Here is a 72089-nt window from a genome sequence, read left to right on the forward strand (position 1 = left end):
GATGGAGGAAATGAAAGAGAAGAGAATGAATAAAGGTTGGGTCGGGAGTTTTAGGGAAGGGTTTCACGCACAGATTCTGTGCGTGAAAGGGCCAAAATGTAAATGTACACTTTGGCCTTTTCCCGCACAGAATCTGTGCGTGAAGCCTAGTTTGGTTCTTTTTTTTAATGGGTTAGTTTGGTTCCAAATTTTTTTTCTTGGGTGACAAAAGTGCCGGACTCCCTAACCTCTGTGACCTTTGCCTTCTTTATTTTCAATTTTTTTTATTGGTTCTATCTATCTATTATTATTATTATTGTTAATTTTTTATGGTTTCCTTTTAAGATAATATGTATTAGTTTGCTTTCTTTAGGGAAAATAATGATGGTGAAAGTACAATCGAGAGGGGATTTACAATAATAAACAATTTATCGATAACGCTCCCGAAGAAATTGAAAATAATTCCTTTTTTCTATGACGATCGGGTACAAATTGAGTTAGCTAATGCACAACACGGTTATTTCATCTCACGTATACTATTTTCCGTCATTACAAACACCGGATCATTATATTCGTCAAGATTAGACATCTCAAAATGTTTAACAACACCAGACTAATGACATTACAGCAAACTCTTGCAACTTTCAAATTATTAGAACAATTCGAATTGTAAATATGAAGAATTTTTCCAAAATAAAAATAAAAATTACACAACTACCAACACATCTTAAGTTAAGTTAATTAACTGTTTAAAACTCTGTCCCAATTATCCAACGGCCACACAAAACGTGATGAAAGGAGTACTTAAGAGAGGTAATCATGTAAAAAAAATTCACAGCAAGCAAGCATATGGTAGACAGAAAATCGAAATCTACACCAAACTTTGGCGACAAAAACTTGGAACTTCGAAAAGTTCTTGACTCGACAGTGGGGAAAATGTCCTTTGAGGCTACTCTTTATATTTTGGTCCGAATTTAAATCTTTTTATACAAAATTTAATTTGGTTAAAAATAATATTTAGATCATCATCTTATACATTCATAAAATATTTGAAAAATAATTATTTATTAAAAATTTCATGGGGAAACATTATTCCTTTTTCTTCTTTCGACGAATTAATGATTGAGATTTGTCATTTATAATATTTGAAACTTACGTTTTAAATTTAAGAAGACTTGAGGTATATTTTAGGTATTGAATCAGGCCTTGCCACGTTTGATAGTTAAATTGCTTTCTTTTGTGGCAAAAATTATTCATCTAAATACCATGAAAAAATAACTGAAGCGCTGAGCTTAATGCCAAAATCTTTTAACTACAACCATTATATATCTAAAATTCAGCCTTGCCAAAGCCGTATTTCAGGCAAAAAATGTCCGAAGTTTGCTTCGAACGTGCATTATTACAAGGTCGGTCACGTATGTCTAAATTAGTAAGTTCTGCACGTACGTTTAAAGTGGTAAGGTCTGCGTATATTCTACCCTCCCCAAATCTCATTTGTGTGATTATACTGTGTATGTTGTTATTATTGTTATAGTCATATATGTCTGAAGTAGTTTCAAAATGGATATATTTAAAAAGAAGTCAAAGAGCCTGTTTGGATGGACTTAAAAAAAAACAGCTTATAAGCTGCTTTTTTTAAGCTAAGCCAAACGGGCCAACTTATTTTTTTTGGCTTATTTAAGCACAAAATGACTTATAAACTGACTAGTCAAACACTCAAAAATACTGCAAACAGCTTATAAGCCGTTTTCAACAACTTATAAGCTAAGCCAAACGGGCTCAAAATAAGCTAAAACTCAAACACAATCCCAAAATGAAGTATGCCAATACTTCACCCATAGTAGGATCATTTTTGGTTGATTATCACGATTTGTGGAGATAGTCATTAAATGGCAGTGCAACATAGGGGAAATAATGAGACTTCACGCTTCACAAAATTATCACGGGCGTCAGGCGTGTCATGATTCTAGCTAGTACGATATTCATGCTCCTATCATATTCAATTGTTATCAAATCTAATCGTATTGACAGAACTTACATGTGTTCAATTGTTCACATTCACAATTTATGACGAGCACGTCATAACTTTAATACATGCTTCATTCTCCTATTTTGTAAATTGTTCATAATTCTTGCTGAATTGACCCTTCAAGAAGTTTCGTGATATAGCACCAAGGCTATTTAGGCCTCATTTGTTTTTATTAAGATTAAGACGTATGAATCTGAATGCACATCTGAATGATTAAGATCTTATCTTTAGGTCTGAACACCGAATGATTAAGACTGTTTATTTTTCAATATATGAATGTTCATAATGTATTTATTTAAATATAATAAATATACAATTCAAATTAAAAAGTAACTAAATAGTAGAAAATAAATACAAATTTAATAAAATAAAATATTATTTGATAAAAAAAATGAAACATTTATGTTCACTAGTAAAAGTGGAGATGTTTTGTTGTCGAGGTAGGTGGTGAGTAGGGGTGGAGGGGTGAGCGGTTGGTGGGTGGTATGAAGTTAAGCATACAATTATTTGAAACTCAAATTATTAAATAATTAAGGATATGAATTTGGCACTATGTCAATCAAACTGCGGTTAACATTCAATACTGTTGATATTGATTCAACTCCTCTAAGTTTTGAAAATCAAAGAATCGTTTCCTAGAGCCCGTTTGGATGGGCTTATAAGTTGGTCAAACCAACTTATAAGCCCTTTTTAGCTTATTGTAGTGTTTGGCTAATGCTAAATTTAAGCCATAAAGTGCTTAAAGTTGCCCAAAAATGAAAAGTTAGGATTCCTAACTTTTTTTTGGAAGGGCTTAAAGTCATTTTTGTTGACCATGGAAATTACTTTTATATCCCTTATATTTTATTTTAATTCCCAAAATACCCTCCTAGCAAGCCCTAAAATTCACGATCTGTTTTCATTTCATTCTCCAACAACGCAACCTCTTCATCATCTTCTACAACATAGCAGCCTCCACGATCTGTGTTCTTCATCTTCTACAAAACCCAAAACTTTCTTCACTCCCACACTCTCAAATCTCTCTAGAAATTTCCCCAAATCGTTGGGTTCTTAAAAAATGTAAAGTTGTAAAAATCAATGTTGAAAATAGCTTGAGTTCTTCAAGTTTCTACTGATCTAGGTATTCTTCTTCCTTATTCTTTGATTTTTCTCTACAAATTGTAATTTAGCTTTATTTCATCTTGCGTGTGGATTTTTTCTGCATACTTGTGTTTTTTCTACGCTGAATCTCTCAGTAGAATCATTGATGTTAAGCTCGTTGTTAATCACTGATTTTGTGTTTTGATTTTAGTATCTAAGTTCGCTGGTTTCGAAAAAATTGCTTCTTCGCTGCTTCTTCTTTTGATGGTTTTAAAGTGTTCCTTTTGGTCACTATTATAGAGAAGTTTGGTGTTTTGTCTGTTACTATGGCCATTCACAATTATATTAGAAAGAAATGCAATGTGGATGATGCATTCCAAACAGCTGAGAATGAGAGTTATATTCCATCGGTTGATTCTAATGATATTGGCACAACTTCAAGAGCTAACAATGTAGATGTCGAAGATGTAGGAGAACAAAATGATGTCTATTGGATGGGGTTTCGTGATATGATTGCTAGTGACATTTCTACTGCTTGATGCTTGTATTATATGAATATTTTCCACTTCTTGTATTTATAGTGGAGTGCTTTCGGTTGTATTAGCACTTTTCTTTTTTATTATTCCTAGACTTGGATTGAATGGTTATTGAAGTCAAATGTATAACTCAAAGAGAAAAAGAAAAGAAAATATTCAAATAAATATAAGATTAATCCAGGTTACATGAGAAATTATTTTCTTCTTTCCCAAAAAAAAAAAGAGAAAAAAATTCAAAAGTGTCAATTTGTAAAATCATTGTCTTTCGTACCTGCGCGAAGCGCGGGCAATTTCACTAGTAATGAAATAAATCAAGAAGATATTACTCCCTTCATTCCAAAATAAGTGTCTCTTTTAGCTCATGCACCCCCCTTAAGTAACATGTATTTATAAAAAATTAACTTAAATAAACATTTTATAGTAGAAGTGATTTTAAAATATAAATTACTTTTGATTTGAATCAACTTTAGAGTTTAAAAATCTTTGAAATCAACTTATTATGGTATTAACAGCTTTAAGGGTATTTCAGTCATTTTGACAGAAAATAAGTGCTTACAACACTTATTTACCAAACACATCAACAACTTATTTTCAGCATAAACACTTTTATCCAAACACTCAACTGCTTATTTATAAAAATAACTTTCAGCACTTAAAAGTTCTAAAAGCACTTTACACATAAAAGTCACTTTTTTTAAGCTCATCCAAACGGGCTCCTACTAGGTTCACTTTGACTTTATTATTTTTAAGCGCACACTTCTCTGGAGTGCATGGATATCCGTCACTTCTCTGGAGCGCATGGATATTAGTGACGGAGCCAGAAATTTTGATAAGGTTGTTCAAATGTTGACAAGTATATAATTTTTTCCCGATGAATGAGGGCAACAATTTTATTTTTTTAAAACTTCATCACTGCACACCCGCCTAAAAATTTATGGTCCATTTGATTTCGCAAGTTATTCTTGATAAATTTCATTGCTAGAAAACTCTTACAGTGGCCACAGTATCAAATGACAGCAACAACATACTCGGTGTACGTAATCCCACAAGTGGAGAACAACAAGGGGCATGCCAAGAATGTTACAAAGCAAGAGATAACGATTAATTGATTTTCTTTAAAAAGAAAAAGAAAGAGAACAAAGTTGGATAATTAAAATGTTCACAAAAGCAATTAAAAAAGAAACGAGAACAAAATAAGTGGTTGCTAATTTGCTATTAGATCTCGTTGTCTTCTTTTTAGCAATACGTCTTCTTCTTTTCTAGGAAATAGGAGGGAAAGAAGAAAGACTAAAGGAGCTTCAACAAATGAGTTCAACGTAACTGCAACCCAACATAGGAATAAACCAAATGCAAATAATAACTCAAATACAAATAAGTTTAGTCGGAACACGGAAGAAAATAAGTTCAAATACAAATCAACCAAGTAACTTTAGACATTGTTTGTATGTTTTCTTTTAAAGAAAGAAGTTCACCAGCGTTTGACGCAAGCTTTAAACCGTAACTTTTAGGTAAAATTGAACACCCTTTACCTTTAAGCTATCTATCTCAATTATTTTAAGTGTGTTTAAATTTTAATTTATATCCAGTTAACTATAATATCTAATTCATATACTAGTAACATTTTTCAGCTAAGGGTGTGCAGGTGACCACCCTTGGCCATGAGTGGCTCCGCCACTGATGGATATAAACCCTCACATTTTGTCATTCTTTGAAGCACACACTTCTCTCCGGCGCATGGCTAATAACCCCTCACGTAGCATAAATCGACGGCTTTTAAAACACTGGATAAATGTAAGTCCTCTTTATTCATGACAATGACATTCAAGGACCAAAAAGTGGGTGAAATTAAGACACCAAAAACTCAACACCATAACTTGAAGAAGATAGCTAAAGGACAATTACAATGACTTGGTACCCCACCAGTGGGAGGAACTTCCAAAATGTTAAGTCCCATTTGAGGGATTCAATGGCCTTTTCATTTCCTCTAGAAGCCACTTTTGCTTCCAAACTGAGAAGCCAAATGTAAATTAGCCTGTTCCAAATTCTTGAAGCAAATCGTTTTATAGGATTCTCTTTGTGTAGCCAATATGAATTTGTTTCTTTTTAGCAAATACATACATCTTCAATTATAGAGTCTGGAGTCAAAATGACTTGTTTTTGGAGTTAATAGCCCAAAATAAGCTGCCTTTTGTTTTTTATACCACAATGGGTATTCGTTGAATAACCAACGAAATACCCACACAACACTGTTCCGGTGCCGAACTAATAAGTTGCATTTCGCTACACTTGTAGCAAAATGTAACAATTTTTTTTTTTTTTGCATTTCGTTGGTATATCAACGAAATAGTATATATATATATATTTTTTTTTTTTTGTATTTCGTTTATTAAAAAACGAAATATGATTTTTTTTATTCCGCTCATATAAAAACGAAATTGTTTTTTTTTTTTTTTTGCATTTCGTTGGTATATCAACGAAATAGTTTTTTTTTTTGTATTTCGTTTATTAAAAAACGAAATATGATTTTTTTTTATTTCGTTCATCTAAAAACAAAATTGGAATATATATATATATATATATATATATATATTTGTATTTCGTTGATATACCAACGAAATAGGAAATTATAATTTTTTTTTTTGCATTTCGTGTATTAAAAAACGAAATAGGATAATTTTTTTTTTTTGTATTTTTGTATTTCGTTTATATAAAAAAATAGGAAAATAATTTTTATTTTCATTTCGTTTATATAAAAACGAAATAGGAATACATATATATATATATATATATATATATATATATATATATATATATATATACTTCATTCATATACCAATGAAATAGGAGTCCGGAGCCTAAAGGGTATAAAAATACATGGTATAAACCAAAAGGGGGTAGCCAAAAATTTAGAGACCAAAAAGGGTATAACGTGGACTGATCCACGTTATACCCCAAATTTTTTTTCCATTGTCATACATATTCACGGAAAAATTAAAAAAAAAAATTAAAAGGTATAACGTGGATCAGTCCACGTTATACATTTCATTAATTTTTTCCCCCGGCGTTTTACAAATACTTTGTAAGACGTTGCCTCTATTTAAATCATATTCGGCTGTGTTTTTAATAAAAAAAAATTATTGATTTTTTTAATTTTTAAAGCATATAGTTAATTTCAGTGATTAACTCAAATAAATATTTTAACACATGCAATAATTAAATATGTGTTATATATGCGAATAGGAATAAAAAATAAAATATAAGTTAAATAAACATCACACATTAACTGAGTAGTAAATGTTAAATTACATACTAACTATTAATCAAGACATAACTTTATTTTGAATATAAATATAATTCTAAAAAATATAGGGAGAAAAACTAGTTGTAAAATGATCAAACTTTAGATGGTCATAACTTTGTGCTCGGACGTCCGTTTTACGCGTTTTTTTTTAACTTGCGTATTTTTTCGAGATCTACGCGGACAAACCGCCGTAGCTGAGCCGATTTTTAAAAAAAACACCTTTTATTCCATTCAATTTCAATTTTCCCCCAAATTGACCTGAAATTTTCAGTCTTATGTACTTATAAGATGATGATACGCAATAGATTTCAACGTAAAAATCTCGGGGTAATGTAGCTGTGAATGTCAATTTCACTTCTGTGGTTTCAATTTTTGAAAATAAGGCTGACTAATTTTCTCGACATATAAAGTTGACTAAAATAACCTTACAGTCAAACACTAAGTTTTTTCAAACACAACTTACTTTGGGTTCAGGAGCGCGGACTACAACTAGAAGGAGGAATGAAATGGATATAGCTCCTGCTCGCATGGCTAGAAAGTGTAGTACGTGCAAGCAAACAGGTCATAACAAGAATTAGTCCACGTTATACCCATTTTGGTCTCTAAATTTTTGGCGACCCCCTTTTGGTTTATACCGTGTATTTTTATACCCTTTAGGCTCCGGACTCAATGAAATAGGATGAATATATATATATATATATATATATTTTATTTCATTTATATAAAAACGAAATAGGAAAATAATTTTTTTATCGTTTATATACCAACGAAATGTTTTGTTCCATTTCGCAGGTATATAACGAACCCCCCACCCCCCCTTTCATTGGTATATGAATGAAATAAAAAAGAAATATATATATATATATATGTATTCCTATTTCGTTTTTATATAAACGAAATGAAAATAAAATTATTTTCCTATTTTTTTATATAAATGAAATACAATTTTTTTTTATCCTATTTCATTTTTTAATACACGAAATGCAAAAAAAAATTATTATAATTTCCTATTTCGTTGGTATATCAACGAAATACAAAAAAAATAAAATATTTTATCCTATTTCGTTGATCTACCAACAACAACACAACAACAACCCAGTGAAATCTGTTAGACCCCGTATTTTATACGTCAAGTTATTCGCGAAGGAATCGACGTGAGATAGAAACCTCGGATTTTAATTTCTAAACTAGAACTAATCGGTTATAAATTTTACTTAGTATAAAAATGTTATTGGGGGTTAGGAACTACTTAATTGTGGTGTTAATTAAAATTTTGTGACAACCATGAACCAAGAAGGAACACCAACGTGCAATACACAAAAGATGACTCAAAGTCATCTAAAACAAGACTATTATGGAAGACATACACATATGCATTTAATGTTGATTCATCCACTACACTTTCATTATATTGTGGACAATTAAATTGGAAGAAATATACATGTATTACTCGGCCAAGATGGCTGAAAATTGGAGGAGAAAAAGTTGAAGCATGCAATTGAATATTGAAGCATCCATTGCTTTATGAAAGCATGCATTATTTTATGAAGACATAACATGGTGGAGGAATCATTTCACATTAAATATTGATCATTCATCTTGTATGATTACAATGGACAAGGGTTAGTGTATGAATCATCCACTACACATGCAATTGTCTTGTAAACAATTGAAAAGATGGACAATTCAGAAAGTAGGAGAAAAACAAATGGAATTTTTGTGTAAAGTTAAAGGAGTGACTCATTGTCATGAGGGGAGCATGTGTCCACCTTGTAGGCATCATAGTTTAACCAAATAAGGACTAAGGATATCAGCAAATACATTCATTTCAACTACACAACACAAAGAAAGAAAACCTAAGCCTAGAGAGAGAAAGCTCTCGGCCAAGCTTGGCTGATTTTGAGCTCTTTGAGTCTTGATCCAAAAATTATTTTTCAAGGTATTTCAACCCTTTAGAAGGTCCCTAGAAACGTGAAGATAGTCATTGGAGCAACAATAACCATTTTCATTTCAATTCATAAACTCTAGCCAAGTTGAGAAGTCAAGTTGTCAAGGTAAGATCTAACTTTCTTTTTCATGTATTAAGGGTGATGTAGATGAGTAAATATAAGTTGTATGCATGAAATGATGTGTTTTGATGTGGGAACATGATAGTAACCATGAGGTTATAGGTGTTGATGTTGAAGTATGGTTGTAACTTGATGAACATGAATCGCATGCATAAAATCATGAATGTTGATGTTAGAATGACTATGTGGCTGAGGGGACTGTTTTGGTGGAATTAATGGACTAATTTTCTTTAATAAATATGGTTGGTACTATCATATATCTCATGGTAAAAAGAATGAAAAGAATTGGAAGGTTAAAGGTGAAGTTGTGTTAGTATGAAAATAATTGAATCTATGATTTTATGTGAGTGATGTTGAAGCATGTTGAAACCGTGTATGGACTGTTTTTGTAAGAAGTTAGTGAACTGATTTTACTTGATATTTTGATTTTTATTGTCATGAACTTTATGATGGAAATGAAGGTGTTTAATGGTTGGAGTTGAAACCAAAGTCGTTTGTGAGTTGTTGTAAGGATTATAGAGATGACGATGTAGCTTAGTTGCGTATGAATTGATGTTGTACTTGTCGTGTGGATAGCTGGTCATAACTTACTGAAATTATATGAAAAGAAGACATGAAATAATGTGTAAAAATCATATGTGGTTTGCTTAGTATGTTCGTAAACGTTTGCAAGAATTCCGAACATTTTATGTTATCGGTTAGGGATTGTTTTGGACATGTTGTTGGTTAGGGACTGTTTTGGACGTGTTGTTTCATTAAGTTGAAAAAAATAATTATAGTTAAGAGTATACATCATGTTGTATGTTGGATGGGCTGTTATAAAGTTGTTACATGCAAACGTTAAGGCTACAAACTATTACGAATAACTTGAGAATGTAGTAGCCGTATGTGAATCGTTATTGCATGTTGTGAATGTGGGCTGTTTGGGATATTATGTGGGCTGCCCGGATTGGTATTGAACATATAATTATTGATGTTGGATTGGTTGTATGTAGTTGGTTTGGATACAAGAGAAAATGTCGCCTAAACATCTAGAAAGGAGTTACTAACGTTAGAATACGTTTTGAATCTCCCCGTAACTTAAACGTAGTTATTGGCATCTTAATATAGGTTGAAGTATTATTGGGCAGCGTATACATATTGTGTGACGAATAAGCGCTAAAGGTATGTGAAGCTAACCCTTCTTTCTTTTGGCATGATCGTTGCGAAATGAATATACGATATATATATATATATACGATTCCAAAGGAATTCCTATTCCTAGAGCCACTAGGATAACTATTGATCTTGATTCCCACAACTTATGTTTTGCTTTATATATATTGATATGTACACATGAATTTCAAAAGTTTCATTTTGATATAATCCACAAGGACATCCGAAAGGTTTATGACATGACTATTATTTGAATTCGCGAACGATGGTTCGTGTTGACTATCCTATTGAATACTTAAAAATGTTTTGAATTGCATATAGTTTCTCACTACCCTGCTCGAACATGTCTCAAAATATCTTTCACCGATGTTATATCCCGTATTTTATACGTTCGGATATTCCAAGGTAGTCGTAACGAAGTTAAAGGAATGACCATTCTCCAAATGTATTTCAATGAACAAGTGGGTTATAAATATTATTCACAACATTAGTATTATGGAAATATTAAGAAAGGTTGAGGGCGAAAAAGGAAATTCGCAAAATAGAACCATGGTGATATTATAAAAGGCTAGGGGCAAAATGGTCATTTCAAAAGTATTGGAAATTTGAAGAAAAATCTAGAAAATAAAAAGAAGAGGAAAAGAGAAGAAAATTCTAGAAATGGAAAAAAAAGAAAGGAAAAATCTAGAGAGGGGCATGTGCCCCTCACATGCCACTATATATATATATATATATATATATATATATATATATATATATATATATATATATATATATATATATATATATATATGTATAAGTCTTGAAAAAAAAACAAGACAATTCATTATTTGTCTCTAGAGGATTCAAGAAATAAAACAAGAAAGATGAAGGAAAAAAAAAGGGGGCCATATTCGGCCCTAGCCATGGAAAATTGGCTCCATGAAATCTTGCCCCAAAAATTATTTTCTTGTGGTATTCCTACTAATTCAAGGGCCCTCTACAACGTGGTGTAATTGTTTCGGAAGATAGGCCATCCGTTTCATTGTTTTCCGCACTTTGGTTGAGTAAAGAAGTTGGAAGGAAAAGGTAAGAATTAATCCTCTTTTATATGTTATAAATGGTTTGTGTATGTTGTGGTATGTGGAAATGGAAGAGAAGCATGAAAACATGCATGTTGGAAGCTTGGCCGTGTGTGTACATGTTGTGTAGGAAAAAAATGGAATAATTTTTATATGGTAATTTGATTGTTGTTGATAAGTATCCTATGATAAAAATGAGAACTTGATGATTCAAGTTGGAGTTGAGATTAGTGTGTGTAGCCGTGTGTGTGTGTGGTGTGTGTAGAAATGATGAATTAAGTGTATTTAGCATGATTATGTGTTGTTGTGATGTGCAAAAAAAATGGACGAAAATTATGGAATGTGTGTGTTGAAGGGCTGGCCAAAAATGGACTGTTTTGCATGTCAAAGAATGAACTAATTTTATTTAGTATGTTTGGGTTGTTGTGTTGTGGATTATGTGATGTAAATGAGAGCTTAATGATCTAAGATGGTGTCGTAATTGTTGCGGGCTGTTTTTGGAAACCAATTTGAATCAAATGTAATTTCTTGTAATCATGATAATAATGTTGTTAAAGTGTGGTTTGTTGGTGTAGTTTGTGAAGTTTGAAGAAAGAAATGTGTTGTGATGGTTCCTATGGAAGTTGGAAGATTTCGGGTTCCATGGTGCATTGTTGGGTTGTTTGAAAAATTGTGTCAATTGTTTAAAGCATTCGTGAATATTGTTTGAATGGTCTTGGATTAGTAATCGAATGCATAAACGTTGATATTAGTAGGAATATTGTGAACGTTGTCGGATTATGTAAAAAGAGCGTTTAATGTTAGAATGTATTCTTGAATTGATTATTGATGCCATAGCTTGGTTGTTGGTTGGGTGTTGTTGAATTGGGCCGAGCCATATTCTCGGGGTTGGTACATTTACAGGGGAGATGCTGCCGAAATTCCGGCAGAATATAAGTGAATGTGTTTGAAAGATTAGGGCAAGTATGTGACAACGAATCTAATGAATGGATGAATCCTCTTGAATGTAGATTAACAAGTTGGAGGCACAAGCGTAACTAGTTGGTCGCGGCGCAGGTATGTAAGGCTTACCCTTTCATTCTTTGGCATGTCCTAGAGCCAAGTAAGGTATGATGTGATATGCTGCCTTGGAGTAACTCTGTTCTGTGATCCTGAGACTGGTTATGATTCTAAATCACTTCTTGATCTGAGTTTATGATTCCGGTTCATCCTTCGATATAAGTAATTTGATATAAGTATTTGATATAAGTATTCTGATATCCGTATTTTGATATAAATATTCCGATGTAAGTATTTTGATATAAATATTTTGATAAAAGTATTTTGATGTCAGTCCTTGATATAAGTATTTCGATATGAGTATTTTGATATAAGTATTCTGATGTAAGTATGCTGATATAAGTATTCCGATATGAGTATCCTGATATGAGAATTCCGAAATCAGTATCCTGATATGTTTATTCTGGTTCGAGAATTTCTGTAAGATTTAATGTCCCTAACTTCCGTATACGATCTCGGATTGCTCTGAAATGTTCGAAGAGGTTTCTGTATCAAGACGTCCATAATTTTCTTATACGTGGGTATGGTTCCAAAATCTCTATTTGATCTGATTCGTAAGGACATCCGAAGGTGCCTGGTATAACTATGACTCTGATTCTCCAAAAAAGGCTTCTGAAACGCTTATAAAGCGTTCTGTACTTCAAACGCTCGTAACTTTCTCATACTACGCCAGATTGACATGAAATCTGTTCCGAGCCTCCAGGTATCGGTAAGTACACTGGTCTGTTGAGTTTTGATTTCTATGCATGTGGTTTCTCACGGCTCTGCTCGTGCATGACTCAATGTATCTTTCACTGCGTCCCGGGCCAGGTTCTGTTATGTCCTCGTGTGTCCGCTACGATATGATTCACTACGTCTCGGGCCAGGTTCTGTTATCGTGCGCGTTCCCCTGCATTGTTCACCGCGTCCCTCATAGGCGGGCCGGGCTCTGTTATACGGTATGATGATATGATGATATGGGGTGGTGGCCAGGATGGCATATGATCTGTCTGTTCACCGCGTCCCGTACTAGAGGGCCGGGCTCTATTACCGCGCCCCTCACTGGAGGGTCGGGTTCTGATATATGCATATATGATACATGAATTTGACATATGATGATTCTGTTTACCGCGTCCCTTATCACAGGGCCGGGTTCTGTTATACGCATATGTGACATACAATTCTGAGTATTCTGTACGTTCTGTATTCCGTCCGATATATGACATCATCTGAGTAATCTGTACGTTCTGTATTCCGTCCGATATATGACATCATCGGAGTAATCTGTACGTTCTGTATTCCGTCCGATATATGACATCATCTGAGTAATCTGTACGTTCTGTATTCCGTCCGATATATGACATCATCTGAGTAATCTGTACGTTCTGTATACCGTCCGATATATGACATCATCTGAGCATTCAGTACGTTCTGTACTCCGTCTGACGTATGACATGATCTGTGCGTTCTGTACGTGCCACACTCCTTCTGATGTCTGATATCGGTATGTGCGATCGGTGTCTGGAATGTAAGTATGTTGGCAATCTGTATGCTCTGTATGATTTTGTTACGCTCTGTATGATTTGTACGGTCTGTATGATCTGTGTTGGTCGGTACGGTCTGCGTCGGTCGGTACGGTCTGCGTCGGTCTGTATGGTCGGTATTGGTCTGTATGATCTGTGTCTGAGGAGTAAGTAATTCGGCAATCTGGATAATATGCTCACCCTTGGTACTGTTTGTTTCGATTATGGTTCTGCTTTCTGTATTCTATGTCTTACATACTTAGTACATATTCCGTACTGACCCCCGGTTCTTTGGGGGCTGCGTTTCATGCCGCGCAGGTACTCCCAGACGAGATGAGGACACTATAAAAGATATTTCAGCAGTGGTGGCGAACTCCATTTGCTCCTGGAGGACTGCCAAGTCAGGGTATGGTATATGTGTTATGGTTTCTGTATGGTGTTAGAGACTTTGCAGACAGCGTCGTGGGTATAGTATGTCAGTTTGTAAGCGGCTCCGTCAGCCGATATGTCGGTCTGTGTTATGTATTGAATTTTGTATGACTATAGATTTGTTCGCTTGGAAGCTTCGGGAAAGAAAAAAAAAATTTACTATGTTTTTTATCTGATTTGATTTAAAAGTTTGACGTAACGTTATGTGCAGCAAGAGTCTGAGGGTTCGCTCGGCCCTAAGTAAGGGTCGGGTGCCCATCATACCATAGTAAGGTCGGGGTGTGACAACCAAGTCCCGGGCCGGGAATGTAATGTTATCGTGCACAGTTTCACTGCATTATTCACCGAGTCCCTCATTAAAGGGTCGGGTATGGTATATATATATATATATATATATATAGACGATATGATGGTATGACGATATGATGATATGACGATATGATGAAACGATGATATGATATGGCGGCCAGGAGGGCATATGATGACCTTATTCACCGAGTCCCTCATTAAAGGACCGGGTACGATATACATATATATATATACATGCATATGATATATGATATTGACAAATATGATTATGTTACAAAGGCAAGTGTTTTGGCATTCTGGATATTGTACACATTTACTGTACTCCATATTTCAGTTATGATCCTTTTACTGTATTTCACGCTTTACATGCTCGGTACATATTCCGTACTGACCCCCTTTCTTCGGGGGGCTGCGTTTCATGCCCGCAAGTGCAGATATTCGTTTTGGTGATCCGTCAGCTTAGGATTTCCCTTCTGCTACTGTGGAGAGTTCCGTTGTTCCGGAGCCTAGATTTGGTATAGATCCTTTCTGATCTAAATATATGCATATGTTGACTATGGGTACGACGGGGCCCTGTCCCGTCATATTTTACTGTTGGAACTCTTAAAGGTCTGTGGACATGTGTGTGGGTCGTATTCAGACGTGATCAGTTGTGTATGTGTTATCAGTATGCTTATTCTATTGTGGTAGCAGCCTTGTCGGCTTGCCTTTATATGTATGATTACGCGACAATTTTGAGACCATGGTTTGGTCGTTATAAGATTCATAATGAGTTTGTTGTGAAATGAACATATAGCTAAGAATACGTATACGGGTGTTCAAGTCGGGCACCAGTCACGGCCTACGGGGTTGGGTCGTGACAAAATCCCACCACGTGGAGTTTGGGGAGGGTAGAGTGTACGCAGACCTTACTCCTACCAAGGTAGGATGGCTGTTTCCGAAAGACCCTCGGCTCAATAAAAAAAAACATAAAAAGAGGTCAGATAAGGCTAAGAGATTCAAAGCGATATGAAAATGAAGTAACGCAAGTGTGAGGATCGACTCACTCAGGAATTGTCCACGTGTACGCGCAAATCTAATCCGACGGTCCCTGACCACTGCATGCAGCAGCTCTCACGCGCGCAGGCAATGAGAATCGAACCCGCGACGCTACACCCATTTACACTCCCGAGGGAGTCGCCTCATACCAATTGAGCTGCAGCTCAATTGGTATGAGGCGCTTCCCTCCGTGGAAGATAAAGGGGTATGGCATCGCGGGTTCAATCCCTGCAGGATGCGTCCTGGGGGCATGCTGCATGCATGTTGGGAGTTGTTCCCCTTGTTGAGCTAGATTTGCGCGCATACGTGGACAATACCTTCTATGGCGGGGAGTATCCTCACAGCAAGTGACACAGATAACATAGAATAATCAAAGCACAGGAAATAACAAATAATAACATAAATCAGAGCACAAGAAATTATACTACGATAATGCGACTACTAATAAGACTATCTACTAGCCTTCTACCCTAATGTGGGTCCTCCAAACCCTCCTATCTAAGGTCATGTCCTCAGTAAGTTGTAACTGCGCCATGTCGTGTCTAATTACCTCTCCCCAATACTTCTTTGGCCTACCCCTATCTCGTCTGAAACCATCCATGTCCAACCTCTCACACCTCCGCACTGGGGCATCCGTGTCTCTCCTCTTCACATGCCCAAACCATCTCAATCTCGCTTCTCGCATCTTGTCTTCCACCGAGGCCACTCCCACCTTGTCCCGAATATCCTCATTCCTAATCCTGTCACTCTTGGTGTGACCACACATCCATCTCAACATTCTCATCTCAGCAACTTTCATCTTTTGAACGTGAGAAATCTTAACTGACCAACACTCCGCCCCATACAACATAGTCAGTCTAACCACCACTTTGTAGAACTTGCCCTTAAGTTGTGGCGGCACCTTCTTGTCACATAGCACTCCGGAAGCAAGCCTCCATTTCATCCACCCTGCCCCAATACGATGTGTTACATCATCGTCAATCTCCCGTTGCCTTGCATAATAGACCCAAGATACTTGAAACTACTTTTCTTCTGGATGACTTGGGTACCAAGCCTCACTTCCAAGCCAGCCTCCTGAGGTGCTTCACTAAACTTACACTCTAAGTACTCTGTCTTGGTCCTACTCAGCTTAAACCCTTTAGACTCCAGAGTTTGTCTCCAATCCTCCAGCTTAGCGTTAACTCCGCTACGAGTCTCGTCGATCAAGACTATGGCATCCGCAAAAAGCATACACCATGGCACCTCACCTTGAATTTGTCGCGTCAATCCATCCATCACCAAAGCAAATAAAAACGGACTAAGAGCTGATCCTTGATGCAACCTCATCGCAACTGGAAAGTGCTCTGAGTCTCCTCCTACTGTCCTTACCCTGGTTTTGGCTCCCTCATACATGTCCTTGATCACCCTAATGTACGCCACAGGTACACCTTTAGCCTCCAAGCATCTCCATAGGATCTCTCTTGGAACTTTGTCGTAACCTTTTCTAGGTTGATCCTCTCCCTATACTGCTCCACCAGTCTCCTCACAAGATGGATGGCTTCTGTAGTTGAGCGTCCCGGCATGAATCCGAACTAATTCTTTGAAATAGACACGCTTCGTTGATCTACCAACGAAATGCAAAAAAAAATATATATATATATATATATATATATATATATTCCAATTTCGTTTTTAGATGAACGAAATTAAAAAAAAAATTCATATTTCGTTTTTTAATAAACGAAATACAAAAAAAAAAAAAAATACTATTTCGTTGATATACCAACGAAATGCAAAAAAAAAAAATCCAATTTCGTTTTTATATGAACGAAATAAAAAAAAATCATATTTCGTTTTTTAATAAACGAAATACAAAAAAATAAAAAATTATATACTATTTCGTTGATATACCAACGAAATGCATAAAAAAAAAATTTGTTACATTTCGCTACACTAGCAAAATGCAACTTATTAGTTCGGCACCGGAACAGTGTTGTGTGGGTATTTCGTTGGTTATCCAACGAAATACCCATTGTGGTATAAAAAAAAAAGGCAGCCTATTTGGAGCTATTAGCTCCAAAAACAAGCCATTTTGGCTCCGGACTCTTCAATTATACTTGAGCACAGACGTCGGTTTCAAACAAGTTGGTTGAAAAGAACAAAGAAATTCAAAGTGAAGTTGTTACACTGCTGCCCTACACTGAGCAAATACATATAAGTTATAGACACATGCTCAATAGCATTTGACAGATGGACATAAATTGCATTTGACAGATGGACATAAATTACCAACCAGAAAGGAAGTAATTTCTGAAATGAAACTTCTTATCAGACCAATACAACGTTAATCTACTAGTCTCCTACCTATTCTATGTCACATTTTCATCCAAACATTTAGGTTCCTGTAGGCATATAACAGATTGCATCATTCAAAAAAGTCGCATTGCCCAAATAAAGACTATACTGCACTTGTTTGGTCTTGAATGGTGCGAAGTTTCTGTCTTTTCATGCCAACTTGATTCAATACAAAACAGACATTTCCCCTGAACAATTTAAGTGCAATGACTACTTACTGTACCAAGTATGGGACAAACTCGACATATCCTTTTTTCAAAAATTAGAAGAAGAGATAAACCACTACTCATCTAACAATTTCTAAGACTTTTTTCTAAGTCGTTACCGCCAAGAAAAAAAGAGAAGCACCAATAAATCCATCAGATTATTTGTAAAAAGGCTCCATTAAGTCGCGTATCGGTTAGAAAGCCAACTTCAAGCTTATTAGTCCTCTGCCTATCAGAGCCACATTTTACCACGAACTACACTTCCACTGGGAGCTAACACAATGTGCAACACCAGAATCATTAGAACTATTTACATTGCCCAAGCCCTCAGAATCACACTGTACTCTGCCAAAGTTTTGATCTTTTACTCCCAAGTTAACTCAGTTACAGACAAACAACACAAAAATAATAAGTACTTGTAACTTGATTTGGCCAGTAGTTTCAAGAATGATCAGATACATTCGTAAAAGACGATCCAACCATTCATCCCAGTATAATAAAAAAACATATACTCCCTCCATCCCAAAATAAGTGTCACCTAAGCAAAAATCACGCTCACTAAGAAATCAATAAATATTACAGTAAGACTCAGAAGAAGTGGTGGAGGATTATACCACCCTGCATTTGGTGGGCTGTTTGGAAGGAGAGGAATGGTAGATGCTTTGAAGATAAAATCAATTCCATATACAAAGTAAAATGGTAGATGCTTTGAAGATAAAATCAATTCCATATCCAAAGTAAAATGGAATTGTATTGTATCTTTATTCTTTTGGTGTAAAGAAAACTGCATAGAGGAGGTAGATGATCTGGTAGATTTCTTAGGTGCCCTGTAAATCTGTTTTTTTTTTCTTTTCTTTTCTTTTCTCTCTCTGTTGAACTCTGTTTTTCTGGAGGTGGCCAGTATACCCTTAATGCTGAGGAATACAGTAGTACCAGTTTCAAAAAAAAAAATCAATAAATACAATGTGAAGTTTACTAAACTACCCCTATTTATTAGATATATTTTGAGTATTGAGCAATATTAAAGAACACTACTTCTTTAATGCTAAGGACATAGTTGGAAACACTTGCCAATTCTTGTCTTGAATTTCTAAGGGGATACTTATTTTGGGACAATTTTTTTTGGAGATGACACTTATTTTGGAACGGATGGAGTAGTAAAAGAGGAAGCATTCTCTACTAGAATTATAAACTAAGCTTCATAATCTCCAAAAACAAGGGTATCATTCAGTATTCACCATAAGACTATTGGCAAGTAAAACCTGAAAGTTTTGGCCTAATGATCATAATAAACTCATACATATTTATTTTTCCGAATCAGAAAAAGAGATATGCCACTACTCATATACGAAAAAGCAGTTTCTAAGACTAAACAACTTTCAACAACAAGCATCAAAATCTTATACACAAAACCCATTAGTCCCCAGCCATCAGAGCCACATTTTACCAAGTACTACAATTCCATGGCATGCAGCACAATGTGCAAAACCAGAACTTATTGACATTGCTTAAATCCTGAAAATCACTGCCAAAGTTTTGATCTTATAATCCCAAGTTAACTCAGTTATACACTAACAATTATACAGTATGACAATACAAGAATAATACGCAATCCCTCTGTCCAAATTTGTGTAACACTCTTTCCTTTTTAGTCAGTCCAAAAAGAATGACACCTGCCTATATTTAAGAACAATTTAACTTGAAACTTTCCAATTTATACTTAATGAGATGATTTATGCTCATGCAAATATTTATGACTTATATTAGATCACAGGTTTAAGAAGTATTCCTTTTTTCTCTTAAACTCCGTGCCCAGTCAAGCACGTTCACATAAATTTAAATTGGGACGAAGGGAGTAACAAACTAGTATTCCTGAACCTCAATTTGGTTAGCATTGTCAGGAATGACAACATACATTCATAAAAGATAGTTCAAGCATTCATCAATCATCCCCGTAAAACATTCAAAAATGTACGAGTCAAAGAGGAAACATTCTAGACCAGATTTATAAGCTAAGCTTCACAATCTCCAAAAACAAGGGTATTATTCAGTACTTGTCAGAAAAACAAAAAAAAAAACAAGGGTATTATTCAGTAATTCACCATAAGACAAGTAGCAACTAAACAAGATTTAGCAACATGATCATAATTAACAAAAAGAAACGAAAACCTCTAAAGAGCCTTGAGGATATCCTCAGCGCTGCTAACAGTGAAAGCTCCACCTTCCTCTAAATTCAAGATTTTAACAACTCCATCTTCAACAAGCATAGAATATCTTCTAGACCTAACACCAAGCCCAACAGGCTTATCACTAAGGTCAAGTTCACACCCAATAGCCTTAGTAAACTCCATATTCCCATCACTCAACATCATCACCTGTTGGATGAATAATTCAAAGTTAGAGTAGAAAACCAAATTTGTTTAGTATTTGGGTATTTGTTTAATACATGTCCAAATACTATCTTTAGTCAGAATAACATAGGAATAGAATTTATGTTTTGTACTATTAAAAAATAGGGGGGTTGCTAGCTATTTTCTTGTGGTAGAAATACTACAACAACAACACCAACAACAAGATACTCAGTATGATCCCACAAGTAGGGTCTGGGGAGGGTAGGATGAGACCTTACTCATACCTTTCTGGGGTAGATAATAGACTGTTTCCAATAGATCCTTGGCTCAAAAGAAATGTAACCGGCGCAGGAGTGCAAGAAAAATGAGATAGCAAAATAGCAAGAAACAAAACAAGTGCAGCAACAAATAATAATACACATTGGAGAAGAAGAAATTACTCGATACCTAAATCATACTACTAAAAGTACGACAACAGTCAAGCCAACTACTAAACTTCTACCCTATATTTTTGTGCTAGAAATATAGCAGAAAAATAGCAGAGAGTAGAGAATATTCCCTTTGTCCATTTTTACTTGTCCATGTTTGACTTAGCGCACCCCTTAAGGAGCAATAAGTAAAATGACAATTTTACTAAATGACCCCTAGTTATTATAAATCATCTAAATAATTAAAATAATCAAATATACTTTAAAAGTTGTGCAGCCACTAACTCCCTGAAATTTCCGACCCAATAATTAATAAATAAAATAGGTATGAAATGATAAATTGTCTCTTGATTTTTCAAACTGAACAAGTAAAATTGGACAACTACTTTTAGTACGTTGGACAAGTAAAAATGGACAGAGGAAGTAATAGAGAATTATTTGAGTTTATGAGTATAACAACAACATACCCAGTGAAATCCCACAATGTGGGGTCTGGGGAGGGTAAAGTGTACGCAGACCTTACCCCTATCTCGGAAGATAGGGAGGCTGTTTCTGAAAGACCCTCGGCTCAAGAGAAAACACAACGAGAAAGGTTATATAAGCACAAGCAGTTCAGAGCAAAATGCAAATGAAACTAAAGAAAGCGAATAAGTCAAAATAGAGCAGTATGAAAAAAGGGAGCAGTAGCTACCACAGATAAATAAGATAATCGAAGTACAAGAAACAACATATAGTAGCAAGAAACAAAGGACAATAGACTATAGATCGAAACAACGACTACCTACTAGCCTTCTACCCTAATCTGAGTCCTCCAAAACCTCCTATCTAAGGTCATGTCCTCGGTAAGCTGAACCTGCGCCATGTCCTGTCTCAGCACCTCTCCCCAATACTTTTTAGGCCTACCCCCACCTCTTCTGAAACCATCCATAGCTAACGTCTCACACCTCCGCACTGGGGCATCTGTGCCTCTCCTCCTCACATGCCCAAACCATCTCAGTCTCGCTTCCCTCATCTTGTCCTCCACTGATGCTACTCCAACCTTATCCCGGATATCTTCATTCCTCATCCTATCTTCATTTGAGTTTATGAGTAAAAAATATATTTTCCCATCACCTCATCATTAATGCCCAAATTCTTCTTCCAAGATTTCATCACAAATGCACCATTTACCAAAATACAAGCAAATGTGTCAACCCCTTTGGCCTTAAGCTCCTTAGATTTCTCCACGAAACCCAGAAGGTGTTTTTGTGAACAAGTAGGTGCAAATGCACCTGGGACAGCAAAAAGAACTATTTTTTTGCCCTTTGTGAGGTCAGATAATGAAAGGGTTTTGAGTTCATTTGATAAACCGAAGTATGAGAGGGTTGAACTGGGGAGTTTGTCTCTGGTAGATATGGTGGCAGTGATTCTTGATTTGGCGGTGGTAAGAAAATATGACAGCAAGATAGCGAGATATAAAGCAAATGAAGCAATAGTAATACACATTGAAAATATAAGAAACTATGCGATTACTAAATAATACTACTGCTACGCGATTACTAAATGATAATACTGCTACGCGATTACTAAATAATTCAACACCTCATCATTAATGCCCAAATTGTCCTTCCAAGATTTCATCACAAATGCATCATTCACCAAAATACAAGCAATGTTGTCAACCCCTTTAGCCTTAAGCTCCTTAGATTTCTCCACGAATCCTGGAAGATGTTTTGTGAACAAGTTGGTGTAAATGAACCTGGACAGCAAAAAGAATGGTTTTTCCCCCATTTGTGAGGTCAGATATTGAAAGGGTTTTTAGCTCATCGGATGAATCGAAGTAAGAAAGTGTTGAATTGGGGAGCTTGTCGCCAACAGATATGGTGGCGGTGATTCTTGATTTGGTTGTTGTTGTGGTGGTGGAGTGGTTGAGAGATTGGTTGAGTTTGAGTGGGAGAGGAGGGGTAAAGTTGGAAGAAAAGGAGAAAAGGGTGGATTTTTTCTACCTTTGTGGGGAGAGGCTGTTTCTGGTAGACCTTCGACTAAAAAAAAGAAATCGAAGCAGGATTGCAAGGAAAATATGACAGCAAGATAGCAAGACATAAAATAAATGAAACAACACATAGTAATATATATTGAAAAATAAGAAACTACGCGATTACTAAATAATAATACTATTACTACGCGATTACTAAATAATTCATCACCTCATCATTACCAACTTGTTCTTCCAATATTTCATCACAAATGCATCATTCGCCGAAATACAAGCAATTGTATCAACCCCTTTAGCCTTAAGCTCCTTAGATTTCTCCACGAATCCCGGAAGGTGTTTTTGCGAACATGACAGCGAAAAGAGCGATTTTTTTGCCCTTTGCGAGGTCGGATATTGAAAGGGTTTTGAGTTCATCGGATGAATCGAAGTAAGAAAATGTTGAATTGAGGAGTTTGTCGCCTACGGATATGGTGGCGGTGATTCTTGATTTGGCGGTAGTAAGAAAATATGACAGCAAGATAGCGAGATATAAAGCAACAAATAGTAATACACATTGAAAAATAAGAAACTACGCGATTACTAAATAATTCATCACCTGATCATTAATGCCCAAATTGTCCTTCCATGATTTCATCACAAATGCATCATTAACAGAAATACAAGCAATTGTGTCAACCCCTTTAGCTTTAAGCTCCTTACATTTCTCCACGAATCCCGGAAGGTGTATTTGTGAACATGTAGGTGTAAATGCACCGACAGCAAAAAGAACGGTTTTTTTGCCCTTTGTGAGGTCAGATATTGAACGGGTTTTGAGTTCATCGGATGAATCAAAGTATGAGAGTGTTGAATTGGGAAGTTTGTCACCTATAGATATGGTGGTGGTGATTCATGATTTGGCAGTGGTAAGAAAATATGACCGCAAGATAGCAAGATATAAAGCAAATGAGGCAACAGATAGGAATAAAATAAGAAACTACGCGATTACTAAACAATACTAAGTGATTACTAAATAATACTACTGCTACGCGATTACTACATAATACTACTACAAGTCGATAATTCATCACCTCATCAGATGAATCAAAGTATGAGAGTGTTGAATTGGGAAGTTTGTTACCGATAGATGGTAATTCTTGATTTGGCAGATAGGAATAAAATAAGAAACTACGCGATTACTAAATAATATTACTGCTACGCGATTACTACATGATACTACTACAAGACGATAACTAAATAATGCATCACCTCATCATTAATGCCCAAATTGTCCTTCCAAGATTTCATCACAAATGCATCATTAACCGAAATACAAGCAATGTTGTCAACCCCTTTGGCCTTAAGTTCCTTAGATTTCTCCACGAATCCCGGAAGGTGTTTTTGTGAACATGTAGGTGTAAATGCACCTGGGACAGCAAAAAGAACTGTTTTTTTCCCATTTGTGAGGTCAGATATTGAAAGGGTTTTGAGTTCATCGGATGAATCAAAGTATGAAAGTGTTGAATTGGGAAGTTTGTCGCCAATGGATATGGTGGCTGTGATTCTTGGATTAGTGGTTGTGGAGCGTTTTAGAGATTGTAAATGGTGGAAGGGTTGTTTGAGTTTGAGAGACAGGGGGGCAAATTGGGAAGAAGAGGAGAAAAGATTCGATTTTTTAGGGGTAAAAAGGGAAAGGGGTTTTGGGGTTGTGGATTTTAGTAGGAGTTTTGAGAGAGTGAAGGAAGCAGTAGCCATTGGTGTGTGTGAGTGTGTGTGTGTGTGTGTTTTGGGGGAAAATGAGGAGTTATGGAAGATTTTTGTGTGTTGTCTGTGATATGTATTCTTTAAGATTTGGTCTTTCTGTGGCTTTTTGGACACTTTTGGGACAGGAGAAACTATGAAAGGTTAGAATTTTGAAAGGTGGCAAAGAATTTTTAAGAGGCTGACACTTGGCTTTGATTCCTTGTGGCAAAGATTTTGTAAGAGGTTGACACTTGGCTTTGATTCCTTGTTTCTAATATTAGCTCAGTTTTAATTTATGTGATTTATTTATTTGAATATGATCAATTTTAATTATCGTGTTTATTAAAAATAATTAATTTAAAATAATTGTCATTTAAAAAAGTCAAGATACAATTAATTATTTTGCCTGTCAAAAAGATGAGTTTTTCCCGAATGTCAGATCGGATATTGAAAGAGTTTTGAGTTCATTTAATGAATCGAAGTATGGAAGTGTTGAACTGGGAAGTTTGTCGCCGGTTGATATGTTGGCGGTGATTCTTGAATTGGTTGCGGTTGTGGTGGTGAGAGAATGGGGTAAATTGGGAAGAAGAGGAGAAAAGAGTGGATTTTTTTTGGGTTGGGGAGGGGGAGGGCGAGGGGGGAGGGGAGGGGAGGGAAAGGGATTTTGGGGTTGTGGATTTTAGAAGTTTTGAGAGGGTGAAGGAAAGAAGTAATGGTGGCAGCCATTGTTGAGTTCTGTGTCTGTTGTGTGTGTGTTATAGGAAAGTCAGGCGTTCTAGAAGATTATGTGCTGCCATTGGTGTTCTTTAGATTATAATTTATAATTATAATCGAAACTAACTTATCGTACCTGATAAAATATTTTTAAATTTGACGAGATACCACAAGATATTTAGAATCAAGCTATAAAATTTATACCGTTAATCAAACATAATATAAATTTTATTGCAATCCAGATATATTCCGCCTTGTATGACGCAGTGTTTTAAAAGGCGAGGCGTAAGGCGGGACGTTTTACGTCTGCCTCAGTGAGGCGTAAGCCCCGAGGCACGGGGCGTAAGTCCCATGGGGTTTTAATTTTTAGTATTTTATAAATGATATAATTATAATAAATACTTTTAAATAGGTGAAATAGCGTAAAAAATTGAAGAAAACTATAAATAAGTGTTATATATATATATATATGTATATATGCTCCACCCCCATAAAAAAATTAATTAGAACAATCTATTATATGCTACTTACAAGTACAAGTGACTACTCGTTACTTTTTTGAGATAGTAGAAGACAAAATAAATAATTGAAAAAGAATATATTTAGGCATTCTAACAATAAAAAAAGGTCTTGACTTTTAAATTTAATGTTCCAATTCCTTTTTAAAACATTTGAGTAATTACATGTTGACTTTTGAGAATTTGGGCGTTATATTAAGGACTTATTTAACAAATTTCATTTTAGTTTGAAGAAGTTTTCTGGACTTACGCCCCAATAAAAAAAACCCACCCCAAACGTCGGGGCGTACGCCCTGAATTGCTGGACGTACGCCTTTGCAGACTTTTGCCCCGACCCATCGCCTCGGGATATTTTTGGTACGCCCTGCCCCAGGGCTCGCCCCAAAAACGCCTTTTAAAACACTGATATGACGTACCAAACAACCCCTTCAGACTTGACTTTTTTGACCTTTTGGGGACAGGAGAAACTATGAAGGGTTGGATTTTGGAAAGGTGGCAAAGATATTTTCGGAAGGTTGACCTTTTCGCAATCACGCAACAATTTTTTGCGCTGATCTCCTTTTTACCCCTCAAATTATTTGTCTTTAATTTTTGCTTTTCGTTTAAAAAGATAGCCGAAAATATCTTGAAGTTTTTTGTTCGAATTCCCGCTTAATTAAAAAAATTGCAAGGTAAGATTTTACAAAAAGTCGAGTTTGCCTTAAGGCATAACTAAAGTCAGTCTTATGCGGCAGATATTAGCTTAAGGCATAACTAAAAATCTGTCTTATAAGGAAAAGTCTGCCGTAGCCGATATAATTTTAGTTATCCCTTAAGGCAAAATCTGTAGCATAAGTCAGATTTTTCCTTAAGGCATAATTAGGGGTGTCAAATGGGCGGGTTGGGCTGAAATTGGCCCAATCAAAATGGGCTGAGGTAATAAATGGGTTGGGCTAACATTGGCCCAAAAGTTACTTGGGCTGAAATGTGTTGGGCTGAATTGGGCTAAAAATGGGCTGGGTCATGACCCGCCCAACTTTACCCAGTTTTTTTGAAGGGTCTATTTTTTAGAAAAATATTTTTCGCGAAAAATATTTTCGCGAATTTTTCGTGAAAAATAGTTTTGAGGAAAACATTTTTCATGGTAAATATTTTCGAGAAAAACATTTTTCGTGAAAAATATTTCCCATCATATTAAACATATTTTCGTGAAAATATTTTCCTTCATATTAAACATACCGCAAACTTGTAAGATACATGATACAAGAAAAATGTATACATAAAAAATAAAAAAAATAAAAAAGAAGGTAAATCTCAAGCAATAAATCTAAATTTAAGTAAATCTTAAAAATGGGCTAGAATTGGGCTAGTATTGAGCTAAGATGGAGATCACTTTAAAATGGGCTATGTTAGGTTGAGCTAAAATCAGCCCAATATGAAATTATCTTGAGCCCAACCCATAAAATTTTGGGCGGGTTGGGCGGGCCATCACCTTTTGGGCTAAATTTGACACCCCTAGGCATAATTAAAAGCCTGCTTTATAAGGCAAAGTCTTCCGTATCTGGCAGACTTTAATTATGCCTTAAGGCAAAGTCTGCGGCATAAGGTATTTTAGTTATGCCTAAAATATCTCGAAGTCTGCGCAATAAGTCATTGCCTTATGAATTTTTTTTATTTTTATGACTAAATCAGAATTCGAACCTAAAACTTTGAGATATTTTAAATGAAGTGTAAAAATTAAAGACCAGCAATTTGAGGACAAAAATTAAAGACCACCCACCCCCAAAGAAGAATAGTCGTGGAAATTGCCCATTGTGCAATTGTGTCAAAGTACCGGCCCTATCCTTCCTTTGATAGACTCAGACCTTGATCTCATTGAACTGGGCTACGAGTGGTAGGTGTAAAATGACTTATTGCGCTGAGCATCATTTTTAGAGACTTTGTTACATGGGCCGAACCTAGTATCCATTTCAAGAAGTAAAATTTTCACAAAGCTATCTTTTACACCATTTCAAGAAAGAGGACGAGGTAAGGGCGAAGTGCCCATTTTCGTGTATACGTCCATTTTTCGTGTTTACACCAAATTAGTATAATTTATTGTAGTTACATAATTTAATATAGTAAATATAAGCAGCTATTAATCATGATTGAGTAATGTTATTATATATTCATACAAATGACTTGCATTAATAGAAAATTAAGGATATGAACTCGTATAAGTAGGAAATAAAAAATATCTATTCTAGTTCTATCATCAGTTATGAATTTAAATCTAAGAGAAATTCTAAAGAATGTTTGTTATTCTGAATTTTTTCTTTAATCTTTTCTGAGTGATAAGGAGATAAAAAAAATGAGTCAAAAGAAAATGCATTGATTTGGTGTGAACACCCGTTACGGATAAGTTTTAATCCTCTTCGCTACTAATTTATGAGACCACTCTGCAGAAGAAAGAAACGTGGTGAGACAACAAAATAAGCAAGTGGCAAACTGTACATGTCTTCTTGCAAAGCTACACGTGGCACCCCACCGCCTTGTTACACAAACTCTTCCTATAAAATTCATTACTTCCCATTATTATACAAAAACACTCCATTTTATTTTTCTACTCTAAGTTTCTGTCCAACAAGAAAATGAGTCAAATAGACGATAAAAAGGAAACAGTGACATTTCGAGGAGTAAGCCACGACGAAGAAGGCAAAACAAAGGTAACAAAACTCGAAACCGACACGCACAACATTGAAACCTTAAAACACATAGAAAAAAAACTCATAGACAAAGGCATACACAGAAAAGACCGTCGTCCAATAGATGGTATACCATTAAATAAGCAGTCGAAATCAGGACACGGTGGGAAATTCACATGGGAAGGACCAAGAGATGTGGTTGATAATATACTTGATGATGATGTCGTTCCAGCAGCTTTAGATGAAAATGATCCAAATTATGTTGATGAAGAGGAAGAAGTTAGTGGAGTTGAGGGTTTAGTTGTTGGAGAAGTTGCTGTTGCTAAGGTTGCTGATGAAGGTGTTGCTAGAGTTGATGTTGTTGATCGTGTTTTACAAGAAAATATATAAGGTCTTAGTAATAAAAAAAAAAACTACTTGTTTTTTTTCCTAGATTATACTCTCTCCCGTTTAGTTTGTTTATTTTACTTTTCTTTTTAGCCTCTACTCTCCTCAAATTAAAAAGAATGTCACTTCTATATTTTCGCACATCATTTTACTAGCATAAAACTATAGCTATGGAAGTACTTGCTCTTTTGTTTAACAATGCGACATTAGTGTTGCATATTCCTCAAAATGTATGGAGATAATGATACCAATGAATGTTGAAAAAGCAAGTGAGTAATCTTTGGTTGAATATAATATAGTGAAACACACAAATACAGCGGGGATGTAGCTCAGATGGTAGAGCGCTCGCTTAGCATGCGAGAGGTACGGGGATCGATACCCCGCATCTCCACTTTTTCTCCCACATGTCTTTTTTTTTTGGTTTTTGTTTATAACAGGCCCATTTCTCTCCTGGGCCAATTGTTTGTTTGGAGAGCAACCCATATTGGGTTGCATATTTAAAGAAATAGCACCAATTGCTACTTTTTAGGCCCTGTCTATAAAAAAATAGCCACTTATAATTGCTATCAAATTTGGTTCAAAATTCCATGATAATGACAGATCTTTTTAATTATAAGGGTTGAAAAGTGGATATTTGTGGATTTTAGCGGTTGCAATTAGCTTTGTAAAAACTATTTCCAACTTTATGTGGCGCCATGTGAGCAGCTTTGTAGAAACTACTCGCAGTTTATGTGGCACCTTCACCTTTTCAAATCCTGAGGATGGCACTTCAGGAAGACCAATAACTTACATGGCATGTCCTGTTTCTCATTACTTAATTTACCCCCCATGTTTTGTTGGTGACTTTAGGATTAGTCAATAAGCTACTTTACTTTTGGACATTTTGCATTTTTGTCAACTTCTATTTGGTGCAGTGTCTGATAAAAAGCATAATATTACGTAGTACTAATTTGGCCACACTATTACGTAGTACTATCAAAAAAATGCTTCTTAAAAAACCGTTGTTTTTATTCTTTGCCTTTTGGAATAAAGTAAGAGTGATATATTTGCTCGTGCTTTTGTTAGAAGTATGATATGATGTTTAACGTCATTGTTAAAGCTTTATATAAATGCTTAATATAGAATATTAAACAAAATCATCTGTAGTGTTCAGTGGCGGAGTCGAGGGGTTCGAACCCCTCGGCGGAAAAAAAAACACTATTTTTACAAGGTTAAAATTAATTTTTATGTATATATAGTAGATTTTGAAACCCCCTAATCTTCTTCGTATGTTTACTTTTTTATATTTTGAACCCTCTCGGCGGAAATCCTGGCTCCGCCACTGGTGTTCCTGCCATGGATTCGTATTTAGACCCTTTGATGTAGACTAAGTAGGTGTTTGGACATGCGGTTTTATCTCATGAGATTGAAATTTCAAATCATCAAAAAAGACATAATTTGGGATTGCAACACCCATCAAGGGAGTAGTTCCCCGCCTAGGAGCTACTTTAATATTCCGAATTCAATGATTTTAATAAATTTTCTGCCGCAGTTCGTCTTGGACAAGATCTAGAATTGTTCTCAACAGTTTGTGTAGCCATAAATCCTATTGTATTCATTGAGATATGTTGACTTTGTATACTATTCCGTTGTAAATAAGCGAGTCATAGATTCATTGGGTCTTGAAATTATATAAATATGATAAGAATGGAAACAACAATCCTAGCAGGGGCGGATCTACTTGGGGGCCAGCGTGAACACCCTCGGCAAAAAATTACAATATATATAGGGTAAATTTTCTATGTTTATGTGCATATATTAACTTTTGAACACCCTCGGTAAAAAATTACAGTGTATATTTAGCTTCTTTTTTCCGAACACCCTGAAAGAAAAAATCCTGAATCCGCCACTGAACCTTAGTCGCCATCTTTATATCTGGTTTACTTGTAAGTTTCACTGGGTGTGCACAAGTAGGCACCTCAACTTATATAAAGTTGAACAAATAAACACGAATGTTCAGGTGGCACTGATGTGGCACCCCCAAAATTTATGTGCCACGTCAGTTTCACGTCAACATTTGCGTTTACTTGTTCAACTTTATACAAGTTGAGGTGCCTATTTGTGCACACTCAGAGTTGGAGGGCATACTTGCTGAGGCCAAATTTGAGGGCCTATTTATGTATTATGCCTTAAATAATCAGCGGGCATCATATTTTCGAAAATATTACCATCTTTATAATAGCTTAGTGAAAAGAGATCAGTCTCAGTTCACAAGAAATTTTGAGCTGGGATGCAAAATGCTTTCTGGTTGATTTATGCAAAGGTCCCTTTAATTTTAGGCGACTATTTAGATTAGTTCCGTAAATAAATATATATGGTCCTTGGAGATTACCGTCGACTTTAAGTCTAATATTTACTCATATATTGCTCAATTTTTTAGATAAAATATTAGATTGCTCGTCTAACATATGTAATAACTTAGAGCCCGTTTGGATTGGCTTATAAGTTGGTCAAACTAGCTTAAAAACCATAAAAATAGAAAACAACTTAAATTAAGTTAAAAAGTGCTTAAAATAAGTCAAAATCAAGAAGTTGCTCAACCCAACTTTTTTTTTTTTTTTGCTTAAAAGTCATTTTGGTTTGACCAATAACTTTACCCTTTTATCCCTTATATTTTCTATTAATTTCAATAATACCCTTACTTCTAAAAACCCTTTAAGCACTTTTATCTAAATACGTAACTGCTTATTTATAAAATAACTTTCAGCACTTCAAAGTATTTTAAGCATTTATGCTTAAAAGCCACTTTTTTTCCAACTAATCCAAATAGACTCTTAATATTTTCTCATAGAACTTTAAGTTTACTTAAAAGAGAGATCGTAGTTTGAAAAGTCTATAAGTTGCAAGAGAAACAAAAAGAAGGTCATTTACTACACATTAGCTAGTCTAAAAAGGAATAACAGACAAAAATTTCACTTCCCCCTTTTATATATAAACTAGCGACGATAGATAAAAGCAATTACTCTATAAGAATAAGGAAAATCATGACAAAGATAGAATTTGTGCACCTGTTGCTTGCCCAAACTATACGTCCATATTGAACTATAGTCCCAAAGGTGACCCCAGTGATGTTAATTGCCTCGTTGGTTAAAGGGAAAAGTGATGTTAATTGCCTCGTTGGTTAAAGGGAAAAGTGCAAATTTACCCTTAACTTTGCGATTTAGAGCAAATATATATACATTTCGTTAAAAAAGTTATGTATATATACCCCTGCAGTTATACAAACAGTGCAAATATACTCTTTTCGCTTACGAAACTCTTTTAAAAAGGGAAAGGGGTCAAATATACTCTACTTTCTTTTATTAACTAACTTTATCTTTCGTTAGCGATTGTGTACAAAAATACCCCTGTCGTTTAATAAGTATACACCCATACCCTTAATTGGATTGAAAACCCAATTCTAATAAAATTACCCGATTTCATTAAAATAAAATCCGTTCCGACACACAAATTAAACCAGCCCCACCTAATCAAAATCCTAATTCAAGAAAACCGGAGTAGTCAAAATCTGACTACTCTATTTGGAAAAGGTTATGCTTTCACAGTTTGTCTATTCTATTTGGAATTAAAATAATTAGTGTAGAGGTTAAGTTTAACATTTTATACATTTCTTATTTCAGTTGGAAATTTTGACCCATACGGATTTTCATCGGGATGTTATTTTCAGAACCAATATCTTAAATTACTTAAGTAGTTAAATTAGATTTAGTAAGTGTTTGGACGTGAATTGGATTGCATTTAAAAATATATATATATAGTACTTGGGTGGGGCTAGTTTAATTTGTGGGTCGGGGGGTGTTATTTGGGGATGAGTTATTTTAATGAAATCGGGTAATTTTGTTGAAATTAGATTTTCCATCCAATTAAGGGTATTGGTATATACTTGTTAGACAACAGGGGTATTTTGTACACAATCGCTAAAGGAGGATAAAGTTAGCTAATAAAAAAAAATTGAGAGGTATATTTACACTATTTGTGTAAAAACAGTGGTATATGATTTGTTTCATTTTCTAGTAATATATTTTCTGTTCGCAAAAAGAAGTGGGATAATTCGTAATAGTATACATTGTCCAGATCACGTCCGCTTCTTCTCTATTCCACCCCACACCCACGCACTTCATTTTTTTTGTAACTTTGGATCTTTCTTCACTCATAAGGTGTGTTAGCCGTGTTCACGAAAATTTAGTAATTTTATTCTTACTTACAATGGCGGAGGCAAAATTTTGACTAAGGGGATTCAAAAATATAAAATAGTAAACAAACGAAGAGGCCAAGGAGTTTAACATTTACTATGTATGCATAAAAGATAATTTAACTTTCTATGTAGGTAGTTTTTTGCCGAATGGGGTTCAGGTGAACCCCCTAGCCATTACTTGACTCCACTCCTGCTTACCTAGTATGTAAATTAAAAATATTCATTAAATACTTATAAATATTGTATATTGACTTAAAATCTCTATAAAAACATAAAACTTCAAGTTCTGAATTCGTCTTTGGCCGCACTCACAACCCTCGATAAACATCAACAAGTCATCAAGCAAGTGTAGTTTGAAAGTCCAACTAATTAATTTAATTCTTATCCAATTTTCAAACAGATTCAATATTCAAAACTTCTAAATTTGGAGGATTTGCACAAATCACTTCCTTTGGCCTGGTGTTCTCATCTAAGATTCAATAAATCTTACTAATTCAATTGAGTTTTCAATTACACTAATTTTTTCTCCTTGGAACTGATGAGGATGAGCTGGTATTTTGGAATTTAAGATATCCATTGGCATCTAGTTTGCAAGAATTGAAGGCATATTTGAAGATTCAGTGGTTTCTTGTGCGAGGGTCTACTGAAAACAGTCTCTCAATCTCTCAAGATAGGGTAAGGTCTAGGTACACTCTACCCTCTTGAGATCCATTTTGTGGATTTTACGTTGTTGTTGTATTTGGAGATTCAGTGGATAATAGTCTTCATCTCACATAATTAAAGTAGCCCTGCGTTAAAAATAAAAGCAAGGGTTAAAATTAGTTTAAAGTAGCCCTGCGTTAAAAATAAAATTTGGTTGAAAATGGATTAAAAGTGGTTGAAAGTAGTTCTTCTTCTTCTATGAAATCACAGATCCATTGAGATGGATGAATCTGGCTTTGATACCACTGTTATGGAATGAAAAAAAGAACGAGAGAGAAAATTGATATTAATTTTTCTTTTAACCGTTGTTGCTATGATATTTTATTCTGGAAGTGAATTCTTTCACTTATAAATACTTGTAGCTCTTTGGTGAATGTATAGATGAATACAAAATTCTCCTACCATATTTTCGTGAATTCTTTCACTTATAAATATTTATTAGATTTTGGCTTCTGGTTTTGTACTACAAGAACTTGTTGAATCCTGGAGGATATATCCATACAGGGTGAAATATCGAGAAAATACTCAAAATACCCCCCAACGTTTGACCAAAATCCCAACTACACACCTAACCTTTGCGGGGTCCTATTACCCCCCTGGACAAATTTTTTCGGTATCAAAATGCCCCTTTTTTGCTGATGTGGCAGTCCAATATGACAACTCCCAATTATTAACAGGTGTTTGTCCACACGCGCCTGGCCCACGTGCCACATCTTTAATTTCGCTCCATTTTTTATTAATTTTCCCCCTTCCTCCATCCATCTACTCTTCTTCTTCTTCAAAAAAAAAATCTCTCAATTTTCCATACTCCATTTTCAATATGAGGATCCGAAAACCCATAGCTAATTCTCCTTCATCTTCATCAACATCATCATTCGTGATTTTCTTTAACAAGATTAGATTTTTCAATCTTAATTTTTTTTTCCAGATTTTTCGTTTTTTTTTCTTCAGTTTTTTTTTTTTGAATTTGATTTGGGAAAACAGTGATTATAATCCAAACAAACCCAAATGTGAAAGGAAGCTTCCTAACAACAAGTAGAACAAAGTTCATCCATTAATTTGATCAAACAATCAAGAATTTAAAGAAACCCACTTGGTGTTCTTCATAGCTTTCTCCACAATGGAGTTTAATTTTCTCCCCAAATCAACTCAAAGAATCTCCAACCAAGCAACAAGTAGCAACTCCAAACAAGCAACTTCCAATCAGCTTTTCTTTAACAAGATTAGATTTTTCAACCTTGTTTTTTTTTCCAGATTTTTCGTTTTTTTTTTCTTCAGATTTTTTTTTTAACTTGATTTGGGAAAACAGTGATTATAATCCAAACAAACCCAAATGTGAAAGGAAGCTTCCTAACACTAAGTAGAACAAAGTTCATCCATTATTTTGATCAAACAATCAAGAATTTAAAAAAAACTCACTTGGATTCTTCATAGCTTTCTCCACAATGGAGTTTAATTTTCTCCCCAAATCAACTCAAAGAATCGCCAACCAAGCAACAAGTAGCAACGGAGTTTAATTTATGAATTTATAATGGGTATTATTTTGACAAAAAAAATGGAGATGGGTATTAAATAGGGTGAAGAAGAAGATGAAGTAGCCTAAAAATGGAGGGAATTTAAATTTATCTATGTGGCATCTATGTGGCAGCTTAATTGGCGCTCCAAAACACGTCAGATGCAGTTTTTTGAAGGCTATAACGCGCCACTGAGCAGTGCATTCACGCTCTTGTCCACATCAGCAAAAAAGGAGTATTTTGATACTGAAAAAATTTGTCCAGGGGGGTAATAGGACCCCCGCAAAGGTTAGGTGTGTAGTTGGGATTTTGGTCAAACGTTGGGGGGTATTTTGAGTATTTTCTCGTGAAATATCTATAAGGACAATGTTTTAATTGACATGTCTCAAGCTTTCAAGAATTCATACAGTGTTTGTGATAATGTATTTTCCCTAAGATTTCCGACAGGTATAAGGTTTGATTTATTTCAATTTGATGTCGTACATAATTATGTAAATTTCAAATAATTTAACGTGAAATGAAAAAAGAAAAATTGAAATAAAAAATGAAAAAATCCTACAGTTTGAAGCTCGGGATTTTCTTCCAATTTTCACTTGCTCGACTCTAAATGTCCAGCTTTTAATGTGAGTATTGGTTCAGACACCAAGTCAAGTCAACCTCAAGTAAGGTGTCAAAAAATAAGGAAAAAGACTAGTGAATATTACAATTAGAGAAATACTTTTCCACAAAATGATCTTTCTCTTCCTCAAGCGTTTAATGGTTACAATTCATTTAGGAGAACTGATTATGACCCTCCTTTAGTAAGGAGAAAGCGTGTGGAGACTTTTAGTAGCAGTAGTAAACCAAAGAAGACATGAAGGATCAATGTAACAATCACTACTGCTCCCATCCCAATTATTTCTTACGCTTTAGTATACGTATGATGCAGGTTGTGGCGGAGTCAAAACTTTTAACAAGGAGTTAAAAATATAAAGAAGTAAACACATGAAAAAGTTAAAGGGCTCAACATCTACTATATCTATCTATATATAATAGGAGAGGCAAAAACATGGTGAGATGACAAGTGTCATCACCATAAAAATCAGAATTAATTTTTTTTTTTAAAAGGATGAGGTACAACAGTTAAAAAAAAAACTGCAATGAGCAAATTATTCAGCAAAATATTTTTTTTTAAAAACTGCAAGGGCATTCTTAGCAAATAAAAAATTACTAAAACAGTGACATCACGTTCTTAAATACAAGCAGTTTCAGAGCCTATTTTTGAGGAACTATATTTCCACAAAATATGTTCTACAAGATAATTGCACGTACAATTTAAAAATGACAAAAATTTAAGAATCAATTTCAGAGCCTATTTATGTGGGGAACTATATTTCCACCTTCCTAGACATTAGGAAAAATAAACTCCCTCAAAGAACGGCAAATTACAAACTGCTATCTATTATTAATAGGAGAGGCAAAGAGTTGTTAAGATGACACTACAAAATTCCAAATTCCAAAATTAAAGTACAAAATAAAACTGTTTAGGTTAAAATTGTTGAAATTGCTAAATTTAAAAATAATAAAAAAAAGCAAATCAGACAAAAAGTTAAACCAAAAAACCCACGTTTGCAAACAACTACTCAGGAAATAAGCCACATGTCAAAATATGGAAAAATAATGCCAAGTGGCAGAAGATAAATGAATGTTTTAAATTTGATTTTAAATTCAATTCTTTAATAGTAGAAAAATAGCACATCCAAAAAAAAGGACAAAAGAAGCGGTTTTAATCGTGGGTTTGTTTTAAAGAATTGAATTGAGATAAGAATAACAGTTCAACTCAACTGCAAATACCTCTCACAGCAAAATCCTAAAAATCCTCTTCATCTCAAAACATGTTATTTTTCAAACTGCTTCACAAACAAGTAAGATAATACATTTTCAGATATTAACTGTAATGGGATTGATATTAAGTTTCGGAAGTTTGAGATTGCCAATCTGCCATATTACGGGCTTTATTAAAAGGGTTCAATCTGAGATTGATAGTTTACAGCAGAAGAAGTTAGTTCAACCAAATGTGGATTGGTTCTACACAAATATTTCACGAAGTAGGCATTTTTCTCTTCAACTTATCAAGGCTATGTTTCTCTTAGTGTTATTTCAAACCACTATTTCTAATTTGCTTTTGCTTTTAATTTGTTTTAGAACTTTAGGAAAAGATAATAATGTACTTTTATTAGTTTTATTCTTTGTCTTCACCTCTATGTTTTATTTTACGGCATGCATCTCTAAGATTCTCACATTTGTGGATATTAACTTTTGCAGTATTTACTGGTCTGTCGAAAATTGTTGGATTCGAAGGTAGAGATACATTATGTAAATTTTCTTATTCTTGATGGTTATTGTGTTATTTTAATATATTATACATTAATTCTTAATCATATGCATGTATTTTGGATCGCATTTAGTATTTTGATTATGTTGTATAAGGGATCGATAATACTGTACTTTTATTAGTTTTTTCTTTGTCTTCACGCCTAAGTTTTATTTTGTGGGAGGTATCTCTAAAATTCTCACATTTGTGGACATTACTTTTGCAGTATTTAACGGTCTTTTGAAAATTGTTGGATTTGAAGGCAGAGGTATATTATTGTAATTTTTATTGTGTATTTTAATATATTATACAATAATTCTTAATCATATGCGTGTATTTTGGATCAAAGTTAGTATTTTGATTATGTTGTATAAGGTTAACAATATCTTATCCTTAAATATATACAAGAGGATTTGGGCTTCTAAGCAAAGATTTATTTGTCGCTAATTTTTTCTTTTTCTTTCTTTTTCTCTCTTTTTTTATTTTTTTTATTTTACTCCTAAAAGATTTACTGGCAGTGGAAAGCCTCATAACAAGGAATTTTTATACAAATAATCATTACAATAATTAGACTGCTAGGCAAAAAAAAAACATGCAAGCTCCTTGATGATATGATTTACTATGGCATGTCTATAGATCAACTTGGTTTGCAGTATATAAAATTCCTATTCTAATGCATATATATATATATATATATATATATATATATATATATATATATATATATTAATTGAGAATAATATTTTATTGTTTGTTTATCATTGATTGATTTAATTGATATTGTTATTTTGATTTGTTGGAAAGAGCAAGAAGAATGATGGAGGAGAGAAGAAAAGTAGGGACCTATAGAAGAAGGAAATAAAGAGGGAAAAACAAAATGATGACAAATTATATATGGCTTTTATGAATTCACATTTTCATTAAGAAGGTTGAGTCTCCAAAGTGATCAATATCATCTTGAATTTTCAAAAATTTATCTTTAGTGACTTTTTCCGCTAAATTTAATCCTTTTTATGGTGCTCTTTTTGTTGTTTCACATTTGATGTAGATTTAACATTTGTAAATATTAATTATTTGTTCTTCTATCCGACGAATTGTATAATCCCTTAATTAAATTGAAAAGAAAAGAACAATTCATGCCCTTGTGCTTTTCAATTTCCTTCTGTTGGTGTTTGACTTGTGTTTTCTTAATCTTTTAATACTTATTTATATATTTATATATAGTGTTTTGAAAGTTCAAAAGAAGTTGCTATCTGTGATGCTAATTCAATTTGATATATCTTTCATTTGGCACAAAATATATTTACGTTGGAAATTCATACATTCTATATCTAAGTTTATGTCCTTATTTCGAAAAGGAAATATCATATTGAAGATGCTTTATTGAGATTTTGTTTAGCTTATTATATTTGAATCATGTTATATTTTCATGTTATTTATATCACATACTATATTTTTTCAAAATCTCATAACTCTTTTGTTCTTCGACATTGCATTATGAAACAAGATTCAGTCGTTATTTAATTAAAATATTATGATGTAATGCGCTAAAATAAGAAAAATTATAATTTAATAAGCTTAATATTTTATGATAATATTTGCTCATTGTGCAAATCCTATTACTAATACTTACTATACTAAAATGAGAGCATGGGGCAAAAACAATATTAGTGAAGCACAAAGTAATAAAAACTTATAGGATAATGTAATAACGTGTACTCCAAGAAGACATCAAAATTATTTCTTGATTAATATTTATTTTGATATTCACCGTGCATCGCGCGGATATAAATACTAGTATACATAAAAAAATAATTTTAATATATCCAATGTAATTTTCGTCCTAGCTCCGCCCCTGATGTACCGTGTCAATCAATAAAAATATATGGTAGTAACGAATTATAGCTTAACTTTCAATTTGATGTAACATTTGTTTAAACGGTGAAAAAAAATTATTATTGGTTCGATCGATTTTGTTGTTCATATATAATGACAAATATTATAAAATTATTTTAATTAAACTTATCATCTTTTCATATTCAAAATCAGCTACTGTGTATAAAAAAAATAAATGAATGTACTCGTAGGGGTGGGCGTTCGGTTCTTCGGTTCGGTTTTCTCATACTTCGGTTTAGCTATTTCGGTTTCGGTGTTTTGAAAGTGAACACCAAACACCGAACCAAACTAATTCGGTTCGGTTCTTTCAGTTTCGGTTTTTTGAAGTTTGGTTCGGTTCGGTTTCGGTTTTTTCAATTCGGTGTTTTCAATTCAGGCTTTCAGCGGCAGCAGCAGTTGCGCAGTTTCAGCAGCAGCTGCGCAGTTTCAGCAGCAGCAGCAGTTCAGCAGTAGACAGCAGCAGACAACAGCCGACAGTTTTCAATTGAGCAGCAGGTTTCAATTTTCAGTTCAGCAGTTTTCAATTCAACAGCAGTTTTCAATTTTCAGTTCAGCAATTTTCAGTTTTCAGTTCAGCAGTTTCAGCAACTCAGTAGTTTCAGCAGCAGTTCAGCATTTTTCAGCAGCAGTTCAGCATTTTTCAGCAGTTTTCAGCAACAGTTCAGCAGTTTTCAGTAGTTTTCAGCAGTTTTCAGCAACAGTTCAGCATTTTTCAGCAGTTTCAGCAACAGTATTTTTCAGCAGCAGTATATTTCAGTTTAAACCGAAAACCCGAATACTAAACCCCGAACACCGAACCGAATCCCGAAATTTTTAAAAATTGAAACCGAACCCGAACCGAAAACCCGAAACCGAACACCGAAAAATCGAATTAATTCGGTTCGGTCCGGTTTTTCGGTTTTCGGTAATTATGCCCACCCCAGTACTCGTATAGAAACTTCACAACAAAGGTGCAATCCAATAATACCTAGCATGCGCAATGCACATTCTCTAACTCCTTTTTTTTTTTTAAACACAAGCCAGTAATTTTAACGGGAATAGCCAGTTTTCTTATTTTGAAATTTTCTGAATTTTTTTTGTTAGTGGCGAGTCCTTCCCTCAGGTTTCTCTCCATAACACTTACCTTCCTTGTGGTTTACAATATTACGCTTATTTAACTTATTATGATTTTTTTTTTGTAACAATTCTTTTATTTATTAATTATAAATGTCAATAAATTACAATACGACGATTTTGCCCTTACTAAAATACCATAATTACCTGAAAGCCAGAACTTTTAGAATTCAATATAAAAATATAACACACAAACGGAACCTGGATTTATGAGTATCATCTCCCCCAATTCACCCTGTAAAAATTAATGATGATTTCCACAAAAAATCCACCACTAGTGGTAGACTAAATTCAATTGCGTTCCTACCACGTTAATTTGTCACTTTCAGGTATTAATAATCGATTTTCAAGACTCTTTAATTTAGTATTTTGAAAAATAAAAAGCTCAAAAAAGGGGCAACACTTCTGGGTATTTAATCCAGAAACAAGCGGCACAATTTAAAATGCAACAAATACATAGGATTGAGTTCCTATTTTAGCATGTCCACTTATCAATTTAAATTTGATTAGGTAACAGAGAGCATGTCCACTAATCAACTGCAAAATCGATCTCCAGTTTTTGATTAATTATTTGATGATATGTGGCCTGATCCAAATGACAAATTAATAGGCAGTTAAATGTTAAACGACCGTAAATGAATAACAATGGGAGTGATGTTACATCACAATTACAACTGTGACCAAAGAGATGCATAATTAATTAAATCAACAAACTTTTATAGATTCTTGACTCGCAGGTAATACTACGTTGCATGTAGTTTTAATATGCCTTTAGATTTTTTTTTGGTGGCACCGACAACTTAGTAGACCCGACTATATATATATTATTTTTCAAAAAGCTAAGTGCGTTACAGAACAAAGTAAAGGGATTTTAGGTACTACTAGAGGTCGTGTGATACCATAGATAGGATCTTTGCATTCTTGACGGAGGTCTTGAGATTGAGCTTTGCGTATAATATTTTTTTTTTGTTTGTTTGTCACGGAGTGTGTTTTTTTTTTTTTAAAAAAAAAGTCTTACATGATGTGAATTTGAAATAATTAGAATGTTAATATAAATACTGAATATCGAATGAGAAACAAAATCAAATAAAGTGTTTTAGGTGGAAAATTGGACACATTTTAATAAATCGATGATGTTTTTTCCATGCCTAAAAGGCCACAACCCCACTATATACTTTTGAATCATGTGTTTGGGAAACATAAAGTTAAAATTATCCTCTGTGGGGGTTATATCAGCTTACGTTAATCATTTTTTTCATTTGATACCTTTTGTTTTATACTACTTTTGTGAAGGATCGTTCAAATTTGAATGGCCAAAGGAAAATGAGAAGAAGGATCCATCTATCAATTTTAAAAAGGAAATTCAATAATTGCACTTAATTAGTATATCTGTATATGAGAGAATAATCCAAAGCGTAACAGCATGCATTAATAACTACTTAATAATTAGTGAACTTAATTTTTGCTACTTTTGATTCATTTTATACTATATTGCATGCATTTTTAAAATGCCTTTGGATTTTTTATGGCACCGACAACTCAAATTAGACCCGACTCTATCGAATTGGAAAGCTAAGTGGGTCAAAAGAAAAAAGATTAAAGTGATTTTAAGTGGAGAATTTTGCACATGTTTGATAAATGCCTGGTGCTGTCCAAATGTTCAAGTCAACTTCTTTTTACCTTTTTGTTTTACACTACCTTTTTTTTTTATTTAATTTTTTTTAATTTTTTTTTTTAAGGATCTGTCAACTATAAATGTCAAAATTAAAGGCAAATGAGAAGTAGGATATGTCAACTTTAGATGGTCAAAGGAAGTCAAATAAATTGATCAGGATATGACCCAAGTGGTAATGTGATTAAAATTTAAAAACCCATGTTTTTAGAACAACTTTATTTATTTGAGATGAAGACTGTGATAGTCCATAGTCGAATTTAGGATCCGAAGATGATGAGCTTTTAGTGTGCACTCAAATAATAATAATAATAATAATAATAATTTGGGTAAAATTGTATACACGTGGATAGTAATCGCCCCTCAAGATCCACTCCTATGCCGGTCCTTAAGAACTAAGAAATGCGGTAGGATGAATGAGACTCTTATACTCTTCATTACTAGAGGTCTCGAGTTCAAGCCTGATGGAATGGTGAAGATTTCTGATTAGGAGTGCTTTTTTCTAAATGATCTTACCCGACATGAGTCTAAATTAATCATATTAGCGAATCCGATTCAAGGTCTAGCGCTAATAGAAGTTTCTTACTTTCTTAGTAGTGAAGGAAAGGGCAAGGCTTTACTGGTAGTAATAGTGAGCGGGATCTTGTGAAATCTATGTAGGTCGTCATCGGAATCAAACAAGGTCGAAGGACCATTTTGAAAGCTCTTGAAAATGTCTAGTAAAAAAAGACCCAGAACGTTATCTTAAATAGGTAAGCACAGTATTGTATAAAAAATATCCAAATTCGGGTACCAAATTATTAAGACCAAAACAAAATGTACTGGTCCAAGGTAAACCTGTTAACCGGTTCGAACTGGACCGGACCGGTACCGGTTAACAAACCAGCCGGTTTCCGGTTACAAAACCGGAACCGGTTAAAAACTCGAAACCGGACCGGTCCAGTTCTAACATGTCCAAAACCTCTTTTTGTTTTTTGTATAGTATATATATATTATAGTATTTATTAGTACATTGTAGGTATATTTAAATATGTTATATAAGTTTATAAGTAATGTTTATATATTTACTGACTAACAACAATACAGCATATACGTATATATATATATATATATATATATATATATATATATGTTTAAGTTATATGTATACTATATATACTTATATATTATAACTTAAGTTATTTATAGCTTAATTTTTTTCAAAGTTTATAAATTCGTATTTTATAAATTAAGTATATTTATATTATAAGTATATTCTTAGTATATTTTAGTTATTTTTCAAGTATATAACTTTCTAGTTTTTAATTTAAGTAGATGTATATTATAAGTATATTCTTAGTATATTTTAGGTATATTTCTAACTTAATATAAGTAAAAATATGAACACAAATAAATAGAAGAAAGCTCAATGAGCCATATATTTTATTCATTCTTGGATAACATTTATTTGCAAGTTGTAGTTTTTTTTAACTTGCAAATAATGCATGAGTTGCAAAGAAATAGTAGAATAATAAAATCACCAATTGTCAATCATTTGGCTAATTTCCCCCATATCATATTCGGTCATGGAGATATCTTCAAATTCTTCCATTTGGTCCGCTCCACTTACTATCAAATCTTCAATTTCTTCCTCTTCGCCTTCCACCGCTTCTAAGTTTTGGTTGCGTCGCTCCAATCTAATCCAATCGCGAATGCACACTAGTACTTGCAAGCTAAATCCGGATAATGAGTGTCTATGGTCTCCAATTTGTTGTCTTCCTTGGCTAAATGCACTCTCCGAAGCCACGGTTGATATTTGAACCGTAAGGATATCTCAAGCCATTCTTGAAAGTATCGGATAACTTGCCTTGTATTTCTTCCACCATGCTAAGACGTCCAAATCATCTAGTTCCTTGATATCCACATTTAGCTGCATCAAATAAAAGCGATATTCATCAAAGTTTGCATTATGAGAAGGAGTTGGATGTGAATGTAAAACTTTTAAATGCGACAAACCCGACAAGCCCTTTTTGCTACTTTGAGAAGTAGTAGGGCGTGGAGCAACGAGTGTAGCATTTTCTTCCAAATTAGAATAATGACTAAAAACTTTTTCAAACTCGGTATATAGCGAGCTCGGCTTCTTCTAAAGATGGTTCAACTCCCTCTTCAATTTCTAAAAATGTATAAATTTGAATAACCAATGCTCTAGTATAAGACATTTTTAAACAATGATTTAAAAGAGAACCCACTATAAATAAAGTTGGGATGGGAAAAAAATACTTCTTAAATTTTATTGTCATATTAAAAATAGCCGCTTGATAACCGGATTTATTTTTATACTCTTGTAAAACTCTAGCTATTTCCGCTAAGTAGGCTAAACTTTCGGTTACCGTGGGATAAAATTGTTTAGAAAAAGCAAGAGTTGCATTATAAAAAATTTCTAAGAGTTCAACACATTTAACCAATCATCATTATTAATATTTAACCAATCATCATTATTAATATTATATTTGTTGTGAACTTGTTGTATGAGAATCCTATACTCATATGCTTGTTGTAGCATAATGTAAGTGTAGTTCCACCTAGTCTCAATTTCTACTTGAATTTTCCTAGGTCTAAGGTTATTTTCCACACAAGAATTCTTAAAATCTCTAAGTCTTCCTCTATTAGCATTACAAAAAAAAACGTAACCGCATCTCTAACTTTTTGAATAGAATCTTCAAAACACACTAGATCATCTTTAACAATTAAGTTTAAAATGTGACAACTACATCTCACATGAAAAATATTTTTTAGCGGAGGGTTTAATTCCCTTTTTAAAAGACCAACCGCCTTTGTATTATTAGAAGCATTATCTAAAGCAATACAAAGTGTTTTTCTATAAATGTTAAAAAATCTCATAATAGTAGACATTGAATCCGCTAAATTTTTTCCATCGTGACGACCTTTCCCTCCATCATATAAAAAAGCTATAATTCTTTTTTGCATAACCCAATTATCATCAATCCAATGACATGTAATAGCAAAAAAATCTAACTTGTTAAGACTAAGACTCAAATCAGCGGTAAGAGAAACATTACAATTTAAAGAATTAAATATATGGGGCAAATAAAATCTATATTTTTTATACAAATCTATAACATCCGCTCTACAAGTACTTCTAGGAATACCCTCAAATAACGGATTATAACAACGTTGAATGTAAGTAACAAACCCCAAACCCGAAGGAAAGGAAAATGGTAAACAATCATAAGCTACCATTTTAGCTATTTCTACACGTTCTTTTTTCTTATCATACTTAAAATTTTTACCAATTCGTGGGTCTATCGTCATTTGAATACCCCACATTTGAACCCGTTTGCTCTCCCCAAACATCCATATGTTTGTTTCTCATATGACCATTTAGTGTACCCATTCCACCATCCTTACTAGTTCCTTGTCTAAAAGCAAATACTTGTCCACATATGTTACATTTAGTTGTTTGGCTTTCCTTATCCTTAGTCATATGTTTCCAAATTTTAGCAGTAGTCATATGTTTCTAAATTTTAGCGGTTGGCTTACGAGTTCTAGGCGGTTTGTCTTGTGTATGTGATTGTGCAAGACCTGTATCTCGTATGAGATTTTCAGGGGCTTGTTTTTCATCATCATCATCATCATCAATTTCATTAAAAGTGTCGGTATAATGTTGTTGCATTGACTCATGAACTAAAAGTGGATTATTTCCACCAACATCAATACCTAAATTAGGTGTTTCTTCCACAAATGTTTCCTCATTAAACCCACCCCTAACAATACCACCACTACCGGCACCACGTCTAAATCTCTTCGCCATTATTAAATAGAATTAATTTAAATCACACTCAAATAAATCACAAGAAAATAAATTGCAACAAGTTAAATTGCTAGAATTAAATTGCGTAAATTAAATTGTGAAAAATAAAGATAGAGTTGGAATGAAGGTACCAAATTGCCGGATTAATTTCCAACAAAGTGAAGGCGGCTAGAATTGCAAATTCACCAAAGCTACTTCGGATTGTTGCAAAATCACCAACTCCACCAACAATATTATAATTGCAAAATTAATAATTGAAACTATAATAAGACTTTATAATATTTAATTGAGAGAAATTTAAAGTGGCTAATTGTTGCAAAGTAACTATAATTGAGAGATTTAGAGAAAGAGAAGAGTGAATTGGTGTGGATTAAAATGAAAATGGAGAGGGGTTTATATAGGGGTGGGGGATCGGTTAAAGTGTTAAAAAAAAGTTTGGGGGGTTGGGGGGGCCAAAATGGGGGTTTGGAACCGTTTGGCAACGGCCATTTTTGCAAATGGACCGTTGGCCAACGGTCCAGCACCCAGCCCAACGGCTACATTTTTTTTTTTTTTTTTAATTCGACCGGTTTAACTGGTTCCAGTTCCAAAAAAATCGAAACCGAACCGATATATATTAAACGGTTGACCGGAACCGGTTACCGCTTTGAACCGATTAACCAGAACCGATTGACGGGCTTAGTCCTAGGGACTAAATTAGAGTTTCCAATTTCTTGGTTGTACTTTATTTGACTACTTTGGTCCGACATATATACTAGGAAATAGGAATGTTCCTTCTAATTCCTGGTAAAATGGAGACATATCATAACTTGTTTTTATTTACATAGAGTACTTGCCAAGTTGAATTTGATAATCTAAGATTGCCCACCATTGAAATATATATAAAGAGGATAACTTTGTTTTTCTATTTTTTAGTCAAGTTTTAGAGTTTCACACGTGAAGTTGTCGCATTTGTGAAAATTAAAAAATAAGTTGTATGAATAAAATGTACATGATACAATTTGAGGGTTGGTATTCAATTTATAATACCACATATATGTCCAGGAGTCCACCGTATAAGCTCCCGCTTATCCATACAAATTTGTAATTTAAAGAGAAAAACTAATTCAAAACAATGTTTGGTTATACATTTAAATTGATTTTTTGAATTCTTTTTAAAGATGAATTTGAAGTTTGAAAATGTGGGTTTGGCCATCTCGACAGAAACTTTTTTTCACTAGCGAAATTTCAACTTTAAAATGAATAAAAAAATTAAATGCATGTTCATACATTTCTTACCCTTCTTAACTTTTTTTTTCAAAAAAGTATCACATTTCTTATGTCAAAGGCCTAGCAAATGTCTGACAAATTTCCCTGATTAATTAGTAGATGACTTTCTAATCAAGACTTATGATAACTATCCTTCTCTTTGATTTCCAACCATTAATATTGCATGTTCCTTTTAGCATTGCGATGGGGATTTTCAATAAGGAAATTCAAAATATAACGAAATAAATATACGAAAAAGTGAAAGGAATTCAATAATCTATTATGTATACATTAAAAATAATTCTAATCTTCTCTATATATTAATTATGATTTTCTGTCAAAAGAAGTTCGGGTGAACTCTTTACGACCTTAACTCCATCCCTCGTTAATTAAGTCCCAACATCTGCACCTTCCTGTATTTTTTTTTTAATAATAATTTAAAATAAGGTTCTTACATGGCTGGTGATTGTTAATTAGGCTATATGATCGAAGCTTTGAGTGAACTTATTGGAAATCCCAAAATAAGATCCAATGATAACTATGTATACAGTAAAAACCGGGTCAACGTATGATCGATGAGGCCGGAGCCAAAGGCAGGTCCAAATAGGTACGAGCACGATCAATCTTTGCTCCACACCGGGGATTTTGTACTGGACACAACTGACCAGAACCAAAATAAGTGTGTCCGTTGGTCCGGATTGTCCTAGCCTAAATGAGCGTGTCTGTTGGTCCGTATAACCAGTTGTGAGGCTGCCACCCGTCATAAAACCGTTCCGCCATTTGCGCTGACAACCGTATGGGTGTCAGATCGTACAGATCAACCTTATCCTTTTTAAGGTTTATTCATAAAGGTTTTTTTTATTGTACTAAAGGCCCATAAACTATAAATAGAGGGAACCCCCCCCCCCCCCCCCCCTTTCTTTTTTAGTGGAGCTTTTTCTCAGGTCATAACATTGTAACCATCTGAAATATAAAAGCTCTCTTCAAAGTATTTTGGTCCGGATTCGTATTATTCATCCACAACTGATCTAATCTATCATCATTATTTAGCATTTTTGGCACATATTGTCCATTTAAGATATATTACTTATACACATATATATAAATATATTCATTTAGAATTCATATTTACCAAAAGATTAAGTTCATCCACATATCCTATTCACTACTTACAAATCTAATTGTTATCCGTATTTCGGGGTAAACAGTTTGGCGCCCACCGTAGGGCTTAGGATAATAGTGGTGATTTATTCTTTGCTACTTCTTTTTTCACCTGCTAATTGAAGAATTTGCGGATTTTCACAAAAAATGTACGAAATGGCAAGCAGTGGTCACTCCGGTCATGTGAACAACAACGAGATAGTAGCTGAAAACGAGAACAACAGTGGGTTACGAAACCCACCTGCGGATCCAACCGACCCAAATGCTGTCAACTAGATAGAAGGCCTCAACCGGCAAAATACCGTTAATCAGGAGAATGCCGCCCTTCCGTCCACCGATCCTTTGAATACTCATAACTCAATTACTTTGTCTCGAGCTCAAGGCCGAAAAATACAGGATATTCTGGATGAGATTAACTTACGTTTAATATTTGAAATGTTGTAGGAACAAGGGACCGCCATAGCCGAACAGGGGATTGCCATAGCTCAGCTTCAGAGCAAAGTCGATAAGGTAGCACCTGCAAGGCCAAAAGGGGTTACCGAACCAAGGCGGGAGGAGGCACGAATTGTCGAGAGCAACGGATCCGGAGCCGGTTCCTCTACCGACGTCTTGAAGATGCTCGAGACCTTGGCAAAACGAGTTGATTCAACGAAAAAGAGAGTGAAAACATATAACTCTCGGGTGGATCAGATCCCGGAGGCTCCACTAATTTTGAAAGGGTCGGATTCAAAGAGATACATTCAAAGGTCTTTCCCTCCGAGTGCGGCTCCGAAGTTGATCCCGAAGAGGTTCAAGATGCCGGATATTTCAAAATATAATGGTACGACGGACCCGCAGGAACACGTGACTTCGTACAATTGTGCCATAAAAGGAAACGATGTCGAAGAAGATGAAATTGAGTCGGTTCTATTAAAAAAGTTCGGAGAAACACTCTCGAAAGGGGCGTTAACTTGGTATGACCATCTGCCCGAGCATTCTATCACTTCTTTCGAAATACTCGCAGATGCGTTTATCAAAGCTCATGCCGGAGCCAAAAAAGGTGCAGGCCAGAAAGGCGAATATCTTTAGAATCTCCCAAAGAGATGATGAACTACTACGTGAGTTTGTAAACCGCTTTCAAAGAGAACATATAGAACTGCCCCCGGTTCCGGAGGAATGGGCAGCGCAAGCTTTCACCAAGGGACTCAATCCCCGAAGCTCGACTGCCTCATTTAAATTGAAGGAGAACTTGTTAGAGTACGAGGCTGTAACATGGGCAAATGTCCATAACAAGTACAACTCTAAGATTCGGGTAGAGGATGATCAGCTTGAACTTCCCCCGGGACCTATAAATATGAGCAAAAACTCTGAGAGATCGAGAAAAAATTATGAATCGGAGACAAGACCATCTAGGGAAAGGTACCGACCGTATCCTTAATCGGAAAAGCCTAGTTTCAGGTCGGATAAATCGAGGCGCGGCCCCAATCACTTCTCTAGTAGAAACGATAAATGAGCTGAGCGTCCGTCAAACAGTCGAGGCCTGTCATTTAGAAGTGACGCCGGCAATTCGGCTAGCAATAAAGACATACTGAGGTTATCAGAGTACAACTTCAACATCAACACCTCGGACCTTGTCTCGGCTATCAGGCGTATCACGGAGGCTAGATGGCCGAGACCATTAAGATCCGACCCGGGTCAACGGGATCTGAACGTGATGTGTGAGTATCATGTGACCCATGGGTACAGAACTGAAGATTGTCGTCAATTAAGGGAGTAGGTGGCTCGTTTATTGAAAAATGGCCACTTTCGAGAAATTTTTGGGTGAACGAGCAAAAAGCCATTAAAAAGAAAGGGAGAGTCTCAAACGGGCCGAGCCGGTGGAACCTCAACATGTGTTAAACATGATAATAGAGGGAATAGATGCTTCATGAGGACTGGTGATGAAAAGAACAAAGGTATCGATTGTACAAGAAAAGCGGACCCGGGACTACGTACCCGAGGGCTCCATCTCATTTAGTAACAAGGATGCAGAAGGCATCATTCAACCACACAATGATGCATTGGTAATCTCTATCCTTATTTTTAAATGACAGGTTAAACGTATTTTGATTGACCCAGGTATTTCAGCCAACATTATCCAATGGAGAGTGGTGGAGCGACTGAAGTTACTGAACTAGATTATCCCGGTAGCCCAAGTACTCAGCGAGTTCAATATGGCAAGTGAGACTACGAAGGGTGAAATTTCTTTGCCGGTAAACATTGACGGAACCATAAAGCGGATAGTGTTCTAAGTCATCGATGGAGATATGAAGTATAATGCTTTGCTCGGCAGACCATGGATTCATAGCATGAGAGCAGTACCATCGACACTACATCAGTTGCTGAAGTTCCCAACCCTGGAAGGGATAAAAACTATCCGAGGCGAACAACCCGCAGCAAGGGAAATGTTCGCGGTCGAGGAAGCACCCCTCTTTCCAAACAAATCGGATCAAGGATATGATGAATCAATCTAAGAAAAGGACACCAAATAGTAATTAAAGAATACGGGTTCGAAAGCGGAGCAGAAGGAAATGGAACCGGTTGGTGAAGAGGACGATTTCGGCGTGCCTAGATCGTTTGTATTACCAGATGACTCGGATGCAACCAGATCTACCGTGGAGGAGCTGGAACAAATCATTTTGTTCGTGCATCTGCTGGACAGAAAGGTATACCTGGGCACGAGGTTAACCTCGGAGCTCAGGAACAAGTTAATTAAATTTCTTCAATCTAATGCTGATTGTTTTGTGTGGTCCCATATAGACATGACAGGTGTACCACCGGAAGTAACAACTCATTAGCTCAGCCTCGATACGAAATTCACCCCGGTGGAGCAAAAGATGAGACCAATGGCCGAGTCAAAACATGCCTTCGTAAAGGATGAGGTAACAAAGCTTTTTAAAATAGGCACTATTCGGGAGGTAAAATACCCAGACTGGCTAGCTAACGTAGTCGTGGTGCCGAAGAAAGGTAATAAATTTAGAATGTGTGTTAATTATAAAGATCTAAACAAAGCATTCCCGAAGGATTCATTTCCCATGCCTCACATCGATCGAATGATCGATGCGACGGCCAAGCATGAGATGTTGAGTTTTCTCGATGCCTATTCCGGGTACAACCAGATCCGGATGAACCCGGAAGACCAAGAGAAAACTTCTTTTATTACTCAGTAGGGGACTTATTGTTACAATGTCATGCCATTTGGGTTAAAAAAATGCCGGAGCAACTTACCAACGCCTAGTTGACGAAATGTTCGACGAACAGACAGGGAAAACAATGGAAGTTTATATTGATGACATGCTAGTCAAGTCCCTGGAAACAGAGGACCATTTAAAACATTTGCAGGATACCTTCGCAAATACAACATGAAGCTGTACCCGGAGAAGTGTGCCTTCGGTGTCTGATCGGGAAATTTTTTGGGTTTTATGGTATCAAACCGAGGGATTGAAATTAACCCCGACAAAATAAAAGCCATTGAGGACATCGAAGTGGTAAACAATGTCAAGGCAGTGCAAAGACTAACCGGGAGAATAGCAGTTTTAAGCCGGTTCATCTCGAGGTCATCAGATAAGAGCCACCATTCTTCTCCGTGCTAAGAAAGAAGAATGAATTTGTTTGGACACCGGAATTCCAAAAGGCCTTGCAAGATTTGAAACAGTACCTGACCAGCCCGCCCTTGCTACACACCCCGAAGGCAGATGGACAACTATTTCTATAATTAGCAGTATCCGAGGTGGCGGTAAGCGGCGTTCTGGTTCGAGAGGAAGCAGGTATGCAATTTCCAATCTATTATGTGAGTAGGACCTTAGGAGATGCGGAGACCCGTTATCCGCACCTCGAAAAGTTAGCTTTGGCATTGGTAAGTGCTTCGAGAAAGCTAAAACCTTACTTTCAATGCCATCCCATATGTGTAGTAACTACTTACCTGCTAAAAAATGTCATGCATAAACCAGAGTTATCAGGTAGATTGACCAAATGAGCCGTAGAGATTAGCGGATATGATATCGAGTATAAGCCTAGAACAACTATTAAATCTCAAATCTTAGCCGATTTTGTAGCAGACTTTACCCCTGCCATGATTCCCGAGGTAGAAAAAGAGTTTTTGAAAAATTCAAAAAATACCTCGGGCATTTGGGTCCTATATACGGACGGCGCATCAAACCTAAAGGGAATCGGGTTAGGCATTGTTTTAAAAACCCCCCGCAGGAGATGTCATTAGGCAGTCTATCAGGACTATGAGATTAACTAACAATGAAGTCGAGTATGAAGCTATGATTGCAGGTCTTGAGTTGGCTCGAAGTTTAGAAGCCAAAGTAATTGAAGCGACTCTCTGCTGGTCGTGAACCAGGTCAATGGCGTCTTCGAGGTCAAGGATGAGCGAATGCATAGATACTTAGAAAAAACTCAGGTGATATTGCACCGGTTCAAAGAATGGACCATGCAACACGTTGAGGGAACAAAACAACGAGGCAGATGCACTGGCCAACTTAGGCTCATCTGTTGAAGAAGAAGAGTTTAACCTCGGTACGGTCGTCCAATTGATGAGCTCGACAGTAGAAAACGGTCACGCCGAAATAAATACAATGGGTCTAACATGGGATTGGTGTAACAAGTACGTCGATTACCTGCGAGATGGGAAGCTCCCGAATGACCCAAAAGAATCACGATCACTTCGAACCAAAGCGGCTCGGTTCTGTTTGGTAGACGATCAATTGTATCGCCGGTCTTTCTTCGGACCTCTGGCTAAATGTTTAGGTCCTGGAGAAACGGATTATGTGATGCGAGAAGTCCACGAAGGAACCTGCGGTAACCACTCCGGTGCGGAGGCCTTGGTTTGGAAAGTTATCAGAGAAAGTTATTATTGGAACCAAATGGAGGAGGACGCAAAAAATTTCGTCCGCAAATGCAACGGGTGCCAAAAGCACGCACCGATGATATATCAACCAGGAGAGCTGCTGCACCCGGTGTTTCCGCCTTCGCCGTTTATGAAATGGGGGATGGATATCATCGATCATTTGCCTTGTGCCCCAGGTAAGGCTCGTTTTATTTTATTTATGACTGACTATTTTTCAAAATGGGTTGAAGCGCAGGCTTTTGAAAGGGTTAGCGAAAAGGAGGTTATTGCCTTCATATAGGATCATATTATTTGTCGATTCGACATTCCAACCGAGATAACTTGTGATAATGGTCCCAGTTCGTTGGCAGTAAAGTCAATAATTTTCTCGAGGGATTGAAGATTAAAAAGATAGTGTCAACTCCATATCACCCGAGTGCAAACGGACAGGCGGAATCCACAAACAAAACCATAATCCAAAATCTAAGGAAACGATTGGAGACATCGAAACACAAATGGAAGGAAGTGCTACCAGAGGTGTTATGGGCTTACAGAACGACATCAAAGTCGAGCACGGGAGAAACACCATTTTCATTAGTCTACGGGGCCGAGGCTTTGATCCCTGTAGAAGTTGGAGAACCGAGCCTTCGGTTCCAATACGCCGCTAACGGGTCAAACGAAGAGGTTATGGCCGTACGAGAAAATGCGTTGGTCCGATTAGCGGCTCAAAAGCAGTGAATGGAGAGGTACTATAACCAGAGGGCAAACCTTCGACATTTTCAAATTGGGGACTTGGTACTCCGGAAAATTACCCTGCATACCAAGAACCCGGATGATGGAAAATTGGGCCCAAACTGGGAAGGACCGTATAAGGTCACCAGAATAACGGGAAAAGGGTCGTACCAGTTGAAAACCATAGACGGTCAACGGCTACACAACAACTGGAACCGGGCTCATTTGAAGAAATACTATTGCTAAGGTACGACCCTTTGACCCTTGTGGGTATTTTTAAAAATTTCACCCGTCCCTTTTTGCAGAAGTCTTATCGAGATAAATATCGAGGTATTAGAACTAGGTCTGAAAGCACGTGTTGCACTCTTTTTCGGCAAGGTTTTTAACGAGGCGACAAGTATAACGTGTTACCCTATGAGACGAAACTAAGTGTCTATGAGCTCGAATCCAATTATTCACCGGGGACTGGATAGTGTCTCCCCACTCATACTTCACGGACAAACACTAGGGGACTATCATGCCCACATCGAGACTAGAAAAAGAGTTCGGCTCACCGAAGCAAATGAAGAAACGAGGAAACAAAGTCTACTTCGAAGTGGTCTTCGAAATTTATGTTCTTATTTCTGTACAAACCCAAACCTTCTGTATTAGGGTTCAGGGTAAGGACTAAACGATCAAACGAATCGTGATCGGCTAGTATTTGCTACGGCAAGAACAGAAGGAATCGGATGAAATCCTTAAATTGTGTATAAACACTTGCAATATATGAAGAAGCGTTATGAAAAAATACGTGTCGGATATGTCTTTTTATTAATTACCCTATACCGGGGACTATTGTCAAAATTCGGCAAAGGCAACGAAGTCACATTGAACCGAGCCCAAAATCTTTTAACACCCTCGAATGGGGACTGCCGTCATAAGATTGACAAGAAGGCAGGGATCAGGTACCCGAACCTAATCCATTACAAGCAAACGGTCGGAAAAAGTCCAAATAATCGAAAGACCTCGACCCAAAATTCCCGAGGTGATTCGGAGACATCTGAATTCACAAAGCATAAGGAAGCCCCGCGGGCAAATCATTCGATCAATCTACGGTCAAAAAACAAACCGAACAAAGTAAAGCTCATAACCGATGAGTTAAGATAGGCTCAATTCGGATAAACAGCCTAAGGCCAAGCCCCGACCACTCAATATGATTGGCTTCGAAAAATAAACTGAAAAAAGTAAGGCTCGTAACTGATGAGTTAAGATAGGCTCAATTCGGATAAAAAGCTTAGGGCCAAGCCCCGGCTACTCATATTGAAGCAAACATTCAAAGCAAGTATCATAAATTATGTCCGATTCAGAGATCAAATAAAACGATGGCAAAAGGGAAATATGCATTTCATCCCCGGCATAGCAAACCGAAGCTTTACACTTAGGATTTTTTACATGATAGAAAACAAAAAAGGCTCCTACAGGCCCTATTCTACTCGGTATGAGATGAACCCGAGTTCTCGGATATAGTCTCCTCGGAATCGTCTTCAGAGCTAGCCTCAAGAGCTTTCTTAGCATTATATTCGATCATCCTCGCATCAAGTATGCGAGCCGGGATATTTTCCATACCCTGTTCACCATGCTCGAGGGTCATCCTCGGGGATTTCCACCGTTCATACTCAGCCAAGAGCGTAGAACGAGCCTCGGCGGCCACTATATCATTAAGGGCTTCATTTAGATTGGCCTCAGTTTTCTTCAGCTTCTGCTCCAACTCAGATTTCATGTCAATTAGAGTGATTCGAACCTCATTGACAGATGTAAGCTCGGTTTGGAGACGATCATTGGCCGCAATAGCTTCCTCGAGCTTGCCTTTAAGTTCATTACTAATCCGGGCACGAGTCTCGGCCTTTTCTTCAAAAACCCTCAGCTTCTCCTTCTCGATGGATCTCTCGACTTCGAGCTGCCTAGACTTTTCTACCGCTTTCTCGGCATCAACCTTGACCGAGTTAAGCTCACCTCGAAGTTCGGCGATAGGAGCCTCAAACTCACCGAGTTTTGTAGCAAAGTTAGCATTCTCTCGGCTAAGGTTTGTATTATCCCGGTTTAAGAGCCTGTTCTTGTCACGACCCAGCCCTGTGGGCCGCGACTAGTGCCCTAACTGGACACTCATACAGACTTACTCACCAGATCGACATATCAAAGACTTATTCAAATTTAACATGCGTTATTTATACGGATACTGAAAACAGATATCATCTTAAGTGGTCACCCGTACAAAAATATCATACCAAAAACCTGTAGGCTGGCGGAATACACATCGCCCGAATACACATACATATACAAACATATGGGCCGTTGTGGCCATAATAGCAAACTGGGCCACTTAAGGCACAAATCACAAACATAATCGAACAAACATGACCCATGACCTACATATATGACTACAGGCCTCTACAAACCATAACAGAAACATATGACGGGACAGGGCCCCGCCGTACCCAAATAGCCATATATACAGAACATGTATAACAGAAGATATATACCAAAAATATGAGCTCCGGATCAAAGGAGTACTCCAAAGTAGCAGAATGAGTATCCTACACTGGCGGGTCACCAGAACGAACGTCTGTACCTGCGGGCATGAAACGCAGCCCCCGAAGAAAGTGGGTCAGTACGAAATATGTACTGAATATGTAAAGCATGAAGTACAGTAATCCGAATCATAACTGAAGTGAGGAGTGCAGAAAGTGGATACAAAATTAGTATATCAAAATCTGTGCTGAAATATGAATAATGCAAATAAAATCATGCATAGGGCTCAGGAACGTGATCACCACTCCGACGCTGGCGCCACAACACATCATACTCTAGGAGGTTTCAAATCTCCGTACAATCCCCGAACATATCATATCATCAGAACATACCATATGCCATATCACATCATAACGCTGTATATAAGCGGTACCGGGCCCTATGGCGAGGTCTCGAGAACCGTAACACATCATACTGCCGAATATAACGTAGTGCGCACGATCACAAAACCGGCCCGGGATCCGGCGAACGATGTAATAGTAGTATGCACGAGCGGAGTAGTGCGGAAACCATATGCATACAAATAAATAAATTTCCAAAACTCGATGGACAAATATATTTACGACATCCGAAGGCTCAAAAATCAGTTTCGGGTCAATCAGAATTAGTATACAAAAGTTACGAGCTTTTGAAGTATAGAACGTTCTAGAAGCGTTTTAGAAGCTATTTTCGGAGATTCAAGTAACAATCATATTGGGGAAACTTTCAACTATCGCTATGGAGCAAATCAAATGGAGCCTTTAAGATCATATATATGTATCAAAATATATGTATCCAAGACTTTAGCCATATCAAATATTTTTCGGACATCATTCGGAAACATATCAACTAAATATTCGAACATCATAAGTGCGTATCAAACCATATGGGATAGTTTATAGAAGTCAAAGACATTGGCCATCCTAGTGGCTCTAAGAATAAGATTTTATTTAGAAGCATACATATACGTCATTTGTTCATTTCATAAAGGCCATGCCAAAAGAAAGAAAGGTAGGCTTTACATACCTCGATCGCTCGCTAACAAATCTCGATCACTCGCTAAACAAATCCCGACTCAAGTCTTGGGCTCCCCAAGATCTACAATAACGTTATCCATTACCAAACATTAGCTACAAGTACTTAGAAATTCAATTCTACTAGTACTTGTCTACAGAAATTTCGGCAGCATCTCTCCTGTAAATTCAACATCCCCGAGAATTTAACTCGGCCAAATTCATCAACAACCATACCAACAATACCAACAACCATACTAATAACATCAAGAATCAATTCAAAACGCATTCTAACATTAGTAATCTTCTTTTCTACATAGTCATCAACATTCAATTCAACTACGTACGTTCAAGCCGATATCAACACTTACATGTTCACTACTAATTCAAGATCATTCAAATACAATTCAAAAGCATTTCATACAATTCTACAAAATATTCAACAATTCCACTAACACCATATTCCATTCGAAATCTCCAGAAATGCGACAAGGTCACAACGTCTCATTTTCTTCTTCCAATTTCATCAACAACAACAACAATTCATACTTTAGCAATTCCATTTCTATAATTACATAAAACTATAATAAAATCATATAATTTCCTACAACAATCTACAACCAAATTTTCATGCCAACTTGAACCATTAGTCTTTCATTTACATCACAAGGCCACAACAACATAATCAACATACTAAATAAATTTAATTCATCTTCCTTCACTACACCTACATACACGGCCACACACCCACTCACCCACAACACACAAATTTCATACTTTTCATTCATTTCCACATACTACAATATATATATATATATAAGTCTTCTATAACATAAAAAGGATAGAATTCTTACCTTTTCTTCAAATTCTTCACTTGCCACTAAAGTGATTTTCTTGCTAAAATAATTATACCACGTTGAAGAGGGCCTCCAATTTTTCTTTCTTTTTTTCTCTTTGGCCGAAGGCCCATTTTTTTTTTCTCAAGCTTTTGGTTGTTCTTGAAACTTCATGAAATGAAGAGTTTATGGCCCCTTTTCTTATTTAACACATGGTTTAAATTTTTCATGGGCTTGGGCCCCTTTATTATTGCCATGGCCGGCCACCTACTATATTGGGCCTCTTTTTTTTTTTTTTTTAATTTTCCAAGCCCACTTCTTTTGGTTCATATTTGTAATTCATGAACCCAATTTCCAAATTCCCAATTTTGCCCTTGGCCTTCCTCCATATTTCCGCGTCAATATTTTCATGAACAACATAAATATTAAATAAGATCAAAATATTGCATTATCTCTTACTAGTCCCAATTATTCCAATTTATCCGAATGTGCAAAATTACGGGATATAACAGTTCTTTTCTACGAAATCATCGAGTTCAGCCTTTAGACGGAGGTTATCAGTTTTAGCTGCTTCAAGCTCGGATTGAAGGTTCGGGGGAGCGATTAATCGGTTCAGCTGGTCCTCTTTTTCCTGCAAGATAAGCTTAAACTTTTCGGTTTCTCGGCTCTGAGCATCCAGCTGGCCCTTCAAGTCCTCTGCTTCGTGTTGGGCTCGGATGAAGCCTTCATTCACGAGCACAACGCTATGCAACTATAAAACAAATGAAGTTATAAAATCGATAAGCGAAAACGGGGAATCGCACATCGATGCTGTAGAAATACATAAGAACACTTACCCGGTTGCCTACATGCATCCCCTCGTTTATGAGACATCTCATCTTTCAGAGACTACGAGTGTAATAAGAGCATCCGTCGACAAAAGGATCACCATAAGATGGTCATCTCGTGGCTATTGAGAACGAATTAAATCAGATGGTTCTAGTTCTCAATCTTGCCAAGGGAGTCCCTCTATCTTCTTCTTGTCTGAATCTGAAACAAGAGGTCTTAAATAACTTGCAACCCCGACGGGACGTGATAAAAAGCTGCAGTCCTCGGGGACGGTGACCACAGCCAACCTAGTCCTCCTCGGTTCTACACTGGGGGATGGAAAAATATCAACAAGTTTTGAGCTCGCACCTATATTAGTGAACCGGTTGACAACCCTCGTGGCACGTGAAATAAGGAGGTGTCTAAACCCTGAGGCTTCGACCGTAGCAGGAGGGGTACCGACGAGCATATCATCAAGGTTATCCGGTATTGAAGTAAAAGCAGTAGGAGAAGCCGGCATAGCTCCAGCAATGACAGCAGTTGAAGGCACCTCGGTCTCAATAGCTTGGTCGACTCTAGATGACGGGTCGGTTGCCGCAGTAATTTCAACTTCTAGGTCTGTTTCAACCCTTTGGGGGGCCTCGGTTTCCAAGATTGGACCGGACCTTCTAGGATTCTTCACCAAAGGCGCCGCCTCGGGTGAAGCATCACCTGAAATGTCAATAAATTCAATAGAACTTAGTGGAAATTAAGCTTGGAGATACTCGGTTACCGGAGAAAAAGGAATCTCGTCCCCCCCATCTGTAGTCGAGGTTGGGATAATAGTTTCTTCCTCAGCAACGATAGCTACGGAGTGACCCGCAACAACCTTTTTAAGCATAATGTCGTGCTCAGGTTCGTCCCTCAGACTTCGAACATCACCCCTCGACCTCTTCTTTTTCTTTTGACCCTTGGTCGAGGGTCTTCTTTGCCTCTTTTCGGCTGCAGCGATAAGCCGGGATGATCCAGCCGTATCAAAATTTGAGCCCAGAGTCGCAGGCTCATCCGTTGGTGCGGATCGTGGCTCCACAGATCCTTTGGGTAAGCCTGGACATCAAAAGAATTATAAAAAGAAAAGGCAAAGCGAAAGGATGCAATGAGTATCAAATCAAGTGAAAGATTACCGTGGTTCTGTACGACCCACTGGCCACGAGACAGGTCTGTCCATGTCCGATGATCATGTAAGTGTTGGCTAATGATTGCCTCGACCCACTCGGGGAAGTTCCGGACAGCGGTAGGGATCCATGCCACGACTGAAATATTGAGCGAGGTAAAAAAAAAAACTAGAAAGCATGCAGAGGAAACACGTTTGAGGAATTTACGTTTGTTATTCCATTTTTTTGGAAAAGGCATATACTCCGGTGGGATGATGTCTGTGGTCCTCACCCGGACGTAACGTTCCAACCACCCTCGGTCTCTATCCTCGTTGAGGTTGGAAAGGATCGGATTTCGACCTCATTTGGCGACTTTTATCACACCCCCACGGAAGACCCTCGGACAATACAACCGAATAAGGTGAGCCAACGTGAACTCTTTTTTGGAATTATTAGCCAACAAGATAAGGCAGGCCACGATCCTCCAGATGATCGGCCCAATTTGGGCTAAGCACACATTGTATGTCCAGCACATCTCAAGAATAACCGGATCAATCGGGGGGGGGGGGGGGGTCGAGCTTGAGTGTGAACGGGTACGCATAAACGTACAGAAACCCCTCATTATGATCGGTGATGGATTCATCATGACCGGGGGCAAACACCTATACCAGACGTTTGTCCCATCCGCACTCATCCCGAACCCGAGAAAGACGATCTTCTGTAATCGATGAGGGGCACCGTCTCACATCATAACCCCTATTCGCCACTTGTACTGCCTTTTCGACCGCAAATTCATGGTTATAATTGGGTTTGGCTAGTATTATATATGTGGCAGTCGACTCCAGAATAACTTTACCTTCGGGGTTGGTAGTAGGTTCGACACCCGGAGAAGAAGCCGAGGGTACGTTCTGAGAGGCGGAGTCGGTGTTAGTTTACATATCTGTCAATTATGAATTTATGAAGAAGATGGTATAGATATTTGAAGGTTAGAAGAAGATTTGAAGATTGAGATGAATATTTGAAGGCGAAGATGAAGGAATGATGTAACACCCCGTAAACTTGAACTAGGTGTGAATATGTAAAAATCTAGTGTTAAGATTATATTTTATCTATATGAATCCATTCTTGATGAATTCGGGTGGAGGATGGTCGTTTTGAAGTCAAACCAACTAGTGAAGTTTTTGACTGCTCTTAAATTCGCCTAAGTTTTGGTAGGTCTGTCTTCTGGGAAATTTTCGTGAACATTTGTTGAGAATTTGGAAACGTTTCCTCAATGAAAGTTGTATATCTTTGAAATAGCTTTCCAACGGTAGGTCGCCCAGCCCGAGAAACGTTTTTTACAAAGAGTGATGACCGTTTTACTGAAGCATGTCTTCGCTGGAAATTTGGCCTGTGTTACGCTCCACGTTACGGGCCGTAACATGGAGCCGTAACATCCCAATAATTTCCAGAACTTTTCACTAAGGGACGGTCCCAAAGGACGGGCCGTCCTTTGTGTTACGGACCGTCCCTTGGAGGCGTCCTTTGGTGAAAACAGTACGTTTTCGGGTGATCTGACTTCGGGAGGCCATAACCCCATTATTCTTTGAGAATTTGGAAAAACGTCCTCAATGAAAGTTGTAGATAATTGAAATAAATTTCCAACCATAGGTCGTGGGCCCCCATGTGACATCGGAATAAGGAGATATGGACGTTTTAAGACAGAGAGGTCAAGTTGTTGGCCCAACCCGATTCCAAATCGGGTCAGGCCCATTTCCCTTGCTATTTAAGGGAAATGTTCAGCCTTAGCAGCCACATTTCTCATACCAAAGGTTCAGAATTTTTAGAGAGAGAGAGAGAGAGAGGAGAGTTAGAGAGAGAAAGTGGAGAATCGATCAAGTTCGAGGCCCCGAATCCCGAGGCTCGTGAAGGATAAAGTGTAGAACAAGTTGTTGCCGTCGTTCTAAGCTAAAAATTGAACTTGGGGGATGTTGTTTTCGTGGTGGCTGCTCATATAAGGTATGTCTAAGATTTTAATGATGTTCTTACCCTTATCATTGATAGATTTGACGAGTTAGAATAGAGAAAATGGCATTGAAAGTTCGGTTATAACTTTTGGATATCAAATGACTTGGGGGCTGTTTTGGTATGATTAAATGGATAGTATTGGTTGGATATTGATATAAAATAATTGTGGATGTTGTTGATAAGTTGTTGTTCTTGAATTTGGAAGTATAAATTTTATTCATGATCCTTTAATGAATGAAAGGAAAAGCAATCTTTTCATGTTCCTTGAACTCTAATTCATGTTTAAATGGTGGTTAATGTGTGTGAGGGGAAAAACCCACATTAAACCTAGATTGTAACAAACCCTATATATGTATGTGATATTATGAATGTTTTTCTCTATAAGAGATGCTTAATAATGATGGTTAAGGGTTGGTAATGATATTCTCATTGATGAATTAGGACATGGAATCTTTCGTAAAGAAGTTATACGTTTTCAAAACATTCTTTGAAATGATTTATCTTTACGATATGGCATAATGAACCTTAATGGTAAATGGTGATGTGATTACCTTGAGATGAATTGTAATTCGTCTTTTATGCTATGAACTCTGTTGATGTGATTTATGCCTAGTCATTCGGGAGGATGAGTGGTCACCGAGGATTTCATATTCCGGTGTGTTTATGCCTAGCCATTCGGGAGGATGAGTGGTCACCGAGGATTTCATATTCCGGTGTGTTTATGCCTAGCCATTGGAGAGGATGAGTGGTCACCGAGGATTTCATATTTCGGTGTGTTTATGCCTAGCCATTCGGGGGGATGAGTGGTCACCAAGGATTTCATATTTCGGTGTGTTTATGCCTAGCCATTCGGGAGGATGAGTGGTCACCGAGGATTTCATATTCCGGTATGTTTATGCCTAGCCATTCAGGAGGATGAGTGGTCGCCGAGGATTTTATAAGCCGGTGTGATGCGTTGTGACAAGGGAACCCTACGGTCATCCCCTCGATGTGATTGATACTTGGGCCTGTATTGGCATGTGTGATATTCGTAATCCCTCATGGAACTGTTGTTGACAATCATGATCAATTTGAAAGGCATAATTGAAATTTGTAACTTGACAAAAGACTTTATAATCAGTTTTGGATAATTCTTATTGAGATACACATGCTAAATACTTGTTTTATATCGATTAATGGCTTTGTAAACTGTTTAACAAATGATATTAAGAATCACAAAGTGGAATGGCAGTTTTTATTCCATCTTTTCAGAACTGATTTCTTTATGTATTATTATATTTTATTTTCATAATACTTATTATCCCCGAGGCACTCACTGAGTACGAAAGTACTCAGGCATATCATTGTTGTTTTTTGATGGTATGTTAGGTAACGAAGAAGAGCAGGTTCGTGATACTTTCGACGCTTAAGAGAACTTGCTGCTGCTGTTGATTTGGTGAGCCCACATCCTTGTTCGTGGGACACTTCCTGTTTCATTTATTATTCTAGATTTTCGGGCTGCGTCCCCAAGTTTGACGATTGTTATGTCTCTTAGAAGCTCCATAGATAGTTGTCAGAATTGTGGGTAGATTGTCAAATTCTCGTACGACTTAATGAGTGTTTGCCACGTTTATAACTATTTACTTATAAAGACTTCCGCTGATTTAATCATGTGTTCATGATGTGTTACATTTAATTTATAAATTGTTGGAGGCGAATGTTGAACCTGGCGAGTTCAAGTATTATTATTGTTGTTTAGGTTCTTCCGATGTTGTTCATGACGTCGGATGCCGGTCACGTCTAGGGTGGGTTTTGGGGCGTGACAAATGAGCTTGAAGGGTTGAAGGTATGAAGGTTTTAATTCAGAAAAAGATGAAGATTCGAAGAACAAGCAAGTTGAATTTTAACCAAGGAGTCGAAGATTTAGAGAAGTCAAAAGTGAAAAGTGAAAGGTAAAAAATGCAACTGTAACTCTTATATAGACAGCTCACCGTAGCGGTTACCGAAGTCGACCAATCGAGAGACGACACGTGTTCAAGAATTAATGAGACGTGATATGAAGTGACGTGGGTTGAGGAGATTTCCAAAGTTGGCCATTCGGAATGGCACACGTGGCCGAAGTCAGAAGGATGTGACATTACGGTTCCCGCCTATTTTGAAAATAAGAATGAACTTATGAGACCACCGGTTTGAGACTCTTCCACTTCCCTTCACTCCAGTGAAACTATGATCCGGAAAGTGTGGGGACTATCTGTATACGGTAAAAATTGGGTCAACGTATGACAGATGAGGCCGGAGCCAAAGACAGGTCCAAATGGGTATGAGCACGATCAATCTTTGCTCCACACCGGGGATGTTGTACCTGACACAGCTGACCCGAATCAAAATAAGCGTGTCCGTTGGTCCGGATTGTCCTAGCCCAGATGAGCGTGTCTGTTGGTCCGTATAATCAGTTGTGAGGCTGCCACGCGTCATAAAACCGTTCCGCCATTTGCATTGATAACCGTACGGGTGTCAGACTGTATGGATCAGCCTTATCCTTTTTAGGGTTTATTCATAAAGGCTTTTTGTATTGTACTAAGGGTCATAAGGAAAACCTATAAATAAAGGGCACCCCCCCCCCCCCCCCCCCTCATGTTTTAGGGGAGCTTTTTCTCAGGTCACAACATTGTAACCATCTGAAATATAAAAGCTCTCTTCAAAGTATTTTGGTCCGGATTCGTATTATTCATCCACAACTGATCTAATCTATCATCATTATTTAGCATATTTGGCACATATTGTCCATTTACGATATATTACTTATACACATATATATAAATATAATCATATATATATATATATATATATATATATATATATATATATATATATATATATATATATATTCATTTAGAATTCATATTTACCAAAAGATTAAGTCCATCCACATATCCTATTCACCACTTACAAATCTAATTGTTATCCGTATTTCGGGGTAAACAAACTAACCATTATATCATCCCTACATGAGTTAATAAAAAATAAAAAAACTGACCCGTTTTCTAATTAATGGAGAAACATGTTTATGGACATAATTAATGTAGCTTCTAATTCAAGTTGTTAACACCACGTTATGTCTGTCTCGTGCCCAAATTAAACTTCTTTTAACAATGAAGAAATTATTTTTAGGTCCCATGTTTGCTATCTGAGGTTGCTAGTGGAACTCTTTAGTAAACATCAAACTTTATTTTAAAATATTTAAAGAGTAGCTTATTCATATATAATGAAAATGCATCCAAAGCTAAAAACTGTTATTGACTGGAATTCAACTTCGTCAGATATGATTAACCTTTACCTTAAATAAAAACACCTTTTTTAATTAACGAACGTTATGTCATCATCTTTCTACACAAAACAAAAATAAAATAAGATAAAAAGTAAACATTTTGAGAGGAAGGAAAGTGATACATAAACTTAAGATAGTAGCATATGTAATGTTACATGAGCCATTTCTTTTCCATTTTTAGTTTCTCCTATTAATTTTGTTTTAGAGTAGTACCAAGCAATGAATATCACATAAGGAAATTATTGTCCAGGTCAAATAACCATAAACAGATATGATGGAGTAGTAAGTACTCCTCTATCTTTAACCAGAGGTCTCGAGACTTTACTCTCAAAGTGATATTTCTGAAAGTGATACTCTCCGAACAATTCTAGATTAGACTAGTCTAAAGCGGATACTAAATACCATGTGGAAAACCTAAAAGGAACATTAAGGCCAATCGTTCTTTTATTTTGTTTCCCACTCATTAATTATACACTTTAGGGCTCCGATTAATCCGGATTGATGTAGCACAAGACTTACTAAAAAAGGAAGTGCTCCTACTACAACTTTTTTCATTTTACATATAATTCAAACCTCACATCTCTGATAAGGATGAAAAGATATTATATATCATGGATCCCACCACAACTCTCTGTGATGTCAAAGTCAATAGTTGAGATAATGAGTAAGTGTTGGAATAAATGAGGTTGGGTGTCTGTTTCCAAAATCACTGCAAGGCAGCAGTTTCTTTAAGAAGTTGAAGTTAATGCAACAGTTCAAACTAGCTATAAGTTTTGCTTGGGATTTTACAAGAGACAAGTTAGATAATGTATCAATTTCTTGTCTATCTTTGGGTGCATTTTGTGTTTACCAACCACATTCCTCGAAACCCTACCTGTTCAAAAATGATGATGATACTACTAACAATACGTCTCATATATTTTTTTGTAGCATGAGAACTGCTAAGAGCCTCACATACCAAGTTTTGATTAGTAATTAAATATTTATTAATTCTAAGGTCATAAATAGAGGTGTCAATATGGGCCAACCCAGCCCAATCCAACCCAGCCCTAAAGGGCCAAAGAATTAAATGGGCTAGGACGGGCTGACCCGTTTAATTGAAGGGCCTACAAAATGGCAGCCCAACCCAGCCCTAAGCGGGCCACGGGTTAGGACGGGCCAGCCCTTTAAGTTTTTTCGTCTTCCGAAATAACATTTTCTAAGTGATTTTTGGTACAATTTGAACATGAAACTTTTGCAATATGAAATAGAATCTTCTACCACACCTTTCTTAAGCAAAATCATATCATAGAAGAAAAAAATTTAAGAGAACAAATATAAATTATTATTTTTGATCGCTAATTCAGATCACGTTCAAAAGAAATTAAGCATAATATAAATTCTAAGACTAAAAAGTATTACTTTAGTTTCTAATTTACTACTTAGTAGTAAGTACATTCTTCTTTTATCATTACTTTTTATCTTTTTGTTTAATTTACTTATATTAAGTGAGGCTCAAAAGCCCAGCCTCTCTTGGCCCGCTGGCCTCAAGGGTTGGGCCGGCCTCGCGGGTTTAAAACGCTGAGAAACTTCCTAACATTTCCGTGTAAAAACACTACTATTTAGGTTTTTCTCACCGACATCCAGTGAGAAATTTCCACTGAATATTTTTTAGTGGAAAAATAATAATTTTTTAGTAGTGGTGCAAAGAACTTAAACTCATTTAAATAATGTTAACTTTGAAAACGAAGTACTTCCTTCAATCCCAAATATTATTAATTGTCTTGACAAACTTAATATTTTTCAAAATATTTGACGTTTTAGAAAAAAATGGAAGTCATTTATAATTTTTTCTATCAAATATACTGATAAACTGCTTAAAATGAAAAGAGCATTCGACTCTGTTCTTAAATTAAAAGTTCACTTAGATGTAAAAAAAAAATTATTCCCCAAAGAACTGCATCTGTAATTCAATTCTCCAAATTAAAAAGGGAAATTTATGTACTTTGTTTTCATTAAAATATTGGTGGATGATTTAACATCTCAACTGTATGGTCAAATTTTGGAGCAGTCCAATTATGTGACATAAAAGTAGCATGTGCCTAGAAAGCTCCTTCTAGGTCTTTGATTTAGTGAATTGTTTGTGTGGATTATAAATTTGGCAATAAAAAAACATAGAATAAATGCACATATAGGTTTCATTTTTATTACAATCATGATTGTTAGGTACATGTGAAAATCTATAAAATCGTGTTTTTATTGTTTAAATTCCAATTTCTACAAGGAATAATTTTTTTTAATATAATAAAAGAATGAGGGACAATCGTTTCATAGAGATTTATCTAATTGGGGTTTCTCACCTTTTTTCCCCCTCTCTATTGTAAAGAATCCAAACAAATTGTCCTCAAATTAGTGTTGTTATTCAATTATCATTTACTAATCCAATAATTGAACACTTTCGTTTATCTTTACACTTTGCTTTAAGTATATTAGTATCATTATCAGTAACATAAACAAAAAGATAGGTGCACTATGTCACAATTCAAATGAATATGTAATAGGTAATTTACTTTATATTAGCAAAGCAACTTAGCTTTATTCTTTGCCCAGTAACGCTAGAAATATATTGTATTTGTCACGAAACAAATACAATATATTTTCCCTATATTTTACTCAAGCACAAGAAAAAAGAGGATGAATCATTTTAAAATAAATGAAGTGGACATAATGATTCCTTATAAATTTAAATTTACCGAAATTAAATTGCTATCCTTTTTTGTTATTGATAGAGTGAAATTCTCACCTCAAATAAAGTAAAAAAGGAAAACTGGAAAAAAAAAAAAAAAAAAAAAGGAAAAAGAGCAAATGATTGATAAATCTAATAGAAGAAGAATGTATAACATATTGACTACTTTCGACACTAGAAAAAAATCAGGTTACTTCATTTTTTGTCAACACACATCAATTCGGGCAATCACTATCAACAATAGGGAGGAAAATAATTTAGTATACTCATTAACAAAACCTCGTAAAGTCTAACCCGTATAACCATAATAAAAGTTTCTTCTGTAATAACATACCAGACAAGAAAGCAAGAAAATGACTAAAGTTCATTAGTACTATACATAAGGCTTTTAATTTTCTTTATAGTTAGAGATCTCGAACAGTTCTAATCAAAATTGTTTTGGTCCTATCGCTTACAACAAAATGCATTTATGTGTCATTAGTCATAAATAAATTCCAATACTCAAGGAACTATACCTATTTTTTAGTTTAGTACAAACATTTGACTTTGACTCGGGGGAGAACAAATAAAAAGAAAAAAGAAAATAAATTGTTGGTGTCTGATGATAAGTTCATGACCCAAGAAATAAATTTTAAATGTTTTAACTAGCAAAATTATGAGCAAAAGTTCCCTTTTTTGTCATTATTTATATTTTGTCGCTATTTTAAAAATATTGTGAAAATATAGACCTTATGACGGACAAAATATTTGATTGTCGTCTAACATCTACAAATTTTAGATTGTGATTTAACATTTCTTCATTAGATTTTCCGTTTGCTCAAAAATAATCTTTAGATTGTGGTCTAAAAGATTCATAAGTTGCTAGAGAAATTAAAAAAAAAAGATCATTTACTGTTATTTCAAAAAGAGGACAATAGGTGGAAGTAAGACATATTCAGCTGAATTTAGTATCTTTTGCTAAACTGATGTATTTACATTAAAAAATTCATTGAATAGATACATATATCAAAATTTATAACTCTGTTATTAGCATTTGAAGTCTTCGCTCTAAAATTCATAATTCATAAAGTTGAAACTTCGGCTCCGCCTTTGTGCCCAACACCAAATCTGGCGAGCATAACAATTATCCAATAAAATTAATTGAAGTGTGTACAAGCTAACCCGACTACTACCATCATAAAAAAAATAAGTTTAAACTTGAAACTCACACGTCACCCTTAGTAATAAGAAATCGTTTCATACAATAGTGCACCTGGTTTTGCAATAAAATACTAGAACCCTGCTGAAACATAGAATGTCCAAATGAATAAATTAATTCAACTGACAATATCCAGCTTAAATTAACACTGTTCATAGAAGAAGAAAATATTAAATTATCATATCATCCGAATAGATTTACATTGTCAATCAAATAGAGAAATCGAGTTTTTTGTACTTACCTTCGTACTAATAATAGATATGGTCGGTGATGCGATCCCCTTTCCTACCTAATCTAAGACTAATCTTAGTTTACAAGAAGTTTTCTTACGAAAGAAAGTGGAGGTTTGTTTTTACTCAGTGAATGTTGCCGAATCTCTCGCTCTATAGGAGTAATAAGCGAAAGGCGATTCTCTCTCGATTCACTCTTACTTGTCCACTTTTAACTTTGCATGTCTTTTAAATCTTAATAAACAGAGTGTATATTTTTAATATAATACTCATATTAATTAGTGTATAGTCACTCTTGAAAAATAATTTAAAAATAAGTCATTAATATTAAGGATAAAATAAAAAAATAAATTATCTTTCTATTGATATGCTAAAACGAACAAATAAAAGTGATTTATTTTTAATATAATAGTCAAGTAAAAATGAAATGAGTAAATATATATACACACTCCGTAGTCCTATTTTCCCCAAAAGGAAATTGTTTATTAAAATATGATTTATATTACAGAACACTATGTACAAGATTATAGCTGAGCTGTCACTACTTGAGGAAGCCGAGGTCAAATTAGTCAATCTATCGTCCTGTTCTGCACTTCTCACGTGCTGGTCCCTTTCATTAATTTTGCCTTTTATATTCATCTAAATAATTTCTACAAACTAATTAGTTAGGAGATAGAAAAGACTTAAGTGAAAACAATAACCAGAAAATTACTGAAAATTAATGTGAGAATACAAAATACTTATGATTACATAATAGCAAAGTTATATACAAAGTATGAAGTATAAGATACTTGTCTTGCATTTATTTATTTAGACAAAATATCAATGTGAGTAAGTAATTTTAGTTTTCTACACAAGTAACGTTCACATTCCAACTAATGTTCAAATCTTATTATTCCCTTCAATTTTTCCTTCTCTTTTCAAAATTTATTTCATGACCGGTAACTCAAGTTTTTACTTTCTTGTACTAAATTAATGAAGTTTTTTTTAATGAAAAATCACTCAACTTTACCCAAATATTATGATAATAACTAAATGATAAAAAAAAATCACTCTAGATTGCTTACGTATCACCTAATATTACTAAGAGAAAACAAATGAAACAGTTTATGTGATACTCAAACAAAATTGAGTGACGCTTTTATTAAAAAAAATTATTGGGCATTTCCAGCAACGCAAGCAACATTGTTCGACATAATTCGATAAATAAAAGATCCGTCAGTCTAGACTGAAAATACAACAAAAACAACAACAAACCCAGTTAAATTCACAATGTGGAGTCTGAGGAAGGTAAAGTGTAGCCAGACCTGACTCATACCTCGGGACTAGTAACTCTATGTAATATTAGATAAAGTTAATTATGACTTTATTAAAAAGGATAGTTTAGTAATTCTGGTGTGATGAAGAAAAAAGAGACGTAGGTATCTGCAAAATAGCCCTTCTCTTGTTCCTACGTGATTTTAAAAAAAAACTCCAACTCTTATATTGGTTTATGGGTAATTCATTGATTCATTCAATTGCATACCAAATAAATTTGAAAAAATATAAACGTTAATGACCGTTGAATTAACAGTTAATTACCTACTAAACTTGTCTCAGTTAGTGATTAGATACAAATTTTAGACAATTCACACAATAAGTGTGTAATGGGCCCAACTGCCGTAGGTATTACCGGCGTGTAGTCATCTGTTTCAGACCTGTTCTAACATATGAACCGTTCAATTGTTGTTGTAAATTCAAAATATTTGTTTGTTTGCTATTTTAGAATGGAAAATTTGCATTTTTAATCCATTTAATATCTATAAATTTAAATTTTGATCCTTATTGTTTCTTATTAAGGATATCTAACCTTTCATGAACCCGTATGTGCACTTTGAATCTCTCGCTTTTTATGTATTATCACACATTTCACGGATTATTAAATCCCAAACCACTTAGCTCCTCACAATTATCCTGTTAGCTACAATGGTAGATAGGAACCAAATTGTCTCACGACCCTAAACGCAATTCACATACCGCTTGAATAGACAAACAACCGAACCCTTGTGACCTTCTTCAACCCCAGGATGTGATGAGTCAATATCGAGGTGCCAAATGACTCGGTTGACAAGAGCTCTTGGAAGTCATTGAACCTCTTATCCACGACGTATCTTTGATCA

General features: G+C 35.7%; 3 protein-coding genes and 1 non-coding gene across 5 annotated transcripts; 2 read left to right on the plus strand and 2 right to left on the minus strand.

Moving 5' to 3' along the window:
- Positions 1-19939: 19939 nt before the first annotated feature.
- Positions 19940-24779, minus strand: LOC132629915 (peroxiredoxin-2E, chloroplastic). Of its 2 annotated transcripts, none has more exons than XM_060345334.1 (2): positions 21980-22440; positions 19940-20462 (listed from the first exon to the last, which is right to left on the minus strand). In XM_060345334.1, the coding sequence occupies exons 1-2, from the start codon at positions 22349-22351 to the stop codon at positions 20259-20261; spliced, it is 576 nt and encodes a 191-aa protein (XP_060201317.1). In that variant the 5' UTR covers positions 22352-22440; the 3' UTR covers positions 19940-20258. The 2 variants fall into 2 exon arrangements, with proteins under 2 accessions (XP_060201317.1, XP_060201316.1); XM_060345333.1 differs by lacking the exon at positions 21980-22440 and adding an exon at positions 24087-24779 and having other exon boundaries at positions 20010-20462.
- Positions 24780-28355: 3576 nt separating this feature from the next.
- LOC132633652 (uncharacterized) lies at positions 28356-28983 on the plus strand. The gene has a single exon (XM_060350182.1). The coding sequence runs from the start codon at positions 28402-28404 to the stop codon at positions 28843-28845; it is 444 nt and encodes a 147-aa protein (XP_060206165.1). The 5' UTR covers positions 28356-28401; the 3' UTR covers positions 28846-28983.
- Positions 28984-29160: 177 nt separating this feature from the next.
- TRNAA-AGC (transfer RNA alanine (anticodon AGC)) lies at positions 29161-29233 on the plus strand. Its single transcript has one exon. It is a non-coding gene; the product is annotated as a tRNA-Ala (tRNA).
- A 26362-nt stretch (positions 29234-55595) lies between these two features.
- On the minus strand, positions 55596-59401 carry LOC132634399 (uncharacterized). Its single transcript, XM_060350657.1, has 3 exons — positions 59360-59401; positions 59024-59274; positions 55596-56184 (listed from the first exon to the last, which is right to left on the minus strand). Exons 1-3 carry the CDS (start codon positions 59399-59401, stop codon positions 55596-55598), a joined length of 882 nt encoding a protein of 293 aa, XP_060206640.1.
- Positions 59402-72089: the final 12688 nt, after the last annotated feature.

The sequence above is a fragment of the Lycium barbarum genome, chromosome 3, assembly GCF_019175385.1.
Source record: "Lycium barbarum isolate Lr01 chromosome 3, ASM1917538v2, whole genome shotgun sequence".
Taxonomy (NCBI): domain Eukaryota; kingdom Viridiplantae; phylum Streptophyta; class Magnoliopsida; order Solanales; family Solanaceae; genus Lycium; species Lycium barbarum.

Excerpts from the sequence above, each read along its gene's own strand:
- LOC132629915 (XM_060345333.1), bottom strand. The coding sequence starts at position 24,572 with ATGGCTACTGCTTCCTTCACTCTCTCAAAACTCCTACTAAAATCCACA. Across the intron at positions 20,463-24,086 it reads ATTTGGGCATTAATGATGAG|GTGATGATGTTGAGTGATGG; the intron begins GTGATGCATTAT and ends TTCATCCAACAG.
- LOC132634399 (XM_060350657.1), bottom strand. The coding sequence starts at position 59,401 with ATGAGATGTCTCATAAACGAGGGGATGCATGTAGGCAACCGG. Across the intron at positions 59,275-59,359 it reads GGATGCATGTAGGCAACCGG|TTGCATAGCGTTGTGCTCGT; the intron begins GTAAGTGTTCTT and ends TTTGTTTTATAG. Across the intron at positions 56,185-59,023 it reads GAAAAGAACTGTTATATCCC|CCGAGAGAATGCTAACTTTG; the intron begins GTAATTTTGCAC and ends TACAAACCTTAG.
- LOC132633652 (XM_060350182.1), top strand. The coding sequence starts at position 28,402 with ATGAGTCAAATAGACGATAAAAAGGAAACAGTGACATTTCGAGGAGTA.